Source organism: Silurus meridionalis, chromosome 6 (genome assembly GCF_014805685.1).
Source record: "Silurus meridionalis isolate SWU-2019-XX chromosome 6, ASM1480568v1, whole genome shotgun sequence".
NCBI classification, from domain to species: domain Eukaryota; kingdom Metazoa; phylum Chordata; class Actinopteri; order Siluriformes; family Siluridae; genus Silurus; species Silurus meridionalis.
This window is the reverse complement of record NC_060889.1, coordinates 2,480,662-2,552,750: the sequence shown is the minus strand read 5'-3', so window position 1 is coordinate 2,552,750 and position 72,089 is coordinate 2,480,662. Positions and strand designations below refer to the sequence as shown.

General features: G+C 39.9%; 2 protein-coding genes across 6 annotated transcripts in view; both read left to right on the top strand.

Moving 5' to 3' along the window:
- Positions 1-9,920, top strand: part of slc25a36a (solute carrier family 25 member 36a) — a 20,256-nt gene extending 10,336 nt beyond the window's left edge. The window contains exons 5-7 of the mRNA XM_046851614.1: positions 5,925-5,991; positions 7,122-7,411; positions 7,498-9,920. Of these exons, the coding sequence (XP_046707570.1) occupies positions 5,925-5,991; positions 7,122-7,411; positions 7,498-7,691 (551 nt within the window). The 3' untranslated portion in view covers positions 7,692-9,920. The remainder of the gene's footprint in view (positions 1-5,924; positions 5,992-7,121; positions 7,412-7,497) is intronic.
- A 27,453-nt stretch (positions 9,921-37,373) lies between these two features.
- On the top strand, positions 37,374-71,022 carry spsb4a (splA/ryanodine receptor domain and SOCS box containing 4a). Of its 5 annotated transcripts, none has more exons than XM_046852778.1 (3): positions 37,374-37,499; positions 47,472-48,289; positions 70,040-71,022. In XM_046852778.1, exons 2-3 carry the CDS (start codon positions 47,584-47,586, stop codon positions 70,165-70,167), a joined length of 834 nt encoding a protein of 277 aa, XP_046708734.1. In that variant the 5' UTR covers positions 37,374-37,499; positions 47,472-47,583; the 3' UTR covers positions 70,168-71,022. The 5 variants fall into 5 exon arrangements, with proteins under 5 accessions (XP_046708734.1, XP_046708730.1, XP_046708731.1 ...); XM_046852774.1 differs by lacking the exon at positions 37,374-37,499 and adding an exon at positions 37,916-38,391; XM_046852775.1 differs by lacking the exon at positions 37,374-37,499 and adding an exon at positions 37,916-38,402.
- Positions 71,023-72,089: the final 1,067 nt, after the last annotated feature.

The window sequence follows — 72,089 nt, the reverse complement described above, 5'->3', positions numbered from 1 at the left end:
ACATACCAGTGTGCTATTAAACAGTCTGGCTTCACACGCTGTCTGTGCTGTGTGTAATAGCGGCCGCTAGCAGGGTGCTACGCTAACATGTAGGTTGCCATGCGCGGTGGGCAGCGGTCCTCGCGGGCGATGCGGGCGGAATCAGGACGCCTCAGGTAGTCACTTCTCATCTCATTGGTATGATCATGATTCTCCTAATGATGATGAATATGATGATGCTAGTTATATAGTCTTTGCTGTAGCCACTCTAGCTAGCTTGTAGCTATGTTTTCTTGTTGTTCTTTGTAACCTCTTTGTGATTGTAAAGGTAAACGGAGGGGCAGATAAAAGTTTTTAGACACCTTCTTAAATCTAGTCAGTAAATGCTAACCTTGTCATTATACAATTTTTTTTAAACACATTATTTAAGTATTGCATGTACATTTATGGCATTTGGCAGATGCCCTTATCCAGACATACATACAGTTATCTCATTTATACAACTGAGCAATTGAGGGGTAAGGGTCTTGCTCTTAGGCTTGCTCCCTGTATTGGAAGCTTGGGGGTACTGGGATTTGAACTTGAGACCTTCTGAACTGAAGTCCAGTATCTTAAACACTATGAGAGTAGATTCAGTAGTAGCCTTTATGTATCTTTATTTAGTTTGATTTAAACATGAATTCCGATTGGGGTTCCAAAAGGGATTTTCCAGAAACATTTCCATGGGAACTTCATTTGGGGAATTTGGGAAATATTCCAAGTTGGAAACTTACCAGGAATTTATGGAAATTCACTGGTATTTATAGGAATTAAATAGGGGTCAACAGATTCATCGGTTTTGCCCACCAATCTGCAACGATAGTTGATTGCTGGAACTATCCGCAATTGGAAAAAATTCCATACCAATAGTTTTTCCGGGTTGCGTCTGCAACGGGGTGACTGAGAAGGTCTGCCGTCATACAGTCGGCTCTAGAAGAAAATCGCTGATGCCTCGTGCTGTTTGTTAGTTCAAAGTGCATTCTCTAAAGTTAGCAGTTAAAATTCATTTAAAAATATATTGGTAAATATTGAAATAACAAAAAATCAAACAAAAAAAAATACTTCAAATGCATTTATTAGCTTCAGTTAATCTTAGAAATAAAGTTTTACTTCAAAGCATTACCATTTCTCATCAGTCCAAAGAGTCATTTTTAAATGTTTTCACAATGGCCATTTATTACAATGTTTGTAATTAAGTTCAGTAATATATTACAGTGTAAAGTTTTTGTTTTAGTTTTTTTATCCAGTGTCCATTTTAAAAATTAGCGTATGATTAATCGGTTATCGACAAGTACGATCCAACCTCGGTAAAATCCAATCGGTCGACCTCTACTGGAGACTCCTTACCAAAACAAGTATAAAAAAGAGTCACATTTTGGCCAGATCCGATCTTGATCGTAGCTTTTCCCGTGATCTACACAACATAAACAAACGATACGGCTTTCGGCGTAACGATATTTCACTTTACGCAAAGTTTATCTCAGCGTCGCGGTTAGAAACTTTCCAGATTAAATCTCTCGCCATGTCAACACATTTGGACTCCGATCAGATAACCAGGCCCATGTTTCCAAAGGAAATGTAGGTCACGCCGGGCTTTCTTTCTTTGCGCGAATACAAACCACGTTACCTTATACCTCATATCACGTACCATATCCGCGTAGCATATAATACGTAATTACTATAGAAACCATATTGCACTTGAAAGAGCGTATTAATGTAAATAAAAGCGCTGAGTTTATTCGGAATTGTATTGTTTTTCGATGGACTGAAAATGCTCTCGTATTTGGAGTATGAGCCAAATAATGCTAGCTATCGAGTTACACATGCTGCCCGATGGCTAAATTTAACCGCTGGAGCACCCTCGGGCAATCCGTGGCTTAGAACAGTAAAGAACAAAAAAAAAACGACTAAAGAGACGGGTTACGATTTAAATATAGGCTGTTGCTCAGTTCTGTCCAGACTATTGATAGTCACAATAGGAATTTTAGACATACGAGATGTTTTCAAAAGTGCGATTGTTCGTTTTTTAAATACTCAGTTATTAATAAGATTGGATAGGATTAATTAATAGGACCCTATAAACAAACCTTGGCAAGGAAAAACTCCCTGAGATGGTATGTGGAAGAAAGCTTGCAAGGAACAATACCCCAAAGGCATCCCATCGTCGACTGGGTGGCACCGAATGCCCATTCATTATACTATTGTCAACGTTGAGGTAATCATAAAACTACAATTGAACTATATTCAGCTCTTTTCGAGAACTACTAGTGTAAGATAGTAGTTCTTACACCGCGCCCCCCCTTTAACGTTCAGCATTTTTTTGTGCTTCAAATTAGAACGGAAATCAGACTCGACATCATGAATCGCCAACGCAAGAAACAAATCCCGGCTCAGACAAATCCGGGACAAAGGTCTGGAAAACTTCATGAGCACCATTAAAAGACTCGCCGTCAATGCCGGTGCCTCGGACACCAAGTTACTTGACATACGCTTCACATCTACATTTACATTTTCGGCATGTGGCGGAGGGACTTTATCTTAATCCAATTTATACAACTGAGCAGCTACAGGGTTAAGGGCCATGCTTAGGGGCCCATGAGTAGCAGCTTGATGTGGTTGGGTTTTGAACTCACGACCTTCATCCATTGCCTTAACCACTAATCTATCACCTCCCCTTCATATATATATATATATATATATATATATATATATATATATATATATATATATATATATATATACTTAAAGATGTTGAAGAAAAAACAATTGAGAACTATTTTGAGCTCGGATCAATCTCGGAGTAAAATCGAACCGGGTTATTTGCTTGTTCTGTTATTGTTCCAATAATTAAAATGAAAATCCTCGAAACTTTTAATCGTTCGTTCTCGAGATGTCACCCTAAACCCGATGATCTCGGGAATGCCTTCGCCCCCTAGTGTTTGCCACAAAACAATGGTGACCAAACTAACCAACATGATACTTCCACCTCCATGCTTCCCTTTGGCGAAGATCATATTCTCTAGTACGTCTGCTACAAATAAAATTAATTTTTTGTTAGATTTGTAAAAAATAAAATAAAACCCCTGATCAAGTTTATATCTGTAATTTAGTCCTTATACATATATAATGTTTAAAACTATTTCTTTCTTTTATTTATTGAATTTTATTTTACCAAACGTGGATGACAAGGTTAGCATTTGCACAATCTGTACTTGCCCTGCTTTACCTCCTTTTTTTTTTTTTTTTTTTTTGGGGTTATTTTATTGTTGTTTTTTTGGAGCCTTTGTCCCCTGTTTACTCTTTCATTCATTTATTTTCACAACCCACTTAAGGTTAATTTATTAAAATGAAGATGACGGTAATTTTGTTTTGAACCAGAGGCACCTATTTGACGTGCCATTCCAGACAAAAGAAAAAAGAGAAAACAAAGAAAAGAAGCACTGGTTTAATGATGTCCTTTTTAAAACTCAAGAGACAGCCAATCTGCCTCTTCTTTCTTTCATTTCTCCTTTCTTTCTCTCAATGTACATAAGCCGAAAGTTTTTGGAATTTCGTGTCGGGGCCGGACGGTCTAGACGGTCATGAGAGGGTGGGGGCTTATGGTGTATGCGGGTGGGGTTTGATTGATATGCTCCGCCCCTCTGCTGCTGCTGCTGCTGCTGCTGCTTGTGACTATGGTACAGAAAAGCCTGTGTCTATTTTAGGCCTGTACTCTGTGAGCCAGCCTGCTCCATCCTCCCCCCCCATATCTGCAGGCTCCGTCCTGCAGCTGTGAGGAGGAGCTTTGCCCCTCCCCGTGTGAGTACTCGACCAGAGACACACAATATCTCTCTCTTTTTCTCTCTCTATCTCTCTCTCTCTTTATCCTCCTCCTTTACCCACTTGCTCTAGGTCTCTAAATCCTATCTAGAGCCCCCTCTACTCTCCTCCTCCTCCACCCCCCCTCCCCACTACTCTAGGTCACTGATGAATCTTTCTGTAATATTTGAAGTACTGCAATAGAGCAGTGGCCTATCTGTCATTGTTTTTATCCTTTTTTTCTTATTTATTCTAGAATTATTCTAGACAGTATTTAATTTCAGTCCACGTCAAGCCGAACCTATTCCCTAATTGACAATACAATGAAGATATTTATTACTTATTACTAATCTCAAGTTATGTCTTTTTACACCTATATATACACACTATGTTTCCAAAAGTATTCTGTCACCTGGTCGGAAGTACGGCATGTGCTTTTTGAGCATCGCATTCCACATTTAGTCCCAGTTGTCCCTTCTAATTCCCTCCACTGTTCTGGGAATTCCCTCCACTCTTCAGCGTTCACATTCTTTCCAAAGGTGTTCAGTAGGGATGGAGCTCTATAGCAGGCCACTCAAGATCTTCCTCTCCAAAGCATGTAAACCAGATCTTCAAGGAGCTCACTTTGTGCACAGGGGCATTGCCATGCCGGAGCAGGTTTGGGTTCCTAAGTTCAAATTTTTATCTAAAGACTTCCTGTTCAATTGAGCACCTCCAGTTTTGTGGTAACAGTTTGGAAAAGAACCACATATAGCAGGAAAGGTCAGGTGACCCAATACTTTTGGAAATATAGTGTGTATATATATATATATATATAAGTCGGCGAAGTCTGTTCCAACGAGTTGAAGTACGAAATGGTTGCCATGTTGGTTCCTTTTCCCAAGTCTCCAACCTACCTCGCTCCAAAACGACCCCAAACCGTTAAGCCTCCATCCCGTTCTCTATCTTACAGAAGTTTTTCTTTTAGAGCCAAAAAATGCCACAATTTGACTTTTTGTTCATCGTTCAATTTATTTTTGTTTGTCGCCCAGAAGCAAAAGGAACATGCACGTGTCTCAAAATGCATAAACGACTAGGCATTCCCAAACTATTCACACACGCTCACACGTGCCCTGTCAAGTTCAGTTAATTCGTCATCCTGCTTTCTAAACCAGGTCAATCTTGAAAATTTTATTTTTAATTTTTTTGGTTACTTTTGCTAGAAATGTCCACACTGTGGCCTACTACTCAAAGATGTATTTGTGGCGAATGTGTTTCCCGATTTAAAAAAAACATGAATTAATAAAAAAATTAAAAACAAACAACAAAAAAGTATATATATATATATCACACTGAAGGCATCAAAACTATGAATTAACACATGTGGAATTATATATGGAATTATATACATAACAAAAAAGTGTGAAACAACTGAAAAATGTCATATTGTAGGTTCTTCAAAGTAGCCACCTTTTGCTTTGATTACTGCTTTGCACACTCTTGGCATTCTCTTGGTGAGCTTCAAGAGGTAGTCACCTGAAATGGTCTTCCAACAGTCTTGAAGGAGTTCCCCCGAGAGATGCTTGGCACTTGTTGGCCCTTTTGCCTTCACTCTGCGGTCCAGCTCACCCCTAAACCATCTCGATTGGGTTCAGGTCCGGTGACTGTGGAGGCCAGGTCATCTGGCGCAGCACCCCATCACTCTCCTTCTTGGTCAAATAGCCCTTGATGCCTTCAGTGTGACTCTACAATTTTCATAGTCATGAAAATAAAGAAAACTCTTTGAGAAGGTGTGTCCAAACTTTTGGTCTGTACTGTATATATAATTATATACTGGATATATAATATAATTTTTTTTTCCCTTTTGAAATAAATCTTTTACTGATATCTGCACTTAATGGCCCCCTATTTTAAAACCCTAATAAGAATAAACCCTAGAACTTTAAGTCATAAAACATCTGAAAGAAGTCCACAGTGTTGCTTAGAATTTTTTTTGCTTTTTATTTATAATTTTTTTTATTATTTATTTATTTTATTTTTAAGGACAGTAGGCCTGCTTCACTAGCCTTGCCTATGTTGTGCAACAATGTCATTTCCACGGCTGACCCGATTATCTTCTTCCCCCCCAGGGTTCACAGCGATCACGGCTACCAATCCTATCTGGCTCATAAAGACTCGCCTACAATTGGATGCCCGGTGAGCAGTTATTGAATGATAAATACGTCCTGTTTCATTGTCCCATTACCCATAAAGCCCTACTCCATTCCAGGGTTAGTATAGGGCAGTGAAAAAACTGGGGTCGTATTTCACTTTGATCAGTGCGTTGCAGTCGAGATGCACTGAAAAGCAATGCAACAAGGTAGTACATTCAAATCAGGTACTAAGGCAGTGATTGATTTAAAAAAAAAATAGGATAAATAAATAAATAGGGAAAAATAATCCCCGGTGGTTACGTTCCAAAATCGCCCGCGATATACGCAAAATCGCGATAAACGGACCCCAAAATGTTTTTTTTTTTTTCGTTTAAAACGTAAATCGTCCCACATACTTTGAACACACAGAAAACCTTTGCAAGAATATAGCGAGATAAATTTTGTCAATTCGTAGAAATACAGTACACTGTATCACATTTATAATGAGTACATGTACCGTACAGTAATAACATGCGACTTCGTTTTAGAATTATATTTTTATTAATAAATTTCATTATTTCAACATAAAACTTCATAAAAACAATTTCCTAATAGTTTTTGGTCATATTTAGTTGCACAATTGCTTACACACAGCACAAGTTTTCAACGTAAATTTGCGTAATAGTTGTCATTTGCGTGAACACTCGCCAAAATGGAGGTTTTCTGACATTATTTTGTGTGTAGAATTCAAGAAATGTCTTTTTATTTAAACCAAGCGGGCAAACTGTTGATGTGTACAAATATTAATAAACATATAAAAATACGATGTTCAGAACAAAAAAAGCTAGCAATTAAAGTGAGCAATAAATTTTTGCCTTTCTTCCCCCCTAAACGTTTCGAAATTGATTTTGAAACCGAGGTCCGTACCCCACCATGAATTTTGTGTACCGTTACACCCTTAGTATTGGAGTGGTAATGAGAAACCGAGTGACAAAAGTTCTGGAAGGAGGAATGGGTATTGCAAGAAGTTTCAAAGGCTATGTTAGTAACCAAATAAAATCTGAGCCTAATCTCCATTAGCCGTTAGTTTAAAAACGAATTAAAACTGAGGTAACGCAGGAAACGTATGGTAGCATAAAAAAGTCTGTAGCGGATACCGAAAAATTTCAAATAAAAATTTGTTCCCCCATCCAGGAACCGTGGAGAGAGGCGCATGAGCGCATTTGAGTGCGTGAGGCGCGTGTACAAAGCCGACGGGCTCCGCGGCTTCTACCGCGGCATGTCGGCCTCTTACGCGGGCATCTCCGAGACGGTCATTCATTTTGTCATCTACGAGAGCATCAAGCGTAAACTCCTCGAGTCCAAAGCGAGCGCCAACATGGACGACGAAGACGAATCGGTGAAGGACGCCTCCGACTTTGTCGGCATGATGCTGGCCGCCGCAACCTCCAAAACTTGCGCCACGTCCATCGCGTACCCACACGGTACGGCTCATGCATGTTTGCCCGTCTACAACAGCATACCGCAAACATTTCTGGCTCATCCTTCTCCCTTTTTTGCTTTTTTCCAGAGGTGATCCGTACCCGGTTGCGGGAGGAGGGCAGCAAGTACCGCTCGTTCTTCCAGACGCTGAGCGTGGTGGTCAGAGAGGAAGGATACAGAGCAATGTATCGAGGCCTCACAACCCACCTGGTCCGCCAGATCCCCAATACAGCCATCATGATGTGCACCTACGAGCTGGTAGTCTACCTGCTCAATGGCTAAAAAAAATCAAATAAAACCCGCGAAGGACAAGAAGAGGAATAGGTCGAGTGAAAAACAAGAGCGGCAGAAAAATAGCGACGGGTGAAGCAGAGAGAAATTTGTCCCTTTCACGAGACCAAATTTGGCAGCGCGATCATCTGAGATGAAGGGCAAAAGAGAGAGATAGGAAGTACAGCTTGATGGGTTACGCCACAAGAGGGTGCTGCTGGCACACGGCTGGAATGATGAAGTTCGCTTCAAACCAACCCGGATGAGAGAAGAAGGAAGGAAATCAAAGTTGGCCTGTTTCTCTTCTGAACCTGAAATGTGAAAGTCCTTAAAGGACTGTCAAATGGGGGGGGGGATGCTTGAAAACAAACAAACAAAAACTATTGGTATTTGTCATGAGTTATTTTTTTTTTACTTTGTGTGTACGTGTCTCTTTTCTCCTTTTTGAGAGGGCCATTGCCCCTTTGAAATTCTGTCTGAATGCTTCTATATGAAGCGTTGATTTATCGTAATTCCTGGCAACCTGCGACGAAACCAATTTCAAGTTCGCACCAGTGGGGGGAAAAAAGTGCCGTTTGCTCGTTTTTCAAACATTTCCCTCTAGAGGTCAGCGTTTTGACTCTGGCGCTTTGGTTTCCCCAAGTACGCACAACAAAGTTCGTGATCTTCTGATGCTTTTTTTTTTTTTTTTTGCCTACTTCAAACTGAAGTGTTGTCCATTCTGGATTTTTTTTTTTAGACATCCTTTTTTGCCCGAGTTGTTTCTGACAACTGGCTCGTCTGTTCAGACCCAAGCAATTGGCAATTAATTGAGACCTGGATTTTTGTGTGGTGGGGGAAAAAAAATCTAACAAAGCACCGTTATTTGAATATAAATATAAAAAAAACTATTGTTGTATCCAGGAGCACAAATTAGCAAGGGGGATTACATCATGTCCCGCTTTGTAGCTCCTGTCCTAGGTACCAGAAATTCAACCCCTAAACCCCCCCTCCCAAGCAGAGGCTTGGCTTTTCCAACCGTATCCAAATATATATTCATATATGCACTTTGTAGCGTTTTTCCAGGCTACACGTTCTTTATGTTTTCTGTGTTTACGACAGTTTACTATAGAACTTATACTAATAGAGTATTTACTGTATAAGCAAGACAGTGTTTTGCACCACAGTTCCTTTTCGAAGGCTGTTGTACAGATCAGTCTAGTAAACTTCTAGTGAAGGACATCCCTGTGTTTTGTGTATATAGTGTATAAAAAAAAGATATGTATGTATAATAGATATTCAGTGTTCCTATGATTTTATGCAGTCGGTTTTAAGAGGAACGAATGATTCATTGTTCCGGGTTCGTTTCAGCCTTCAGCGTGTTAAGAACCAGGGACGTTCCGTTCAATATAAAAAAAATACATATACCAAAATGACCAAAATGTGGATTAATATCAAATTCAGTTCAATTCAGCGAGCACTGAGACACTTCCTTTCCCTCGTACTCGCTTCGATGCATCCTTATTTATTTAATTTCTTTTCTTTTTTTTTCCCCACTTTTTAAAAAAATCCGTTATTTCGTCATTGAATCGACACTGCGATTCTTTAGATCCGTTTGCGAACCTTACGAACGTTCCGACTACAAAATTGAATTTAAAAAAACAAAATGAGAAAAAAAAAAAATTCAGTATTGATAAATCTAACGAGCTCAAGACGCCTCTCGCATTAGGCTTTGCTGCTGACCGAGCTGTGGTGTATTGTATTAAAGGATTATTTTTAAATCCTGGATGACAAAATTGAAATCGAATGAAATCGGCGTCGGGTCACAAAATTTACAATTGTCATCTTAAAAAAAAAAAAAAAATCACGATTGATGTAATTAATAACGTGGTACCAAAATAAAAAAAATGACTATTGATCATTAAATATTCAGAGATTTGTAAATTTTTAACAGAAATACAAATGTGTTATTATTCTAATTGATTTATGGGAACCTTTCGAATCGACTTGACATCAGATGCCCCCCAAATCCGCCCCGCCAACGTACACCACGTTTCCATGTTAAGGTTTGCTTCGTAATTCGATTGTTCAAAATCGTAATTTAAATGTTCACACAGGGTCAACACTAACTGTTCACATATCAGCATTTGATGTAATTTTTTTTGTGTGTGTGTAAAAAAGAAAAAAAAAAAAAAAGTGACGTTTGCTAGTTATGTAATATCATTTTTGTACAAAAAAGTGAATAAAAAGCACATAATTGAATCCTGGGTGAGTCTTGTGGCTTGTGTCTACTGAAGAACTTTCATATGTTTATTTTTTACATATTTGCTTTAGTAAAAACAATTTTTATATATAATTATTAGTAGATGCTACTATAATTTAATTATTTAGAAAGTGACCAATAATTTGTGACCTTTGTTAAAACGTAGATCGTATCGCAGCACTACGGAGACCGAGGCGCGTCCTGAAAGTCGCATAGTATACAGATTAACATGGCAGAGGTAGAGCTGTAACTTCCTGCAGACAAAACAGGAAAAGATCATCTTTCTTAAGAAATCGGAAGGCACTTGCGTAAATTGATGTTTTTCTGTCTGTCTGAAGCAAAGAAATAAAAGCGGAATATCTGCACCACATTCAATTGCATAACATCATATTTATTCCATTGCGTCGAAGCAAATCGAAATCGTGTCAGACTGCATCGTCATAGGGGTGAATCTCATCTGCTTCATATGTATCTTTAATGTATTGTTGGCTATGCATCGAGATGCGAATCGCTTCGGCCTCAGTTATGGAGATCCCTAATGTGTATGGATGGACGCTTCCCACCTTAAGAACGAGTTACGTTCCGAACGACCGTTCGTAGCATGAATTTGTTCGTAAGTTGTTACTCTGTTCGGTATTGACTGCGCATATCTCCTTATGATGTAAGAGCTATAAATACTATCCAATAAACAATTAAATGTACTAAAACCAATCGAAATATAGAATGCAATATTTAGTATGAAGTAATAAAAAAATATAAATTAATAATACAAAAAATTCCAATGCGCATCATGTAGACTCGTTACGGTCGACGACTAGCTAGCGGCAGCTTTCCTCCTTTTGGAATTTTTCCAACTTCGAACAGCTTTAAGGACGGGTTTGTTCCTATCCACGAAAGTTTGGAAAGTTTACCGTATACCTCTGGCAAGACAAGATGGCATAGCCCCCCCTCCCATGGCAGGATGTGCTTACACTGAAGTCTGCATAATGGAAGTGTTCAGATGCTATTGTTTTCGAGATTTAATATACTCCCGGATACAGATATTCTTCGAAACGTATGCGCTTACACGGTCATAATGTGTAAAGAAACACTAATAGGTGGAAAAAGGGTGTTGCATGAAAAGTTGCGGGGGGATTCTCAGCTAAATTGCATTAGGAAGCTCTTTGCCAGGTCAAAGAGCTTCATTAACTTCTTAAGGAGACTTGGAATAACGCTAACTGTAGGTTGCAAGCACTGGAAAATAGTTGAAGGATAGCCTGAAAGCAGCAGCAGCAACACTTACATAGAAAACGCCAAACAGTAACATGCACCATAATCATTTCTATCCCTTACAACCACTAAAAACACCTCACAACAAAATAGCTGTACCATAAGGAAAGCACAGAAATGTGCATTTTCAAGAATTTGGACAATTCAGTCAGGGAGACCTTTATACAGCATCAAGGTCCAACCACCACCCTGGTTTTCAGCCAGATGTTATGCTGAATGATTCTACGTCCACATCAATTAAGGAATAAACATTTCTTTTCTGAAAATAACTCTTTTGAGATTCCAGCTTGAAGTTTAAGCTCTCCTTAAAAAAATCTATACTGAATTATCTTTGCATTAGCCAGCAATTGCCTGTGATGTAATATATCAGTGGGGCATGTTGCTGACGGTGATGTATGAAGAAGGCTTTAGTGGCAGTGGAGTAATGGAAACTGCAGCCATCCGCCTGGCCGAACTGCCGATACAGAAAGTGTTCAGCTCTAATTTACGGCTATGAGCCTCTTCCAGTTTGGAAACTCCACCCACTCTGCAGAGGTTTGTACTTTTCTGCAGGGTGGACAAACCAGGCAGGGTTTTTTTAAAATGCTAGTTGATTTGCTACATGGCTTTGTTTCAACGTAACACACTTCAGGGTGGTGTAATGTACCTCCAAACAGAAATTAGCATTCAATTAGTTTACAGTTGCTAATTAATTTGGTCAGGGATAGTGTTAAGTGGCAGTACTTTTGGGTAACTGGACAGAAAACTCAAACCCCAGCATTGTCCAGCTGCCACTATTGGGCCCTTAAGCAAAGTCCATAACCCTATCAAGACCTGGGGTGCTGTATCTTGGATGATCCTGAGCTCCGTCCACCAGCTTCCTAACATGTGGAGACATGAAAACTTTTAATTAAGCCATGGCTTAACGATTAAGGCTCTGGGTTACTGATCAGATTGTCTTGGGTTCAAGCTTCAGCACTACCAACCTGATATTGTTGAGCCCTTGAGCAAGACTGTTACACTTGGGTAACTGATTAAAAGTTCATGGAATCCAGACCCAGAACTACCACGCAGGCCCCCTAACCCTGTGCCGTTTAATGGCTTACCCCATCTTCTTAACAAAATGGGTTATGTGAAAACATATTTAAGAAGTGGTGAGTTCATTAAGCTCTAAGTTACTGATAAGATGGTTGATGGTACAAGTCTAGCCTTACCAAGCTGCCACTGTAGGGCCCTTGAGCAAGGCTAATATACCCTCTTTGCTGGGGTTTTAGCCCCAGCACTACCAAGCTGCCACTGTTGGGCCCTTAATCAAGGCTCAATATCTGCTGGGGGTGCTGTATCCTGTCTGACCTGCACTCTGACCATAGCTTAGGATATGTGAAGAAAAGAATTTCACTGTAATTCCACAATGCTGAGAAACGGATTGAAACTGGATTAAATCCATTCTCTAATGTTAATCTATTATACTGTTTGTTTATGGACAACCATTGTAAAAAACCTACTAGACACCATTAGAACTTGCAGCATTGGAGTCACACCATTAGCAATTCCATGATGGTTTCTATTGTTTGTTTGTTTTTTCTTTGCTTTTGCAGTGTCAGTGTTTGGGAAAGTATTTTCACATGGGAAAGTATTTGCAGGTTTCTTATAACACTATATAAATGGGATAAGTCCCTGCACCACTACATACATTTACGATCTGTCCAAATCTGATGTGTACGTTCTATTATCATTCTATTAAATCATGATTCGTTTAATGGAACAGAGCGAGCGACTTGAAAGCAACTGCTAACATCTATTAATCAGCAAAAGTAATAGAGCTATTAAACCAGACAGAAGAGGGAATTGGTTGTTTGCAAAATGTGCGAAAGCCATTACAGGAGTCGAATTATGCGGCCCCGTTATCAGCGTAGTGGGATTTGACTGATGGACATCAGGCGGCTACGGAAGACATAATAAAAATACTAATGAAAGAAGGGTTTTGACCCGCTGTGACAGTAACTGGCAAGAGATGCAGCTGTACAAACACGATGACAAATCGATGAAAGATGCGTATCCTGTGTGAAAGAACAGGGTCTATTATTTATTTATTTATTTTTACAAAGAAAAGTTTATGATACTGTCCCGAAGGTCATGTGTATCCCTGAACTTTGAAACCCATTTTTTCATTCGGCAAAATTGCGCGACGAAACCCATGGATATGACGAAATTGCAAACGGATGAAATTACGTATAAAGTGAAATCAGTGTAGCGGTTGAGTGCGGGGTCGGATTATTCTTTAAAGCAGCGGTCCCCGACCTTTTTTGGGCCACGGACCGGATTAATGTCAGACAATATATTCAAGGACCAGCCTTTAAGGTGTGGCGGATAAATACAACAAAATAAAATGATACAGCCGGCATAAAGACTGATATTGTTTTTTGTTCATTTTGCTAGCTTTGCGGGTTTCAATTTAGCCGTAATGTATTATTTGTTAGCGGCCGGAGCAGCCCCTTTAAGAAAGTAGTGGATGGAGGTAAGACATGTGACCGAGGCATCTTGACATGCATCAAGAATGAGTCATAGACAGATGTGGCGGAGAGAATCCAGTAATTTTCCAAAATTAAACCGCCCTGAATCAGATAATAAATAAAACGGAAATAATTAAAGTGATGTATTCATTCTGTGTGGCCCGGTACCAATTGACCCCAGACCCGGTGCCAGTCCGCGGCCTGGAGGTTGGGGACCACTGCTTTAAAATGTTGCCATGTTTTATGTATTGAAGAGTGCAATGTATTATCATTGGCATTGTTCTAATCTGTTCCGTATAAACGTATGTGGCAGTGGGCACGTAATCAAGAGGGCGGAGCATAAACAGCTACGTTTGCCTGCTTCACAAAAATATTTGAACATTTCTGTCATATCGCCTTTCGAAAAATTACAAGTCAAAGCATCATAACTCTCAATCTGTATAACTATTTACTGAAAATACACTATTTATATACAAACATTCGTAGACACCCCTAAGATTTTTGATTTTTTTTAACATCCCATTCACACATTTAGTCCCCATTTTCTGTTATAATTATCTCGACTCTTCTGGGAAGATGTTTCACCAGATTTTAAAGAGTAACCAGAATTTTAAACGCGTAACGTTACAGTTAAACAACACAAACAAAACACACACAGTTACTTCCTAATCATTGTTACTTCCTTCCCAACTTTATTTTTCTTTTCAAGAGTGGTCATAAACTAATGATAAAATAAGATACGACCATGGTAATAAGTTTATATTTCTATAAGTTAAATTCTTTTTTTTATTTTTTTATATTCATTTTATAGAATTTACCTACAATTTATTTTTGAATAACACCGTATCCAGATGAAGCCTTGCAGCAGATGAGTTGTTGAGATTTACATTTCTCCATTTATTACTACGGATTACTTATTCATCACCCGGTGCAGAGCTGCAAATCTTTCACCATGATGAAGGCAGTCGTGAGATTTAAGTCCTTAATAAAACAATTTTGTGTTGCATCAGCATGCCATTAACCGCAGTCTACCTTTAAACCTTCATTCTTTTATTCCCTCACTACTAGCAAAGCCATAATACATGTGGGCTGCATCTTGCATCTACATAACTCTGCATTTTTATGATGCATGTACTTCCTAACACTCCATATAACAATATTGTGGTTGCAGCCTATTTTTTATTTTGAATTGGCAGTTCTATATAGTCACCTATCCATCCACAAGGGACCCCATACTTCCAAAGTATTAAATATGAAATGGTATTTCTCCAGTACATATATAGGAATAAATATTGTATCCTGAAAATACCAGAGACAAACTTCTCTCTTCTTCTATTGTCGCTTTACTGCTTTGGTCATACTGATAGCTTAAAAATAGGTATTTTGGGTATTTGTAAGAACTCCCTCAGCCACCCCTAAAAAACCAACCCCAACTCCAAAATTGGTTATACGAGGCAAAGAGGTTGTCACTGGACTGTCACACAACTGTAAGAATCTTTTGTTTGCCTGCAATTACATAATACATATGGCCCTGATCCCAAAATTGGCCCCCAACCCTTGGGCTCAAGACTACATGATTTCTAAACCCTGTCTCAAGACGTTCTTTCGGACAGAATTGCACCCCTTGGTCCAGTGCAGTACATTATACTCAGCAAACCACAAGCTACATAATTCATTAGCATTAATCTAGATTTCCTAAGAATACCACAGCCTCAGCAGTAGTTACCTTGAGCTTGTCAGAATTAAGAAACTTTCCAAGATTGATCAGCAATTGGCTAAAACCTAAATACGAGGTGGTTTCAAGAAGTTTTGAGACTAATAACTGGTGCTAACTGGTGCTATTCTGAACATGTCTGCGATATTATCTTGGACAGCAAGTTAGAACAAAGAGCAAATGTGAAATCCTGCATGAAACTGGGAAAAAATCTGGAACAGCGACTTTTGACATGATATACGTTTGACATACGGCGATGCTGCTATGAGTTGTTTGAGGTGTTTTGAGTGGCACACATGCTATTAGAGTGGAAGGACATCACTGCAAGATGAGACGAGAGATCACAAAGGCCTCCAATGAGCTCAACTTCCGAAAATGTCGAAACCATTCAGCAACTTGTTTGGTTACTGATTTTGAGACCAAAACATATGCTGGTCTGTTTTGAACACCATGATGGCCAGTTACACTGATTACAAGTGTAGGCATAATTTCAGATGGGGGTTGATTGATCAAAAATGACACAGACAAACCCACCCAAAGGCAGTCAAATTGAGAGATACTGACTTACCATGATTGCGAAATCTTGACCTAGACATGGTGATATATGAACACTTTGTCAAGGCAAACTTTACTGCCATCTGTGGGTCTCCCCAATTAGATTAGATAGTCTGTTGGGTCAGAACACATTTATACCTACCACAAAATGCAACAAACAGGTCATAGGGTATGGCTTTTGTGCACCTGAAGTGGTGCATTGGTTTCTATTGCTGCTCAGAAAAGGGGTCTAAAAACTGTGGCATATTTATCGTTGTATAGAATTGTTGTCAGGGGTTGTTCATTGTTTGGTCCTGTCTAATAACATCCAGGTTGGGGACTGCAAATCAGAGGTCCATGAAGCATTCCTGAATTTAAGCACCCACAGTAAATGTGCTCTGAATACCCTCATGTGGTGCTCTGTGAATGTAAATCGGGTAGATTGTCTGGCTCCTATAGTACTTGCCTTCCTGCAGGAACTGCTGGAATCCCAAGAGACCCTTATTTATTAGGCAATGTAGGATGCTGAACTCTAATCGGTTCCTTTACAGACTACCTTTTACTGGCAATCATGTCACCAAAAAACCATTTGAGTGACCTTACAGCATTCCACAAGAGTGAATCTTGCTAAGCATTTTTTGTTATGCAATCATTAGATCAACTCTTTGGTATCTTCGGAAAGACGAAGACAAGAAGGAGGGGGGTACCCTGCCTGAACTACTGTGACATTCCACTCACCTTCTCATGGAAGTCTCTACAAGGTCTCCCAGAGGCAGGAGTGTGCTGGACATCATCTTGTACATCTTTCCAATGCTAAGGAAGGGTAAAATATAATGTACATGCAGTTCCATGAACACCACACGACTTGGATTTGTAACCAGAGCTGATCTCTGTGGGAACTGTGGCATGAATGTTCCAGGAAAACAGCGGTTTCATGCCATCTTGGAAAGAAACTAACCATCTGATACTCTCCACAAAAGCAATTTTATACAATTACTGATACATAGAGAACTAATTTTTACCAGGTCTGTGATGGATAACTCCAAGGCTCAAGATAGTATAATTTTATGGGCAATGGCGACAAGGTTTCCTACTACTGCTTTGAATGGAAGTGTTAATGTGGAATTGATGGAAGTGTTAATGTGGAATTGATATTTATAATTATAGATGGTAGTTATGAGGATTATGAGTTATGAGGATCCCAGCACTTTTAGAATGTTATTACCCATTTTACTTTCAATGAAATATTTTTAAATCATTATGGCTGTTAGGAGTGGTGTAAAACCAGAAACAATACACTCTTCCTGCTCTCTAAAACATCTAAGAATGATCCTGATGGAAAGTCATAATGATTCTCATTTTGTTTGCTGTAACTTTTTGAAAGCACCTACAATTTGTGAAACAGTATACCTGTTTTCTCTAGCTTTTTTTATCCTTGCCCCTCCTTTTATCAATTTCCATACTCACCATTCACACAATTACCCTGGTTTATTTGCCTGCCTTGTCTGCCATGCCTGAGGGTCATAAAAATACAAATAGCACCACCGCTCAGAGTAATTTATCCTGGAAGGTGAATCTCATGAGCTCGTTCTATTCGCCCCACCGTCAAATGACCCTGATGCTCCATTCATTTGTTTGAAATAAACACTTCTATACTTCAGTTTAGCCTTTGTGAATGTCAGTAGAAGTAAGACAGAGTACATGTGTGTGAATGAGAGGAAGGGCAGTGGAATGGTGCAGTTGCAGGGAGAAAAGGTGGTGAAGGTGGAGGCGTTCAGGTACCTGGGGTCAACAGTGCAAAGTAATGGAGAGTGTGTTAGAGAAGTGAAGAAAAGAGTAAAGGCAGGGTGGAGTGGTTGGAGAAGAGTGATAGCAGGAGTGATTTGTGATAGAAGAGTATCTGTGAGAGTGAAAGGGAATGTTTATAGGACTGCAGTGAGACATGCAATGTTGTATGGTTTAGAGACAGTGGCATTGAGTAAAAGACAGGAGGTGGAGCTGGAGGTCTGGAGCTGGAGCTGGACGACGATGGACAGGATAAAAACAAGTTTATTGTGTTGGACAGTGGCATGAATTGAGCAATAACTATATCAATTTTGAGTTTTTCCAAATGACATCAAATGAGTGGAGCCATGGTATAAGTATTGGTAGCACAGCAGCAAGAGATTAAGATAGTGGATAAGATGTTGGACTTCCCTGCACCCAGCCTTAAGGAAGACCCTTAAGCCTTAAGACTAATGATCATATTGCCAAGCCCTAGGACTTGCTACAAACACTGGGGTTATAAGATTATCTGCTTTTGACCATGGTCAGAACTACTGCCATCCTAATTTCCATTTCCATTTGACAAAAGTGTGAAATTCTTATGTCTTATCTTTGCAGGAAGATTAAAAACCAAATGTCATTTAGCTCATATATATTTGTTTTCTTAAAACTGAGATTTTAATGTATGTCATACAGTATACACAAACTCTGTGAAATGGGAACCAGGTGGTTCCACACCACCCCTGGGGCATTATCCTGGGTTTGAAGATCGACAGTCACATATGGCACCTGGTGCCCTCTTTCCTACATATTAGGACATCTGCCTCCTCTAATGCTTATGAATAGTCGATAGCTTGTTATAGGAAACCACTATGTATCATGTATGTATGTTTGAGCTTTTATCATTTTTGTCTGCTTTTGCTAGGGAAATTTATAGCTTTTAACTCTCACATAATGTCAAATCTCATGAATAAATGGCATCGACCACAAAAAATTTAACTCTCTGTGGAGCATGTAGTTGTTTTGTATGACAATTGTGAGCTCAGCTGGCCTCCATGCTAGTCCCTAGGGATGGGTCAGGTGCCACACTTAGCCTACTTTAATTGGGATCATTCAGTGAGATGCTGTGTGGGAGTGATGGATGTCCTTCTGTGGGGGGAAAACAGAGCATACTCCATGCTGACCACGGTCGATTTTTTTTATACCTGCATGATCAGCCATTTGAATTAACCAGGATTGAATTTTTTTTTCGGTCTGTATTTGAAAAATGTGTCTTTGATAAATGTGTCATTGTTAATGGAGAAGTATAGAGAAGGTCAGAAGGAGTTGCATTGTGTGTTTGTGGATTTAGAGAAAGCATACGACAGGGTGGAGAGAGGAGTTGTGGTATTGTATGAGGAAGTCTGGTGTGTCAGAGAAGTATGTGAGGGTGGTGCAGGACATGTATGAGGACAGTGTGACAGCAGTGAAGTGTGCAGGAGGAATGACAGAATGGTTCAAGGTGGAGGTTGGACTGCATCAAGGATCGGCTCTGAGCCCTTTTCTTTTTGCAGTGGTGATGGACAGGTTGACAGACGAGGTCAGACAGGACTTTTCCTGGACTATGATGTTTGCGGATGATATTGTGATTTGTGGTGAGAGTAGGGAGCAGGTTGAGAAGAGCCTGGAGAGCTGGAGGTACACGCTGGAGAGAAGGGGAATTAAAGTAAGAAGAAGAAGTAAGACAGAGTACATGTGTGTGAATGAGAGGGAGGGCAGTGGAATGGTGCAGTTGCACAGTGAAGAGGTGGAGGAGGTGGAGTAGTTCAGGTACCTGTGGTCAACAGTGCAAAGTAATGAAGAGTGTGTTAGAGAAGTGAAGAAAAGGGTGCAGGCAGGGTGGAGTGGGTGGAGAAGAGTATCTGCAAGAGTGAAAGGGAAAGTTTATAGGACTGTGGTGAGACCTGCGATGTTGTATGGTTTAGAGACAGTGGCATTGAGTAAAAGACAGAAGGTGGAGCTGGAGGTAGCAGAGCTGAAGATGAGGTTTTCGTTGGGATTGATGAGAATGGACAGAATTAGACACTAGATTATTAGAGGAACAGTGCATTTAGGACATTTTGGGGACAAAGTGAGAAGGCGAGATTGAGATGGTTTGGACATGTTCAGAGGAGGGACATGGGGTATATCAGTAGGAGAATGCTGAGGATAGAGCCACCAGGAAGGAGGAAAAGAGGAAGGCCAAGGAGGAGGTGGTGGATGTGGTGAGGGAAGACATGAAGGTAGTTGGTTTGAAAGAAGCAGATGTAGACGACAGGTGGGTATGGATGATTCACTGTGGTGACCCCTAATGGGAGAAGCCAAAAGAAGAAGAAGAAGATCCAAATCAAACCAATCTTGGGTTCGGTACCATTTTGCGATTCCTGGCTGCATGCTAGTTTTCACAGCTAAATCCTCTTTAAAAAACACAACAAACTAACAATAATCCTCAGAAGCACTGATTGTGCTACCTGCAGACTTTTCTTTTTATAACCAAAGCAGTTGCTTTGCCTCATGTCTCCGTTTTGCATATGTATCCAGGCTGTTGATATTTCACCTTACGACACAACAGAATGTCCTATATATATTCACCGGATAGATGAACACACCTTGGATAGCCCCAAGCCCAGGTGCAAATGGAAGAGCGTAGGCGTTGAAGTTTTATGGACAAATCAACCCCATAACAAAACTGCTACAGGAATGGCATGTAAGCCAACAGGCCCTTGCCGCCCAATGCACCTCATGGCGAAGGAGGAATAAAAAAATAAATACATGCACAAGGAAACAGGGACTAACTAGTTTCTTGGAAATTTGACTGGGTTTTTTCCCCATTCAAATTGTAATATAGCGTTGTATATTTAGTACAAGCTGATATAAAGGCAGCAACACGTCCTGTTCAGGAGAAGAGACCTGAGACCTGATACATGACAGGCTTGCTACGAGTTCCCATGACGACACACTCGTCTCTTTTACAGCCCTACAGCGTGTTTTGCCTCATTGCTTGAGAGTTTTATAGGGGTGATATCACACTTCAAATAGGAAGTAACTGTGTTTCAATCCTTAATGATGCAATGAGGACTTGCACGCACCTCCCTGGTGAACTCTCTGGTGCAGTACACTTGTGATATTGCTTTTTGTCCTTTATTAGCACTACATATGTCCTATGTGTGAGTAAGTGTACTTGACAAGTCAGATAAATGGGTTCCCATGACACCACTATCTTCACTCATCACAGATGTGTGTGTGTGTGTTGCAGACAGCGGAGAGAGCAAAGTCTGAGACACGGAGAGGGACACGTCTGGAAAATTGGTTTCAACATTCACAGAAATAGCGCACGGCTCCACCCTTTTTTTTATTCATTCATTCTGTCCTAGGAACAAATAATAACTGGGGCAAAGCCTCAAAGAGCACCTGAGTGTATAAGTGTTCCGGATTTACATTCAGGAGCTGTCCGGATGACAAAAGTCTTCGTCGCCGTGTAAAAGCCGGTGAGAAGTGTACAACTTTGGCCTGATTACTTCACTTGTGAAGTCTGAGGCGATAGAATTCGACTCCATGATCTCGATATTTCTCAATTTTTTTTTAGGTTGCTAAAACAGAAAAGTATTTTCAAGAAAAAAAAAAAACAATAATTAATCAATAATCACCTCTTTCCCAATCACCAATTACTAATCTCCATTGTTTTCCGGTAAAGAACTAATCAACATTCAAAAACAAAATTACAAATCACCATTCCTGCCAATGGAATGCCACTAATAGCCATTGTTTCCCAAAACACAATCATATTTCCCCAAAGAACGAATCACTAATCACGGACTTTCACGGAATGAAGCGAGCACACTTCCGATTCCGTGATTTGCCTCTATGCAGGACAGGGTTTATGTGCATTCTGTGCCAACAAACGTTGTTTACTTTGCCTACATTCGTTATTCCTTTACGTTCAGGGACATGCCGAGAGTCCATTAAGTGACGCACAAGACGGCAGTATAAGAGCTTTTATCTCAGTGCTGTGTGGATCCCAAGTCCGATAAACTGACGTCGAAATGTCTAGCCTGGCACTTTATCCATTTCGTCCACACCAACTCCCAGCCTGGACAGCGCTTTTTTTTCCATGAGTGTGTTAAAAACTATTTTTTAACACCCCTTTTAGAGTAAATGAGGTTATTATTTTGACCTTTTTTCTAGTAATAGTTCCATTGTGTTGTAACACCACAGCTAACACATTTCAATATAACAATAAAAGCAGTACAAATGCCCAAGACCTTCTATATAAACAGGAACAATCGATTACTTGGCAAATTTTTCTGTACAAAGCCATTTGTTTAGCGTTTATGGGGAAGAGTCTCAAACTCTTTGTCTCAACTTTTTGTAATAGTCTGGACACAAAAAAAAAAAAAAGGTCTTCATCTATTTATTTTGCTATGATGTCACTACATTAAGTATAAAAGGATAAAAGTATATAAATTTATAAATAAGCAAAAAGGAGAAAAATGAATAAAAAATAGATATGGGTATCCACTCTATAGCTTCATTTTGAAACGATTTTGTCTTTAATCGGATTAAAATAAGGCTATTAAATATACTATATGTGTAATATTGATGAATAAGTGAGAGGTTTGTTTATTTTTAGACAGAATTTTGTGTAAAAAAAAATGGAAATGGGACAAAGTAAGGAACAGCAGCAATACACTGAAGAAACCATGTCAGAGACAGGTAGATGTGGTACAGTGCAGTTGAGAACAATTATTGTCTGTTCAAGGTTTTTTATTTATAAAAAAAGAGAGATGAGTTGTCCAGGCACTTGTTCAGTGACATTTTTATGTGATCCCAATTTTCCCATGGGCCCCCGTGGTTCTTGGTTCTTCCTGTGACACCCCATTAAAAAACATTCCTAGAATCGCCCCAAGTATATCCTCAAGTATATTCCAGATTTTAGTTTTTTGTGTCTTGTGTCCAGAATATAATGAGAATGAAGTTCTTGTTTATCGAAATGTTCTCTGTAAAAGGAAAAGCTGGGCCAAGGTCACTTGTTACTTTAGAACACTGATTAGTTGCATTTCAACCCTGTCAGAGCCAAAACATTCGTTTTTTGTTACACCCTGTTCAAGTGACTCATATTAAGAAAAATGCAAGCGAGTTCGGATCAGTGGTACGCAATAAAAGTTTGGTTAAAGTGCATCAGGAATTTTGGAAATAGTGACGAAAGCTTGTGAAGAAACAATGCTAGAATAAGCACAAGTGTACCAATGGCACAAGGCTTTTAAGGAAGGACTAGAAGACGAACAATGATCATGATACCCCTCTTCTTTGGGGGGGGGGGCAAATAGCAACTACGCAAGCTCTGAATGCAATTCCAATTGTGTACACTCACAAGGGGTACATTTTCAAGGAGACAATAATTAATTCAATTGCCTTGCATTTACAAGTGCAAAATTAACCAGGTGTTTATGTACTACTCCTGCAGATCCTACAGGCAGGTACTTACTTACTACACACATAGTAAATATTTGAACTATAAGGTCATTGTATGGAAGCTGAGATGTCTGAAATGTAAATCCAGAGCTCCTGCTGGTTTTCAACCCCAATTCACATGCTGAGAGTTTTAGAGTCTGTCAGTATAGATACTTTGGGTTCAGAGAGGCACCTTTCCAAGTTTTTCAAGTTGGCTTTACATGTATTGGATGTTGTCGCAAAGCAGTGTTACAGAGATACAGATGTAGATGGAACAACAGGAAAGAAACCCCCCAAAACATCAGGAGGGACAAAGCATTAGTGGTACCTTGGGAACTTGGAAGTAAAAAGAAAGCCATCCTCTTCTGGTTCAGGCTTGATTGTGGAATTAGACCCTATTAAAGAGTTTATTGATATAACAGAGCCTTGTGAGATTTTAAAGAGATTTTAGCGATTGTTCTAAACTCATTATGGCTCTCCAGCTTACATTACAGCTGCTGGTTATATAAGGTAATAGAGCAGGTTCGGTTGACGTACCACCAATGTGTAAACGAGTTGTGAGTCTACGCTCCCAACAAATAAGCACTGATCATCATTTTGACCAAAGTTCAATTAAGGATCGCTTCCAACAACAAATTACCGTTCACCATAGTTCAAAACAACCATCAAATATTTGTAATGTACAATCCTTAAGCTTTTTTAAACAAAGAAAATAACTGGTCACTATTCTTCCCCTATGACCAATTAATATTCACCATTTTAAAACGATTAACAAAAGTTACTAATGACCAATCGCTGATTAACATTTTCCCCCAACAGCTATTTACTTATCATCATTGTTACCTTCTGACCAATCACCGATCAGCATTATTCCCTTAAGACCAATCACTGATCATTCTTAAACACCAATCACTGATCACGATTGCTCCCAAAAACCAATTACTGATCCCCATTTCCATCGACAGCCAATCACTGATCACGATTTTCTCAAATGACCAATTACTAAACTCCTTTGTTCCCAAAGACCAATCATTGATCATTGTTTCATCATTTTTACCAAATCACTGATCGCCATTATATCCTACTGACCAATCGGTGGTAACCGTAAATTCAAAACATCCAAAGATTTAACACAATTCTACTTAAAGCCCAACCAGTCATCTTTTTAAAACAATGTCCACTTAAGGATTACCATTGAATCCCACTGACCAAACACTGATCACTATATAAAACAATGAACAAATATTCTCAATGACCAATCATTGATTAATAATTTTTCCCAGTAGCCATTGACTAATCAACATTGTTACTTTCTGACCAAGCATTGTTCTCCTGATCATCATTCCTAAAACACCAATTACTGATCACCATTGTTGGCAAGACCCCGATTATTCCTTATAGATTGATCACTGATCACCATTGCTCACAACAACCAATCACTGATCAACTTCTTCTCAAATGACCAATAACTAAACCCTTTTATTTCTAAAACCAGTCATTGATCGTCATTGTTTCCAATGATCAATCACAAATATCATTTGTATATCCCCAATACATGCATTTTCACATTTCTTAAATTAACCCTGCATGTCGAATTCAATTCCCAGAATTCACCACTACTTCATTTTGTTAGGGATCTAGGTAGAAATTATATTGTTTTCCAAATTCTTTGTAACCAAAGATTTCTTTTTTCTGTACGTAGTTTGGAAAAGTACATTCCTTCAAAAAGGCATAGTCTAAAAAAACCACCACATCATTGGAGGAATTCTAGTGACTTTGTAAGCAAAGGTTCTTCAAAAGAGCAAGTCTTGTTGGGAAGGACGCCCAATATAAAACTTTTTGGACAATGTGCTAGGTATTTTCTTTAGAATAGCAGATGACTACGCATGCAGTCATTTATGAGACACCAATGATGTTGCTTTTTTTTGTGCAGGAGTAAGAGGGAGAAAGAGAGGGACAGGGAGGAGAACTATTTGTTTGAGCCGAAGCTCCGCTTACATCCTCTTCTCGTATGACTCTGACTAATTCAAGCTGCACCTATTGATTTCGGCATGGGTCACCTTTATCAATGCGTGCTACTGTTGCGCAGAGAGGCCTGGAGAGAATCGACGCTGGAGTCGAAAATAGTTCAAGATATGCAGCATTTGAGTGACGGCTGAAACACTGAGGAAAACGAATAGAGAGGAAACAAAAAAAAAACCAGATAGCTAGTCTGGCTCTGTGACTTTGAAAACTGCATTCATAACCGAGTGAGCGGCAAATGCTAAGCTTGTGCCTTCGTGTTTATTCAGCATTCAGACCTCAGAATTATCAATGAACTCTGAAAGTGATGCAGGTTGGGTTGGTGTCGAACTGAAAAAAAAAAAAAGCTTTCCTGAGTTATTCATGATTTGGGCTTTGACTGTTTTTCTTTTGTTTTCTTGCGTAGCATCATTCTTAGCTAAGTGTGGCATCTCTATCGGGTAACGCAGTAAACACAACATTATACCATCAAATTTGGGATTCAAGCAGTGTATATACAAGAAAAATGGGACATCCTTCCATCCATCCATCAAAACAGTTGCAGGATAAGGGCCTTGCTTAAGGGCCCAGCTTGGTGGTGCTTGGATTTGAACATTTGACCTTCAGATCTAGAGTCCAATGACTTAACCTCTTAACCTCTGAGCTGCCACCTCCGCATTCATTCTTATATTTTACTGAGTCATAGGGGAGCCTGGAGTCTATCCCAGGGAACTCAGGACACAGGTCAGTGAACACCCTAGACAAGGTTTCAACCTGTCACAACACACTTTGGAACTTCTACAACACTGGACTGGGGGAGGGAAACCAAAGTACCCTGAGGAAATCCCAAAAGTATTTGTAAAACATGCAGAGTAGAGGTGGCATTCAAACCCCAAACCCCCAACCCCAGAGGTCAGCAACGTTTCTAGGCATAAGCGAACTAGGCTGTCACCTAGGGTGGTGACTGAGGGGGGCACCAGTGAGCATAATTTGAATGATTTACCTGTTTTACTGTTAAAGTTGAATATACAGTATATGTTACATACTTGAATTTGTTGAATTTTTTAACGATTATTAAATGTGTGTAACCCTTTTTATGGAAGGTTGCAATGATTTCTAGGGTGTGGGGTGGAGCATTGTGGAGGGAGGACGGAGCCACAGTGGCGGTGACAATAGGAATCTCGCCTGGGGTGCCAAAAATGCTATAAACGGCCCTGCTATAGGGGCAAGTCAAACATGCCTTTCTCAGCTTCCCATTTCCTTTATAGTGTTTAAATAATATATAAAGATGGTACACAAAATGGAATCCGTGAGTGTGTAAATTGATGGATTCTCAGTGCAGATCATTATTCAATACTGCTGCACAGTGGTAAATTAATGCACTTATTCTGATATGTGGTCATTTACGAATCACTAATCACATTGTTGATAATTAACAATCACTGATCACTTTATTTTGATTTTCAATGACCAATTAATAATCACCACTGTTCCCCAATACCCAATCACTAATGTTTCTAATGACCAATCACTATTTTCTTCATCGAGTAATCATTAATGCCCATTGTTTTCCAATGACAAATCATTGTTCACTGTCCTTTCTACTGCCAAATTACTAATCACCATTGTTCCAAATGAATAAATGAACACCATACTCCAAAGACCATTCATCAATCATGGTTTCCTCCAATGACCAATTACTAATCACTACCAGTGCCAGAAACCAATCACTTCTCAACATTATTTCCGGTGACCAATTACTTTTTACCATTTTCCCCCAACAACCAATTATTATTCACTATTGTTAACCAATGACTAACCCCTTCTCAGCATTGATCCCAATGACCAATGGTAGCAAAAGCCAATCGATTAAAAAAAGGTTTAACTTTGACCAATTACTAATCACTATTGTTTCTTAGTGACCAATCATGGTTTAAAAATGTTCAATGTTTAATTCAATAAAATGTTTATTAATTTAGTGCTTTTCACAATGGACGTGTCTCGAAGCAGCTTTACAGAATATAAGAACAAAAATTCATATCTAAATGATGTGTATTTATCCCTGATTATGAAGCCCGTGGGCGACTGTGGCAACTTGCTTAAAGGGATGAGGAAGAACCCTTGAGAAAAACCCTTGATTTAAAAAGGGAACCCATCCTCAGTTGGGTGAGGCCAAGAGTGCGATTATAAATCATTACCACATTGCAAACGCCAGAGAGTGAGAAATATTAAAAGCAAATACAATTAATGACATTTCTACAGTCTTCTTCAGTCAGTGGGAGTTGTGGAACCAGGAGCTCCTTAGCAACGTAAATTAGCTCAACATCTGGGATCATTATAAATTCAACACCAACATCCTCCATGCCAAAGCCTTGAAATGCTCAATGATGGAGAACCAGCATATGTAGAATTTTATTTTGAGTGGGTTGTTTAACCTCAAATGTCTGAAGTGGGATCCAACTCCAGCTGGTACATCTCAAGATGGTTTGGGGGTTTTTGCAGGGAGGTTGTTTTTAATGACTTATTAGTGATCACCTTTGTTTGTCTGCCATACACACACTTCTTTACTCTTAATTTTCTTTCTTCTTGGAGATATTTGCACATAGTAAAATGAGCTTCTTCAGGATGACTTCCTAAATCCTTACCACCACTGCTTTATTTTGTCTAGGTTCTTGATGCTCTATTTTCTGTAGTCTGTTTGTTCTTGAAAGATTTCTAAAATATAGTATAAATAATAAAACAGAATAATTATGTCCTGCTTTTCTAACCTAGTTGCAGTTCCTGGTGTACCCTTCACAATTGAACAACTGAGCAGCTCTGGGGTTACGGGCCTTCCTAAGCGGCCACCCTGCTGGTGTGGCCGGGATTTAAACTTATGACCTCCGGAGCCAATGCCTTAACCACTAAGCTACAATCTCCCCAACTTGTATGGTGGACAACCTTGTACGGTTAAACTTTATGCAAAGAGTCTCCAGTGTCACCGTTTTTGTAACATTTTCAGGGACCATGTCCTGAAAAAACCTACTGGAAGGTAGGTTGCGAGTGTGAAGAAAATGGGAGTGAAAGAAAATGGTCTTCAGGACAGCAGGCTTTTGTAATTACTCCATCATGAAAAATTGCTGCGGTATAAGAAGAATAAAACACTTTAGGACGTGTGGCTATTAGAAAAATAATCAACCCACAGCTGGGGCTGTATCTCACCAAGCCTTCGCTGATTACTTTTCCTCTAATGGCACACCCTGTCTTGTTTTATTTATGACGATATTCCCTAATTTCGTATTCTATTCATCTTCCCCTAGGGAAAGGGAATTCTCGAATGGGTGTAGATCAAGGCCGGGACATGCTACATTAATAAAACCCTCCCGTACCTTTCAGACACCAAAAGCACCATCAACTAAATCACACCTTCAAGTATCTTATGATGCTGGTTGCCCTTTGTCATTTCGATCATGCAACATCAAGATGAAAGAGTGGCTTGAAGGGTCCACAAAGGCCCCTATTGTTCTTTATCCACACATTCAATGCTATATATTTTGGTACAACAAAGCGGTCAGTGTTTTCTGATTTCTTGCAGTCTTGCAGTCCATTACCTTTGGGCCATATGTGACTGCCTTCGGGATTACCAGATTTTTGGAGTCTCCAAGGTCAGCATTTTAAAACAATATATTTAACGTCTTCAGGATGGAGAACTTCCTGCTTTCCAGTTTCTCCATAAAAGTGAAAAACCATCTCTACCGACTTCAATAGAAGCTAGTGAGAAAACCCATAGTGGAATATCATGGGAACAATATATCACTTGTGAATCAACCTGATAAGTGCATATATACAGTAGGTGCACAAACTATATTGTCTAATGTAAGGAAAAATAACATCTGATCAAATTAAACCATGTTCTCCAAAAGGGAGAAATACCATGTGGAAAGAAAGAATTAATGTGTAGTCATAACATGAAAAATGTAATTGTTTTTTTTTCGAGGGGAGGCACGTAAATATCACATAGTTAAATTATTTTGATGGATAAAAATCACAAATCGTAAAATGAAACTAATTGTAGGTGAAATAAAAATTGGGAAAATATTTCAATCGTGTGTATATAGTACATGTGCCACAATTGTAAAAAGTGTAAATGTCATGAAATCGATCGATTCTTGACGTACGTGTGAAAAACAAATCACGAGTACAAACAATACATTTTTGCAAATATTATTCATGGAATTAATTGTGGAAAATAAAAAAGAAACATATATACTTCCAGTCATGATTCTTCCCCAAACCATTATCACAAATTTGGGGGGGACACAATTGTAAAGGTTGTTTTTTTCCTTACAAGTAAGCTAGAAGACCGAAGCCTGTTCCAGCATGACAAAGCCAGCTCCATAAAGATATGGTTTATATGGCTTGGAGTGGAAAATCTCCTGCTATAGACCTCTGACTTCAATCCTATTAAAAACCTTTGAGATGAATTGGAATTCTGAGTGAAACCCAGGCCTCCTCACCTCCCCTACATCAGTACTTTACTTTCCTAACACCATTACGGCTGAACGAAATCTCACAAATCTCCACAATCACACTCCAAAATCTGGTAGAACATCTTTCCAGAAGAGTGAAGGTTATTATAATAGCAAATGGACACTAAATAGGGAATGGGATGTTCAAATGTATTGAGTGCACTGAGCAGTTGAGGGTTTAGGGCCTTGTTGAAGGGCCCGGCGGTGGCAAATTGGTGTGTTTGGGATTTCAATTTGTGACCTTCCAGTTCAATGGCGTAACCACTGAGCTACGAGGACATATAAAGAGTTGTAAAATACAAAAAGTATGATATATTATTATATAATATAAAAATAAATAGTATAATAATATAATACATTTATATGCATGGAAGGCCTGGATACCCTCATTAGCAATAAATTAGAAACATCCAATTCTATAGGATCTTCATTGGCCTATTGTATTTTCCCTATTTGCTTGTCCCTTAACAACACTCTTTCTCTTTCTATCTCTTTCATTCCTCCAAATGCTCTGTCTCTCTCAGCATACCTCAATCTCACCATCAATTCCCCAGTTGTCATGGAAACATAGGAATTTTTTTTCTCCCCGCATTGGGGGTCGCAGGGTCATGGCGTATTAGCTCTTCCTCCTCTTCCTGTGTATTTATACATGAAGAACTTAAAAAGGGGTTCTTTCCATCATGCCCCGGTGGTGAATGCATCATGGTTGTTGAAATTATTTCGCTGTTTTTATTATTATATCTAAGCCTTGATACATGACTATCTATTTAGTGTTCTGGTTGATGTCTTGATTTTGGCGGAAATGCAGCGCCAAAGAAAGCAAACAGTGTCCAGGTTATCTTGCTTGTTTGGAGGAAGTTGTGACCTGGCTGACCTTTGGCCTTCAAGAGAAGTTTGTGTGTTTATTTGGATGTCCCTGAAGGATGGATGGAGAAAACATTAGCCGAGGGTAAAGACAAGAACAGTCAGGAAGTGAAGCTACCGTTCTCATACCCTGATTATTTCCCATGATGTCCCAAAGTCCTACTTTTCAACAATTGCTATGTCAAATCCTTTACGAAAAAATAGTGGAAATGGAACCTGCCAGAATGGCACCATTCTGAAAAACAAAGTTTTGTTTGTTACTCTTACTAGTGAAACTGGTAACTCCTTCCATTTATGTGGAAAGTCCACCAAATTGTATACCATATAAAAATGAGCACATTAGCAGTTGATTTCTTCTGACCAATCAGAACTAAGATTTTCTGCAATTGTTTTTCATTGGTTGTATATCATAAATTTTTTAAAAATAAAAATGCATTTCCAAGCCATTGGGCTTAAGTTTCCTTTAGCCACATGGCAGAAATACATATTTTGTTATTTGGGATTTGATCAAAGTTGTCCTTTTATCCAAGCGATATATGTTTAGGTAGCAATGAAGTGTCAGTTCCATGTGAATTAAGATGAATAAAGCTAAGTAACCCGACTGTGACATTCCGCTCTGCTCTGTTGACTTACCCTCTCACGATGGTTCGACTGGTGTTTATTTGGATTTGGATTTAAATGCCATTTTAGGGATCGTTTTTCATCCTGGTTTTATCCACCAATGGGTAAATATTCATCTGTCCCAACAGGAATGGGGGTAGGGGTTGGGTGAATAGGTGAGTAAGGCGACACTCATGGCAAACGGAGGTTAAACTGAATTCAAAATGACTGATTGGTTGGTCTGGGTACAGACAAAGAATAGTAGGCAGCTGTGTCTAGAATGATGTCAGTCAAGGCTGGTAAATAATGCAGAGTAGGCTGTCTTTTTTTTTTTTCTATTTAAGCTACTAAGGTAAAAAAAAAATTGCAGCTTGTTATGCTAAGTGGTAAAACTATAAGATTTCATCCTGAAGACTTTCCTGTTTGGAAAAAATCTGTAAGAGCTGACACTGGAGTCTCCTTCCATCAATGTTAAACAGAACAGAAGAATTCAACAGGTGAATGATGTTACGATAGAAATTATCGCATATTAGAACAAATACATTGACATAGTTTGGTGATCAGTGGTGGATGTTTCTTTTAAACTTTCGCTTGAGTACAAAGTACAAAAGTATTTGCTTTTAAAAGAATCCAAAGTACTATGCTTTATGACGACGATGATGTTCCTATTATCATTATTGTCACATGACTCTTTCTCAGTTTAATGTGACTCTCAGCGCACCAATTTATGAATAGAATGATAAAGTTCAACACTGATTGATATCATAAAATGATCATGTGCCCAAAACCTTAAAAAAAAAAAATATCACCCAAAAGTGGCGAGTTCAAGTCTGGAGTTTCTTCCATCATTTATTCCTCTCAAAATGTCTGCTTGATGTTTCACTGATGCTGAAATGTATGTTGGTGATAAATAGATACCACCAAGCGCCAATCAAAACGAGTTTAAAACAGAGTGTGCACTCTACAATGATTGGCGGCTTGCTGTGTTGACTAGTTACGTTTTTTATCCGCTAAATAAAAAGGAACGACCGATTTTGCAAAATGTAGTTGATTGATACGTGAAAAAAGCTAGTACAGTAACCAATTTACTTCATTACTGTCTACCACTGCTGGTGATTTATCTTCAACTCATCCCATTACACACAAACAACTGCTCCAGCACTCCTAGAACAGCCTGGACTAATTGGAAAGTGCATCTGAGCCTCCTGCCTGCCAACCAGGTAACTGGAAACTGTGGGTTTGAATATTTTAGACAGAAAGAAAACAGGAGGTGAGGGGCAGTAGGAGGAAGAAAAGCACACATCCAATACCCTTCGAATGTATCATGGTGCAAATCCATGGAGGTGCTATGAAAAGGATGGTAATAATACATACAGTGTATTTGCCAGCTGCTATCAAACCAGCAGAGCTTGGTTTGGAGGGTGCTAGAGATTGTCCAGCACAAGCCAAAAAGAATTGAATCAAATCGCAATTATAGCTAAAGCTAAAAAGCGTAATCGTATGTGGCCTAAAGGTGTAACTGCAGTGTATTTGTGTCGGGTGTAACTGCAGTGTATTTAACTACCGTATAGCAGTCGTTTTTGGTTGTAGCGATAGTGGTCACTTGTTGTGGGTCAGCTTCCTGTGTGGTTGGGGTCAGACACAAACCAACCACCGATGTAAAGGCTCCGAAGGTGGCGTGTATGAGACGAGGGGGGAACTGAAGGCCATTCAGTCTGATAAAGCCCTGACCTTTGACCTTGTCCAAAGACCTCAAACCAGCTTCACGAGTTTTGGATTTCAACAGTAGGGATTTGGGTGAAGACGGAACGACAAGTGTTAAGGGAGGTACCGGTTATGTGTCCAATTCAGACATTGGAAATAATCATGGAGATAAAGTTTTTGCAGATAGTTTGGTGGGAGTTTAAGTCCACAGGGTAGAGTTTGCAGGGTTTTGGAAAAGTATAGAAAAGTATGGAATTTGATTTGAGTGATGTCCAGGTCTACATCTACACAAATTTGGATACATTTAAAAACAACGTTTTTGTCTAAAAACATTCCCATGTCCGCACTTTCGTTTTCGAACGTATTCCAAAAAATGTTCACCCACACTGAAATGTTTAAAAACGTTTACGCCCCTGTACCGCATGCAAAAAACTTCATTTTGCCTGGGGTTTATTTTCTTTCCTGCTCTTTGAAGCAACACAGTAATGACAAAAAAAATGTTCATTGTATTTGAAAGTCTCAGTTTTCACAGTCCATAATGCGTAGTGAAAATGGAGTTTTCAAACTTATCCACTTTGGAGCGCATTTTCAAAAAGCTACATTTGAATCGACTGGAAAAAATGTCTCGATGTGGGAAAAATGCGCTATTAGAGTGGACATGGCCCGAATATGTTTTAGTTAATGGACTTTAGTTCTGTTTGGTAGTTTATTGTTAAATTACACATGAACTTACTTTCTTAAGGGAAGTCTGCATATTTAAGTCTGGAAAAGTGTGAAGAAAATGAAAATGTGTCGGACCCCTACACATTTTTGTTTAATATGAAGGTCCCTGGACCTCAATTAGGTCCTTTTTCCTTGCATGTTATTGGCTCAAACGAGCTCTGGAGGTTTACCATAATATGTTACATTGAATTTATGCTTTGGGCTGTGAAAAGTTATAAGATGAAATTTGAGGTTAACGTTCAACACATAACCATGATACTTTTAATAAAAAAATAAATGGAAGCACACTTTCTAAAATCCATGAAGGACATTTTTATGAACAAAGTGAGCTGTATGCCTGACAGAAGTATGCGTGGTCAGCTTATCCTTCAAACCCCAGACAGGCTTTGACAGCTCAAAAATACTGAATTAAAATCTTACTAAGTTTTTGATTTCATGACCTCGTGACTTCCTAAAGCTTCGCATCTTCAGCCTGCAATTTCAATTTCCCCCGATTTATTCTGGGATTCAAGGCGAGCACTTGTGTTTACCTCCCACACACCTTCAATGAAGTAAAACCTGCGCAACCCATGAGAAAAAAATGGTCTAAAAGCCTGAACGAAGCCTGGTGGTGCATCTCAGCTCTTGAGCTCCATAGGTCATGAATCAGTATATGGTGTAGAAGAGTTTCATGGAAAGGACCATGGATCACTACATGGAGGGAACATAGTAGCATTGATGATTCCTGGATTTTAGCCCTGAATTGTGAGATTTTTTTAAGATGATGTAGAAATGGCCACTAAAATGGCCGACTACTTGATCGTTGCCCTGAGTAGTGAACCAGGGAGGTGATTGAGATGCACCATAAGTTTCTTCTTGAGTCACCTCTGATGAAACACAGTGCACACCATCAAGCTTACATGCTAATGCGTGATTCGATTTACCGCTTATTAGCATATAGAGCAAAAGTGCATTGACAGACTGGATGTAAAAGGGGTGTATATGGGATAAATCTGAGACCTTAGATTGACACTGAATAATTATAGTATGCAATTCTACTCAATAAAAAAAGTAAAAAAACAAAAATTATTTTTGGCTTCTTGTAAATGCAGATTGGTGATAAAGTAAATAAAAAGCAACATGTTAAGCGTTTTAATGAGTTATTGCACCATTGTGAAACATCAAATCATACTTGGAATACACCGATCAGGCATAACGTTATGACATCTTTTAGTGGGTGGACATTTTGTCCTCGAATTTGATGTGTTAGAAGCAGGAAAAATGGGCAAGTGTAAGGATTTGTGCAGCGGGCAGTATCTATCAAAGTGGTCTCAGAAAGGAACAATGGTAAACCGTCGACAGGGTCATGGGTGGCGGAGGCACATTGGTGCATGTGGGGAGCAAAGGTTGGCCCGTGTGGTCCAATCCAACAGAATGCTAAAGAGGATAATGCTGTTAATGCTTGATGGGTCCTGATTGATTTGGCAGCAAAAGGGGGACCAACGTAATATTAGGCAGGTGGCCATAATGTTATACCTGATTGGTGTACAATGGCATAGACATGGAATCTACTACATTTACAGCGTTTGTCAGACGCCCTTATCCAGAGCAACTTACAATTCATACAACCAAGCAGCAGAGGGTTAAGGATCTTGCTTAAGAGCCCAGCGGCGGATTTGACCGACCCTTATGATTTCACGATGATGATCTCACGCCCTTATGATCCAACATCTTAACCACTGAGCTACCCCCTTCCCCAATGCACTGGAATTGTACATTTCTAACAAGAAAACACTAATCCAAAAGATGTTAAGTTGGTATTTGGTCCAGTTGGACATCGCCATCTAAAACATTGCTAACAGGAAATCAGGTAAAACAATAATGCAACAATAACATGACAAAAACTAGATATCCCGAATGCTAATACTAAAAAGCGAGGGATCACAACGTCTTGCTTGTTGCTGAGCATTTCTGCCCAAAGCCCCGTGTTGTGATTGGCTGCTAGTCATTTCCAAAGTGATGTCATGTGTTTGCCTGTGGTCAAGTTGCGTTCGCAAGGACAAAATCTGTAACGTCTTTTAGTGTTTTCTCAAGTACTTTCGGCAAGCTGTGTTTGGCGAGTCCTCTGCGTGTGTATGTTTTATAAAATGTTGCGTGTAACGTCTGCAGCGTATTAGTGTGTGTTTGCATGTTCAAAGGTGTCTCCAGGCTTCTGCTTTCGGCTCTCCTTTATGCGAGTGTTTGTTTCTTGTTTGCCTAGTGATTGTTTAGTCTCTTGCCTCTCGACCCCCTTCCCCGTTTCCAGGCAGGTGCATTTATATTTGTGTCTATAGAGATGACGGTGTACAAAGCAACTTGTTTCAAGTGTGTGTGTGTGTGTGTGTGTGTGTGTGTGTGTGTGTGTGTGTGTGTGTGTGTGTTTGTGTATGCACAGCTTTCCAACCGTTGGCTTTCTCTTCTGTGTGTGATGCAGCATGCCCTTGCTATTTCCACCCTCCCCGCCCCTCTCCCCCTCCCCTCATCTCCTCAGCTCACAGTATGGATTATTCCATCCCTACACACAGACATACACACACAAAGAGGAGTGTCCCTTTGTGTCAGATAATCCACTCACCATTAATCAAAACCGAAAAATTAACTTTTGGAAACCAATTACGTTTTGTGTTCGATACGATTTCGACAATTTCATCTTAAATTTTGAATATGTACACCTTTGAGAGTTTGGAACCGATTTTAATTCGATCCACACAAATATTTAATGTAGCCATGTGGTCATTTGTGTCCTGTCGCCCCTTTGACAAAATGTGAACCTGACAGGACCTACATTATGTGCATGTGCGTTACTCATGGTGTGAAAAAATACGTAAATGCACAAACGCAACACAATCCAGATGCTGAGGAAAAACAGATTTGTCCCCATTCCGCTCACTTTTTGACCTGCATGTCCATCTTTACCCGTGCGAACGCCATCTGTGCTGGCGATTTGACGTTGGCCAGATGAGCATCCCCCTCTCGTTTTTTTTCCCCTTTCTTTACCTCTGTGCTTCTTTTACTCCCCCACCTCAAGCCCAAGCCCTCCATCACTCCCAGCTCCAGCCCTTCATTCTGGACAATTGCCTGACTTTATTTGTGACACGTGCTTTGCCAGAAGGTCTAGCCCTACCCCCCTCCCCATATGGATTACCCCAAACGCCCCTTATCTTTTAGACTGTGTAAATTGCAGAGGACTCCTTTTGTCCCTCGGATTAACCCCCTTCTCTTCCCTCTCCCTCACTTTTTCCCCAATTCCCCCCCACCACATGCTGCTCCTAAAGCGTTAAAACGCCCTCAAGCAGAAAACGAGGAGGGCAATTTACAACTCAAGAAAGAAGTTCAGAAACAGAAATCACTTTTGTTTCCTTTTAACTCCAATATCAGTTCATTTCTTCCTTTGAAAATATTTTTTTAGGTCAAATTAAGTATTTATGAGATTTCTGTCGATTTAAAAGAGTAAGCCAGGAAATGGTTTTATTTTGCCAGACGTGCCACTTTTTTATGACGTGAGAAACCTTCCTGCACTTCCTCACACCGTGACAATCAGCGACTTGTCTGACGAAGCCAGCTTTTCCGAGGGTTGTTTCCAGCTCAAGGATGTAACAGCCATCTAAATCTCTGTGGCTGGCAATGTGTGTGCATGTGTTTTAACAGCCTTTCATTTATACCAGGTGGTCTGAAAAAAAAGGGTGACCGAGTTTGCAAGTGAAGTCCAGGACAACTTCTCGTGGAAAGATGTGGAAAAGGTTCCACCTGGTTTTACTCTCTGGTGTACATTGTAGGACAGGAAGTGGACAGGAAGCACATGATGTTCTGTATGTCTGACTGTGCAAATGCTCAGGAGAGGGGAGTGTGTGTTTCAAGGATGTAACATATGGGGTGATGAAGGTATACGTGATTCCAGGACAATTCCTACCTTTGGAGGTATGTATACAGAAAGAAATGCTGTAGCACAGAATGTAGCATTTGGGCTTGTTCAAAAACAAGGTGCCAAAGTTACGTTGATTCCGTTGATAGTGCAAAACATACATGATTAACAAAAAAAATAAATGAGCAAACCATTATACCCACTTGTTTAGTGTGGGTGCTTGGACTTTCCACCTGGACTTGACTGACAAAAGTATATTTGAATAAAAAATTATTCGACTTTCATATGCATAGTCAAGTCGTGAGTACCGATTTCGAGAAGCATGTGTGTGCTCTTGTCCTGCTTGCTGTGTACCTTTTGCGGCATTCTGATTGGCCAAGAAAGGCAGAATGTGAGAGCTGGAGGTGGGGCAAGGGGCGTACCCTATCCCTCCCTCTCTTTCTCTCTCTATGTCTTTCTCTTCTTCTGTCCCTTCACTCTCTGTGTGTATTTGACAAGAACAGAGGATTGCTTTTCACCATGAGGCAGCTCTTGGGCTGCTGCTCCTTCCTACAACGTCTCCCTTCCTTCCTCGTTCTCCCTTTCTCTTTCCCTTCATTCGTGGCCTGATCGAACAGTTGGACTTTTTTTTTTTGTTACGACCCCTCAAACGGGACAGATTAGCCCCAAGGAGGGGGGTTGGAAAAAGAACAGAAGGAGGTAGAAAAAGGGGGGGGGGTTGACATCTCAGGGGAGAAGCTTCTTTTTCTCTTGCCTCAGCAGGGCAGGGAGAAAGAAAGACAAGAAGACGGAGAGGCAGCGTGAGCCCTTTTCAATGCAGAATAGCTTTTTTTTTGTTCTCTTTCCTTGGCTTTGGCTTTTCTTTGCCCTGCTTTGTTGCTTCGCTCTCCTGTTGTCCCAAGTGCGGGGACAAAAGTGAACTACTCGGCAGACGGGACTTCCACAAGAGTAAGCGTCTTGTACGTACGTATGTATATGTGCATGTTCAAATACAGGAAACTGGAGAAATGTGAACATTTGGTTTCGATGTGTTTGTGTGTTTGGAAAGGGGGGGTTCAGAAGATACAAGTGTTTCCTCTTAACAAAGTTGCTAGGTCCTAAAGTCTTCTCAGTGCTGACTTTTATTTTTCTAATAGAAAGTAGATTACTGGGTAATAGAAATAATATTGTCTCTCTCACCATTACTTGGAAGCCAGGGAATTTTAAAAGCTCATAGTAAAGTACAGAAGAGCCGGACATCAAGAAAGAGCTGCTGATAGTGCCAGGTGTGTGTGTGTGTGTGTGGGGGGTCGTTTTCTCACTGCTTTGGCTTGATAAGATAAAGTGATTAGAGAAAGAGTGCAAGACCAAGGGATTTCTGGTCAGCCCGCTCTACATCACCTGCCATCTGTTATGGCTTTGGACTGTCTTGTACATGTCTTAGTGTGTGTGTCCTAGTGTGTACGTGTGTGTGGTGGGTTTTATTTTTTTCAAGGGAGAAAAAAGACCACCTCTGGAACAAGGTTTGAATGCTGCTTATTGTGTCCTGGGCTTGTGTGTCTGTCTGTCTGTCTGTGTGAGGGTACATTCTGTCGGCTTGGTGTGTGTGTTTGTGGCTGCCAGTTGCCAGCACAGGAATGTGTTTATATTAGCTAAGAGCTGAAGTAGTGAAGCTTTCGCCAGATGGAAGTTTAGTGTGTGTGTGTGTGTGTGTGTGTGTTTGTGTGTGTGTGTGTGTGTGTGTGTACACAAGCTTGGCTGGGACGAGCAGACTTTTGCATATGTGCATGTTATATGAGTGTGTATGTGTATGTGCATGACCCCAGCAGTCTGGATGGAAAACACATCTATATACAGTATGTGTAAGCACTGGAATGAAACAGGAGAGCTGTCCCTCATATGCACTTGGCCTCGACCGTGTTTAAGAACGATCCAGAATGTGTGTCAAACTATTTCGGTGTCATTTAGGCTGAATTATAGGATAGAAAAGTGCTCTTTCAGGGTGTGTGTGTGTGTCTGGCCTTTAATCGCCGTCTCTTACACACTCCCTTCTGACACACTGTACTGTCTGTCTACCATGAGACCCTGCTTCTACAAGGCTGAATGTTTCCTGGAGTCTTGAAAATACTGAAATGTGATTGGTCAAAAGGTGTTGTTTAGAATGCAAATCACAATTCATTGTGTAAAAAATGTATGTATTGAACTCCTCAATTCCCAGAATCAATTCCCAGAATACAAAATAATATAGACAAACAGTTTAAGCATAAGCATTGAGCAAGAGCTAGCATCGACATCTGTGACTAGCATAGGATACCATCGCTGACCTCCCCATGTGTCTCAGAAAACACAAAGCGATTTGTCATACACTAAGTGGCCACTTGATCTCATTCACCTACCGTACAGGTGCAATACAAGTATTACAAACTGTAGTCCGTCTGGTGTTCTGTACATTTGTTTGCTGATGGGAAAGGGACCGCTATAGGGCCACCGTAGGACTACCATAGGACTACCATGGGACCACCATAGGACTTCTATAGGACCACCATATGATTACCATAGGACTACAAAAGGACTACCTTCTGGCCACCATTGGACTATCATGGGACCACAGTAGGACCAGATATCATGTGGGTATGAGATGGACCATTCTTAGTAGGTGGCATTGCTTGGATTCTGTAAAAAAAAAAAAAAAAATCACTTTAAAACCCATCAAAAGGGTCTTCGACTACATTTACAGTTCCACACAGAACCTTCGCACGTACTACACAGTGTGCTTGCTTGCTCAAAAAACAATCAGCCAAACTCTGTGCTTGGTCACATGTCAGAGGACGTTTACTTGTGAACTGTTCATGCTGGGTAATCCAATTTCCCACCTATAGATTCGTGTTTGTCCTGGCTGAACTTTGTTTTACCCCCAAGCCAACAAATCCTCTGAAGGCAGTCTGCAGATTCCTGCGTCTGTGTGTCATGTCACTAGTCGTAGACTTTAAAGACGGCATCTTGCTATAAATCATGGCCTTTTTTTAACGAGAAATTGAAAAAGTAACCGTGCCCCGGCTGGGCCTCTCCTGTCGCTTCCAGAACATTCTAGATGAGGAAAAAAACACCACCACATGGCAGAACAGATGCCTGCTATTGGGAGGGTGCATGTTGGTCACACAGTGCCTGTATATATATATATATATATATATATATATATATATATATATATATATATATATATATATATATATATATATATATGTGTGTGTGTGTGTGTGTGTGTGTGTGTGTGTGTGTGTGCATATGTGCTGTATATAAGACTATAATCACACTCTTGATATCACCCAATTGAGGATGGGTTCCCCTTTTGAGTCAGGTTCCTCTCAAGGTTTCCTCCTCATAACATCTAAGGGAGATTTTCCTTGCCACAGTCTCCATGGCTGCTCATTAGGAATAAATACACATCATTCACCTTAACCCTTAAATTCTGTAAAGCTGCTTGAGACAATGTCTGTTGTAAAAAAAAAAGCTATAGAAATAAACTTGACTTGACTTAAAACTTGACTTGCATTAAATTAGGGGGTTATAGACAGAGATTACGGGCAGGACCGTAGAAACGGTAGTACGGCTGTCCATCAGACTGTGTTACAAACCATCCTAAAGACAGAGAGAGACTCCAGATCTTCAAATAAAATAAGGTCAGTAAGTAAAGAGTAAACACCAGATGGTGAGTTTATGTTCGTCACTCTTTAAACGCTAACAACACCCTGAGGTGAGAGCATCCACTGACCTCCTCCCCCTCCCCTAAACACACACACTACAGGTGTAAGACAACAGCCTGCCTGCAATCTTTTCTAACCAACAACTAACACAATGTTGACCATCATAGTATCTGCATTTTATCCTACGAGCTTCGTATCTGAATGGCTAACACATTTTAAAAACGTAATCACATAACACAAGTAATGGATTCCGGATTCGGTTGCATCCCTACCGCATACGCGACACACATTCGGCTTTCGTTTCTACGCTCTCTATTGTACCGGCACACAAAGGACGTGAATTCGTTGGCAGATCCTTGCTAAACATGTCAATCATGCCTCGTTTCATCCATCTTGATTTATGCTGGGTTTGACCTTGTTGGTTTGCTCTTTGGATTATCCTGGGGCCTGTTTGCGCTGGGATTTGACCGTGCTTCAAGCACTGCCTTGCTACAGACGGCAAGCCGGAAAATATCTCAACGTAGGTTTGCTTTTGGTATCAAGAGCCGATTTGCATCTAATTGCGAGGAAAACAAAAAAGATAGATGTTTTTTCGGTGTCAGGAAAATAGTTTCGACAGCACGCGGGCGCTGTATATAAGCAAGCTTCCGAGAGGATAAAGAGACTGCAATACAATCATAAAACTAAAACAATAACAACAAAAACGACTTCCATGGTCGCTATGAAGTCATTAAAAGTGTATTTCGAAAGACCTTCATTACATTTTACGCTGAATAATCAATAGCCAGTAGTCATTAGGCGTAGCCTTTTGCCCCCATTAAAATACATTTGATTTAAAGAATATAAAGAAAGCCTTTCGCTTGCAATTTGTATTGTCCAGTTCTTTGAAAATTTTAATTAATACACCTTTGCGATTTTCAGTCCCAAGATACTGAATAGTATGTCTCCTCACGCTTCTCATTAGGATGGATTAACGGAGGAGAGAATTCAGGGCTGCGTCCTAAACCATATTATGCGTTTAAGTAATAGGCCTTAATAGCAATGACAACAATGGCGTATTGACAAACTAATTAGCATGGCGGTATGTGGTTTGAGGATTTAATTAAATGCTAGACGTTAAGAGATCAAAAAAAAAAAAGAAAAAGAAACACATTTTTACATTTGACTAGAGCAGATACTGAGCATCAGGTGAAAGAAGAAAAGCCTCTTAGCTAATCCGCTGTGATCTCAGTATGTAGTGCTGCGTTGGTTCTCGTCTCATAGCAGGCCGCCTGGTAGGTTATGAATTCATGAGGTGTATTCATACAAACTAGCGTATTAACTATCTAACATAAAGCGCAAATGACAAAAACTTGCCTCTGATATTTTTTTACCTTTAGCTATTGTATAATTTTGCACTCCAGGTGGTCAAACACAACATGCTCAAGCCAAACATTGTTAGCACGCTAGTCAAAAACACAGATGAATGAGTATGTTGTACACTGACTCAGCTCTTCCCAAACACATCCCAAAAGTTATTATAAATTGCAAGATGTCCAGCTGGCCAACTACAAAACATTTACTTAGCAAATAGGTTTAGCTTGCTAGCTGATTTAATTTAATTTCCAAGTTATCGACATGGGTCAGTTTCGAGATAATTTGTTTATTTGCAAGACTTATTATTTGCCTACTGATTTCACTATCTGCCTTGACATTATGTATCCAAGTTTCTAGGATCTATTGCTAAAGGTTTCCAAGTAGGACTAAAAAATGCATATGTTTTACACATTGCTAACATTGCACATTGCTAACTAAGTAATGGTCTTTAAAAACTCTGAAATATGCCATACAATAAAATGTTTGTATTGTATTTAACAAATTTGAGCCATAATAGACAGGATTTCATGTGTAAATTGCTATTGTCTTCCTTGTTCTTATGATAGTGTTTTTGGAAGCAATGTGAAAGCCACAATGTGGAGGTATGCAAGGCTCTGCAAGGTTGCATGTCCTAATCAATGTCAAGTTGCTTCCATAGGCTATGCATGAAGAGACCGGATTAATTGTCCCAAATCAAAAGCAACCTTTGGTACTGCTGAATGTAGGGCAGTAGCACTCATGCCTTTTAGAAAAATGGTTTTTGTTATCACTCCAAAAGATCCAGCCATGATGAGGTCTTTCCTACCATCCACATAGCCCTGTCCCTCGCAGCCCTGTCCCCTGCAGTAAGTCAGTTATGCAGGAAAACTGCTCATCAATTATTTATTTAGCAGAGAGCTTGACACAATCATCGTTCTCGATAGCTTTGTCACTGGATATTAGATTCTCTCACTAGCAAAACCCCCAGACTGCCAAAATTTGTGAGGTCTCTTCTTATGCTAATCAGGTATTCTTGTATCCCCAAGGATGTATCCTCAGTCCCTTGCAGTTCACGCTCCAAGGATGTGTTCTCTTTCAGATAACCTCTACACAGGTATCTGTATACATACCATACCCCTGAATTTCTTGCTAATTTCTTAGTATTATTAAATATGCACTCTCACCAATTACTCTGCCCAAAACCCCAGATCTTGAAACAAGTACGATATCCTCTGATGTAGATAAATCAGACCACCATGAATGCATCTCTCCCACTATTATAGGTGGGTTCATATGTAATGGACCACCAAACAATGTGTGCAAATTAAATTCCAAAACAGGTCATTTGCTAATTAGCATTACTTTTTTTTTGTTATTGATTCTATGCTTATTTATCCCATAGCTGAAATTTTGTTCCTACAGCTGTTTGCCTTTCTATAAGTAATACAGCCTTAATGACTCCCCACAAAAGTAGGTTATGTTGATGAATCGTTGGAAAAAAGACTCTCGACGCGAATCTGTTACCACATGGAGACTATGCGGAGATCAAATATACTGTTTGATTACCAGTAATGGTGCTGTGTTAAGACACTGATGGGATTGAATAGAGTGAGAAATAGCCCATTCCAGCCTTGTGCAGGTCCACAATCTTATCCCTGGCATCCTTTGACAGCTTTTTTAGTCTTGTCCATGGTGGTGAAGAAGTTTGAATGGGTGATTTGAAGGGTGTTTCTGTGACGGGTGTCTTTTATACATGTCACGAGTAGACATTAGGAGTTCTTTCGTAAAGGGACAGGACTAGTTTGGGTCTGTGGAAATCAGAATCCTTGCTGGTTGGTAGGGGATCAAATACTTATTTTACTCGATCAAATACAAATGAATTTATAAACTTTCTTTACAGTTTTTTTAAAAGTTTATGTATATTTTATCTAAATTGTGACTACACTTTACAATTGCTAGGTCATTTTTGTTATCTCTTACACTGTATGTGAACACCCGACCTTTCCAGCGATATGTGGTTCATGCCCAAACTGTTACCACAAAGTTGGAGGTACATTATCGTTATCAGATATCTATGGCTGTGGTAGCATGAAATTTTCCTTTCATTTGAACTTGGAGACACAAATATGATCCAGCATGACTGGTCTTGTGCACAAAGCCAGCACTATGAAGATATGCTTTACATTGTTTGGACTGGAAGACCATCTGCTATTGAGTTTTTTTTTGAGAACTCAACCCTATTGGAACCAATTGGAACGCTGACTGCCCCCAGGCTACCTCAACCTACATCAGTTCCTGACTTTACTAACAAGCTTGAATCTCCACAATGACACTCCAAAATCTAGTGGAACATCTTCCCAGAAGAGTGGAGGTTGTTATAAGAGTGAATGGGGGCTAAATATAGAATTGGAAGTAAAAAAAAAAACTTATGGTCAGGTGTTCAAAAACTTTTGTTCACATAGTGTGTTGATCGCAAATGTATACCAACATTCCTTCACCTCACCAAAAAACTGAATCCTCAGTATTTCAACAAACATCTTTACCTTTTTATGTTAAAGCACAATGATAGGAGACCCCTTCCAAAAATATCAACTGAAACAGACTAGATCATGTTAGATAAGTTCTAAAACGTGATTAATTCATGTAATGGCACTGATCTAATTTAGAAAGTAAACAAAGGATTTGAAAAGAAGCGATGGCACTAACGAGGCCTTACAAGTGACTCCTTTATTTAGCTAACTTTGTGTGTGTTTTGGTCTTATGCAGTTGAGTCTAAGGAGCATATTCATGGTACATTAGGTCTTAGCTATTACGGTCATAACATCAGCATGTTCTGCCTCATTAGCCCCAATGTGCAAGGTTATAACTGATGTCATTTCTGTTTTACAGCCTCTGGGTTACTTCAATGTGTAGTGTTGTCATTAGTTTGTATAATGTTGCTTAGTCACTTGGCTAGAATGTCTCTTCTCAAACTTGGTTGCAGTCCTGATGCATAACGATCGGCTATATCTTAATAGCAAAATTCTGAAGATGCTGAATGCTTAATGCTTCCTGCATACTTCTAAGTCCATTTGTGCATTTTGGCACCAGTAGAAAACATTGATCTTGGGAAAACAAATTGTTTCATCAGTGTGTTTCTTTGTTTTTTTCCCCTCTATTTACATTTCTTCTGTTATGACAATATTACAAGCACCGTTTTATATTTATTGCTCGTCATTTTACCTCAGAAAACATCTAGCTACTTTGCAATCATGTGAGAATTACCTTACAAGTGCATCAAATTGAATAAAGGAAAATGGCTAGTTTTTCTTTGCTAATGTAATTAAGTTCATTTTTTTAAGTATCCGGACTTCACTTTCATATAATACTTTTGACTTCTGAGGTCTACATTGAGACCTAATCCATCACATCGGCATTGTGACACCTGGCTACAGTATTAGCCACCGGCTGGTTGGTTTGTCAGAGTTATTACCATGCTAGTGGACATTCGAGAGGTTAGTTAGCTTAAGCTAGTCTTGTCTTGTTGTTCTCAATTTAAGGCCTAGTTTTTCATTAGTACAATCAGACACAAATCTTGTACTTGTTTATTGCCATTTATCTGAAAAGGGACACACTTTTACCAGAGGGTTTACTTCGATGATCAGCTGTACTTTTACCAATTTACAACACTATCGACTTAGCTTTTCCTAAACTGTTCATCTATTTCAAGGAACCTAGAGCAGCCTGTTGTGTATTTGTTTACCTGAACCTCCCTTCTCAAACCTGTGTCTCTCATGACCTCATTTGTTTTCACTTTATTACTGGTAATGTTTACGCAGGATTCCTGACTAAACATCAGGTCACTCTTGTTCCAGTCATCATGTATATGCTTTTCCTTCCTCTTTCAGTGACCTCAGTGAGACGAGAGAGTTTGCTTGACATGTTTCTATGTCTTGGTGGGGGATAATGTTTTCTTGCAAGGACATAAAATAAGTATGTGCAAGCAAATATTGTGCGTAGATTTGAATCATTGCGAAATGTCATGTTCAGCTACTTTGATATCTGAGTGGGGACCAAATTACCACACAATGACAAGAAATATCTGATTGTATTTCACAAAACAAAAACTAGAACTAGATATTTTTACTATGATTTTACTTTATTTACTGAGGACCTTCAATGGATCGTCCTCACAAGGATAGTAAGACAAAATAGAGGATAGTGTGTTGTCTTGCCAGCTGGATCCTGTGGAAAAAGGTTCTTGTTGCTTTGAACGGGAAGCATCTACTCATTCCTGAAATAAAAAAAAATTGTGCGTCACTCACTGTAGGAGGACCTGCATGCTAGTTCTTTCATACTGCTCTGTAGTCTTAGCACATCTTCATCACTAGCTCCATCTTCTCTGTTCCCTCTTATTTGATTTCAGACCGACCATTAAAGGACAACCACAGAAGCATTTCACATTTGGACTATAGAGTTAAATCCAGTCATGGTACCTGATCCCCCACTGGATTTAATTAAATTGGCCACATTAGCATTTGCTGAAGTATGCCTTTAACATGAAAACAGCTCTGTGACTTTTTCTCTTATGCAAACCGAGACCTTTCTTTAGCTATTTAGTGCATGCACCTCTGAAACCATCAAAGCTAAGGGGTGGGTTGGGGGTGGAAATAAGTTATTACCCCATTGTTCGCTTCCTGCTTTGTTTTTGCATGCTACAGCTCTTCTGAAAAGAGCCTCATTAAATATGAATTGGCTACTTTTCTAGAATGTTCTATCACAATGGTCTGCCACTGCTCCATTCAGCAGTTAAGAGGCAACAACACTTTTTTAGTATTTTAGTGTTCACATGCTTACAGTGGTCTTGAATATACCATATATTGCACTGTTGAATGCTCGAATTGAAATCTTAAATTTTTGCATAACAGCATTCCCAATTATTTATTATTTTTCTAACTATTCCCAAGTAATATACAGACATTTTATTGTAACTTACATACATTCTAAACTGGTGTTTATGTTTCCTCTTAGGGCTTGTGGAAAGCTAGCATTTGCTGGCCAGATTCAGTATACACCAACCGGACACCCCACGCTTTGATGAGGTAACAGTCAACAAATTTGCCCAAAATCCCACAGAGGAAAAATGGGCCAGAAGATTTCAGGAAGCATCAAATCTGTGGATGTGAGAGGCGAGCCCTCCTACCGCCCCTTACGGCGAGAACTCAGAGGTCCAGATTTCTTCAAGCCAGCCAGGCTTGACCTGCTTCTGGATATGCCATCAGCATCTTTTGAGCATCAGTTGCAGCATGCTTGGAACCCAGATGATCGCTCTCTCAATATTTTCATCAAGGAAGATGACAAGTTGACTTTTCACCGCCACCCTGTGGCCCAAAGTACAGACTGCATTCGAGGAAGAGTGGGCTATACAAGGGGCCTTCATGTTTGGCGCATTCACTGGCCTGCTCGGCAGCGGGGTACCCATGCCGTAGTGGGTGTGGCCACATCAGAGGCACCACTACATTCGGTGGGATACACCTCTTTGGTAGGTAGTGACAGTGAGTCCTGGGGCTGGGACCTGGGGCGCAACAAGCTTTACCACAACAGCAAAAACCGACCAGCTTCATCAGCACCCACCTACCCCAGCTTCCTAGAGCCTGAGGAAGCATTTGTGCTACCTGACACCCTGGTGGTGGTACTGGATATGGACGAGGGGACTCTTAGTTTCATGGTTGATGGACAGTACCTTGGAGTGGCCTTTCGAGGACTCAAGGGAAAGAAGCTCTATCCCATCGTTAGTGCAGTATGGGGACACTGTGAGATCACCATGCGCTACATCAATGGCTTGGATCGTAAGTTGAACTTTTTTCTACATAAAGACCATTGGTTTATATCCACCCTATATAAACCCAAGGCAATACCTAAAGTATTTATAAGAACAAAATAATTAGAAATGTGGCCCAAAATAAGTTTTGGGAAGGAAAATGTTGAGATTCCTACATAGATTTAGTTATATGTAGTTCCCCAGCATGTTCCAACCTCCCAAAAACATGCCAGTAGGTGATTTGGCAACCCTAGCTGTAAATCTGCGTAGTGTGTATGGTGCCCTGCAAAGAACTATATACCCTTTTAGCATGTGTTTCAACTTCTCTCCAAGTGTTTCCAGATTGAACCGTGGCCATCACCTGAATGAAAATCTATGGTAATTAGTGAATTGGCATATACCAGTGTTTGTCCACTTATTTCTTTTAGAACAGCTAGACATATTCTTGCTATCTGTTGTCTTGTTGTCTGGGCTCTCTCTGTGTGCAGAACACTGGTTTGTTGCCTTGGGGTGGCTGATGGAAGCTGTTTGATAAGCCAACATCAAGATCCTCTCATCCACAAAACAGACAGCTTTGTAAACTGTGTCTCATCTCCCTCATAATAGTTTTAGTGAACATGTTTAGCAGACACTTCATTTAATGCTTTATTTTCTCTGGAAAAGACTGGATTAAGAACTCAGTCTGACAGGTGTCTGAAGCAGAAATCCAAATCACAGTTGTGAGGACCATGAAAGGGGGACACTAATTATTATAACCAACCCCATATGTAATGCCAATTGTAATGCATCTCAGTTCTTTTTGTTGAATCTCTTTACGTTTACATATATATCGCTGGAATCTTTTTCAACTCTTAGCAAACCATGCTGCTTTGTTTCAGTCTGAAGCCTAGATAGTGAAGTATCTGCAGTTTAAATTACAGATGGTCCCCGAGTTACGATGGTTTGATTTTTCGTTCTTACGACAAAATTGTAAATAAATATAAAAAAAATTCCCGCAGAAGGCACAGGCAGCAGCATATGATGTACGATACGTTGGGCTGGGATGAGCGTATCTCTCGCCCTGTGAGATGCCCCACTTTTGCTAGTTGTCTCAGTGTGTATTTGTCTCAGTGTGTATTTTTTTCTGTTTCAAACGGTTTCAAATAGCAATTTTTTGTGATATAAACAAGTCTTCCAAGCAACCAAGTATGTCTCCTGCTTGTATTGAAAAAAAGAAGAGGAAAGCTATCAATTTAGAGCAGAAAATGAAAATTATAAATCAGGATGTCACTGTCAGAGTCATAGCACCATTTTCAACTTATGATATTTTTGACTTACGATGGGGTCGTCGTAACGTGTCCATCGTAAGTAGTGTTTTCTCCTGTGCATTTTATATTACAGATGCCCCAACACCTTATTTCAGCTCATATACAATCTACACGTACATTCCAGTATTTTTTCTTGAAGTGGATTAGAGAAGTTTGTTTCCTTAAGGCTCTGTGGCCTTTGGTTGATATTTCCAGGACGCCCACTCCTAGCGATATCATCTGTGCAAATAAATTTCTTACATCTTTAACCTCCTTCCCTGGACACCCATGGCAGTCTAAACATTTCTATAAATGGCATCTGCATTTCTTCTAAGATAATAGGCCAACATTTGAACATGTCACCTGGCTCTGCGTTGGCTTTTCCCGAACCCAAAAATAGACCTTTATAATGAGCAGAATGCTATCGTGACGCTTTTTTAAACTTTTTTTTTTGGTCCTGTTAATCTCACTTGCCCTTCCCGGAGTCGTCTTTTGTGTAATTCCTCTGTAGTGACGCAGCTGAGAACGACCAGCTCACCAATTCAGGTTGAAAGTAGTTATGGTTGATTTAACACAAAGGGGATCCAAATGCAAATTGGTGGTGATGGCCATGGGGGGGGGCTGGGGGGCTGGCATGCGATGTTAAAAATCTCAAACCTCATCAAAGCTTTGTTTAAGAGTTCGGGTTTTATGTGAAGGGAAAGAACGATCTGTTCAGCCTTTAGAAACAAGAATGCAGAAACTTCTTGCTTGTCCTATTTTTGGTTTATTTGATGAAAGCACTGGTTTCTGAAACACAGAGGGGAAAAACAAAGATAGCATGTAGTAGAGTCTGTGAATTGGTACTGGTTTTAACTACACTAACTATATAAATAAGGATTAGAAGAATGTAATACGTACCTGCCAATAACAACCAATTCTTATTGACAGGAGTGACTACAGATTTAAGCGAACAACACTAGTTTTGTTATAAGTGACAGGAACATCTATCACTGTTTAGAGTAACCCCTCAATAGGCAGGTCATGATCCAGATGTCATTCACAAGAGCGCTAATGTTACCAAATTACCAAAGGAATATCATTGGCAGTTTAAAAACCACCAAAAAGAAGCTAAACCGATTTCTTTAAGTCGCCGAATGGGAAGCAAGGACAGCCTTGCGCATTTCTTCCTCCATTGTCAACTCCGTAACATTTGGTTTTAATGTGGCTTACATAAAACTGTTGCTCTGTACCATAGACATCCCATCTGCACTTATACACGTACAATAATGAACGATATTCCAGTGTGATAATTTGCTCCCAATTGAGTGTAAAAAAAAAAAGCACAAGCCTGTCATCAACTATTCTACATTTGCAGCATTTGGCGGATGTCCTTATCCTTAACTTATATTTTTAATCCCATTTATACATCGCTATAGGGTTAGGTTCCCTGGTGGTCTAGTGGTTAGGATGCGGCGCTCTCACCGCTGCGGCCCGGGTTCGATCCCCGGTCAGGGAACCAACCCCAGCCACTCTTAGTGCCGGTCCCAAGCCCGGATAAATGGGGAGGGTTGCATTAAAGCATAAAAACATGTGCCAAATCAAACATGCGGATGGTCCGCTGTGGCGACCCCTAACGGGAGAAGCCGAAAGAAAGTTTATACATAGCTATAGGGTTACAAAGGGCAATTTGGCATGGCTGGGATTTGAAATCATGACCTTCAGAGCCATCCCTTAACCACAAACTACCACCTCCCAAATTTCTATTCTTCAAAATACCTACGTGGATTTATGCATTGTGTTGTTGCCGTGCGATCAGCCGGAGAGGGCAATACTTAATAGAATTGGAAATACGCGTTTCCTCATGCATTCGGAAAACAATGGGTGTGAACCCGAAAAATGAAAAAAATTGAATCAAACGAATCAGGGTTGGATTTTTTTTTTACTCGCTTCCAGAGAACCGCATTAAGCACACACATGCGAGAGACAACGCATTAGAGGCAGGGTATTTTTGCATGACGTGCATTACTAGAAAGATATCACACACACACACACACACACACACACACACACACACAGTGAAGTAATATAATGTAAGAGGAAGTGATTATGTGTAGGAATAATTTTGCTGGAATGCTAAAATGCAGATTAGTGTGTGTGTGTGTGTGTGTGTGTGTGTGTGTGTGTGTGTGTGTATGTGTGTGTCCAGCAAGCCTAAAAAACCCTGATTATATGCAGCTGAAGCAGCACAGACGGAGTGTGGGAGAGATGATTTGTGTGTAACAAGACAAACTATCTGTGTGTGTGTGTGTGTGTGTGTGTGTGTGTGAGTGAACACAGCAGTTCTGTAGTACTAGCAGTTCATTTATTACACCGACGCATAATGATTGCAAATGAAAAGCAGAAAATGTGGCGCACGCGCACTGGGATGCGTTATTTAGACGGCATGCCCGTTGGCACGGGATGATCCTCGTCTTTGGACTTGGGAGTGTCACGAATCCCTGACACTGAAGACTTCTTCCATTGTTTGTTCTACAAACTAGATCGAGCTCTCCAATCTCAGACCGTCCAACAGCAGACATTTAAGGAGACGCCTCAGGACCAATCAGAATGGAAAATGGTTGGATTCTGCTTCCTTACGCTTCCTCACTCACTACTTCCTTGTATGTTTTACGAGCATCGCCTCCGATGTATAAATTAAACCCCTAGATCTTTTTTTCCCCTCCGTAATCCCCACCCTCATGCGTTCTGGGGCATTGCAAGGATGTTGACGGCATGGTATTCAGGTTACATTTAGGAATGCTACCAGATATGAATGCTACTGTACATAGGTATAAATGGACAGGACAAAAGAATTGGACGAGTGACTTTTCCAGCAATATGTGGTTCTTTTACAAACTGTTACCACGATTGTATCGGACGTCTTTGGATTTGTGCCATGACATTCTCCTTTTATTTGAACTAGGAGAACCAAACCTGTTCTGTGCAGAAAGCCAGCTCTAAAAAGATATGCTTTATAAGGGTTGGAGTGGAGGATCTGCTGCTATACAGCTCTAACTTCAACCCTATTGGCCTATCTTCGCATATCCCAGCTTGCTACAAGGCTGGGTTTAGAGCGCAGTTTCAGCCATGATACGGCGCCCCTGGAGCCGTATCAGAGGGTTAAGGGCCTTGCTCAAGGGCACAAGAGTGGCAGCTTGGTAATACCGGGGCTTGAACCCCCAACCAGTAACCCAGCACCTTAACCACTGAGCTACCACTCCCCAAAACCAAATTGAATGCTGACTGCATCCCAGGCCTCCACACAAATCTCAAGATTCTAGAAAGGTGGAGATTATTATAGCAGCAAAATGGGACTAAATGTGAAATGAGATGTTAAAAAAGCACCTTTGAATCATACAAATCTATCGTATTGGAGAAGCAGGATTTTGTTTTACACTAGAGGGTTGTAATACACACCCATCATGCGCATGGGTACTATAGACGCTCTATACAGGATACCATGAAATAAAAGAAGAGTAATGTATCTATTCCTTGCAGCAACGTGATCTTTTCCTCATAATAATGGGACCCCCCCCCCATAATCTGGTTACCATTTCACATAATGGGTTTTTCTTTGTTTCATGAGTGGCAGCACAATGCCACACGATATTGACCCTGCATAACACACCTGTTACATAATTAGCCCGATTCCATTCCTTGAACGATGGCATTTGACCACAGAAATACACGTTCCTCCTGCCGGGAATAATGAGGGATGAGACGCAGAACAGAAAATAAATGATGAGACACCATGCGGGTTTGAGAGACAGAAAAAGACGATGCAAGACAAGGGCAGGTAGACGAGAGAGAGAGTGTCAGAGAGGTAATTGCTCTCATAAAGATAAGACGGAGAAACTGAGCAATTAGTGCTTTAATTTTATCGCTTGTGTGGCTGGTAGAATGTTTGACCTCTGGGTTTCGTGTTTGGTTTAAGGTCGACTATGTGATTTTCCAGCAAAAATGGTTACCACAAAGTTGGAGGCAATTGTATATGATGTATATTCCACATTTACTTCCAATTTACTGCTATAAGAACGTCCACGCTTTTGGGAAGATGTCCCGCCAGAATTTGGTGTGTGCTTGTGGAGATTTGTGATCATCTGTCCACAAGGGTGTTAGTAAAATCAGGTACTGGGGTGCAGCCGGCATTCCAATTCATTCCAATTGGGTTGAGGTCACTCTTTAGCAGGACAATCAAGATCTTCCACTTTTTCCAAACCATATCTTCAGGTAACTGGCTTAGGGGAACTATCATGCTGAAACAGGATTAGGTCTCCTAGTCCAAGTGAAGGGATGATTTCCTGACACCTTGTACAATTGAGTGCTTCCAAGTTTGTGAAGAATCACATATGGCAGGTACAAAATATATTTCCCCATATAATGTAGCTTCAAGCCAATGATATTAAGGATATCAGATCATAGCAGTCAGTCAACACAATCAAGTTAAAAGAATTTCTTCTCTTTAGGATCTCCAGGAACCTTAGGCTAAATGGGTGATTTGTGGAATCTACCAAATTTTTCCTATTCGTAAATTAATTTTGGTCTAAATTCTAGTGAAAAATCAGGTACGAATCAGAAAACAAGCTCGAAATTCTGTTCCGCTTTCTCTCCACACGTCGATTCACCCTTAGGGATGTGCGTTCTCTTCTTCCCCGACTGCAGCCTCTTTTATGCGCTCTCTGAATGGGACGCCTCATGTGTGTTTGCTCACCTGCATGATTAGCATCGTTGCTATTGAAGTCTATAAATGGAGGCGGCAATGGAAATTGAGTGAGTCAACCTGCAAGGAATGGAGACAAAACAAAAAAAGGCGGGAAAAGAACACGGCAGAAGAGAACATTAGGAAAGTCTGGCGTCCCTGAGGGGGAAAAAAGCTGCAAGGTAATCGAGGGCTTATTATTAGAGGATTATGTGGTCGGGATCGGGTTTCATCTAACGCCGCACAGCTGTAGCTCCACTTTGTTGTGTACAGCTGTTACTTCTGTCCTCGCTCCACCACACGCACAATACACAATACAATGCTATCGGGTCAGGTAAAATTGGAAAGAGAAGGAAGGAAATAAAAGAGACAGAAATGATAACGTGAAAAAGACTAGCTTCGCTAGCACTAAAGTGTCACGCTGTAATTCTTCATATTCGCATACGCTTCAGTTGGACGACTTTTGCGTGACAGGTTACATTGTAGAAATTGTAGAAAAAGCACGAAAAAAAACAAAAAAAACTGCTCAGCCCGGCAGTTGTTTTTGGGCATGGACGGTATATGCGTCAGTTTATGAGCCGTCATCTCAGTCGGCACGTCAGCTTTCTTTCTCTCTCGACGCGTTTTAGGGGGGGGAAACAAAGCCGAGGCAAGCGCTGATTGTTGAAAGCTTTCGGAACCAGTTCTGCTTGTGGGCTGGAACGCAGTTTCACAGCACGAACCTTTTCAAATCGTGTCAAAGCTGTGCTGTGTCTCGCTCTTTCTGCATTTATTACTTTCCCATCATTCTTTTTTAACCCTTTGTTAGCATCCCATTCCATTCAGAGTAAACAATATGTTATTTTTATTGCCGCAAGTCTATTTTTCGATCAGTCAGGGCAGGGTTGGGTTCCTGTACATAGAGTATCAGGGGGATGTTTTTACATTTATGGTACCTGCCCTTATCTAGAGAAACTAATGTATGTCATTCACACAACTGAACAGATACAGGGTTAAGGGCCTTGCTCAGTGGCCCAGCAGTGGCAGTTTGGTCTGGCTGGGGTTTGAACCTTTAGATCCAAAGTCAAATGCCTTAGCTAGATTTGCCCTTTTCCACAGTAACTTCCATGTATCTTGTTCATACAAATGAGCTTTAAGGGGTAAGGGCCTTGCTCAGGGGCCCAGGTGTGGAAAATTAATGTGGCCGGGATTTGAATTCACGACCTTCCGATCAAAAGTCCAATGCCTTAGGGACTAAGCTACCACTTCTATGTTCATAAACAACTTCTGCTGCCATGTTGTTTAACGGTTTGTACCTACGATATCAATCAAATTGAGTCAAAATGTCAAGAGACGTACATTCCATAGTGCAGAGACCTTTCCAGATCATGTCGAATCTTTCTCTCTCTTTCTCTCTCTCTGGTGTTTCTGCATTTATTACTTTCCTATCATTCTTTTTTTTTTTAAACCCTTTTCCGGAAAATACACTGCCATGCCATTCCGTTCAGTATAAACCAATGCTTTATTTTCAATTTATTTTATATTGCGAGTCTCAACCACGATGCCACGTAAGCATTTGATTGAAGTGAGCGAGTGAAAAGTCTAAGAACGACGTCTCATTTTGAGCTATGCTGGATGCTTTCGGTTAGCAAGTTGATTTATGTTAGAGTTCATAATATTTTTATCGCAAAAAAACAGCAATTTTTTAATTTTCCAGTGTTACAGACTTAACCATGTGATTCAAAGTTTCCAAGAACAAATTCCAAACCAACGTGGGATTTTAGTATTTTTTATACGCCTCGTCTCTACCTAAAAAAAAACTGACGCAGAGCAGTCTATCCAGATGTTTTACCTCCTCAATTGTACATTGAAAATGCTCAAGCATTGTGTAACTCGCTGACTAGTCAAGCCTTTCTGCTTTGTATTTGGCGCTTTCAGGCATGCTTCTGTTTTTCCTTTTCTTTGTAAACGGCTCACATCTGTATAGAAAGTATTTGGATGTGGTAGCATGAAAATGTCCTTTCATTTAATTTAGGAGACTTAAACCAGTCCCAGCATGAAAATCAACAAAGCCAGTTCAATCAAGATATAGGAAGATCTCATGCTATAGACCTCTGACCTCAACCCTATTAAACTGTTTGTATTGGAATGCTGAATGCACCCCCAGGACTCCTCACCTCACCTTCCCAGAAGAGTGGAGGTTTTTATTAACAGCAAAATGGGACTAAACGTGGAAGGGACTGTCCAAAAAAAAGCATAGTCAGATGTCCACAACCATTTACCCGTGTAGTACACATGTTTCTCCACAATAATTACCCCTAAAAAATCGGTTCTATGGAAACTGAGGAAAAAAACGAATCCAGACAGAATGTTTGATTAAGTGGGAGTAAATGAAAAGGATGGCGACAGCTGCTAACATCAGGGAAGACGCCGTGTCCGCTGAGCTGCCTGCCTGATATCGAGTTGTACAGAGCGTGCTTTGCTCCGTGAGTTCTTCTTAAAAGCTGACAACCAACAGAGGCGTACAGCCTGTAGCGATCTATAAACCCGTTATTGATTCAGTTTTTGGATCTAACCTGCAATTTGTTTTTTTTTTGTTTCTTGTTTTTTTAGTCCAACAGGAAGCCACTTGTTTTTCTCCGCCCATTAAAACTCTCCTGTAATGTACATTCGGGAATTCGATTGTCCGCATGGTGCTGTATTATCTTCATGTTGTGTTTTTTTAATGATTGATCGTGATTTGAGGAGGATTTGCACCACGAGATTAGAGTCATAGAGAATATGAACAAGTGGTCGGGATCCAAATATACTTCGAACGAGACAAATATCCGAGATTTCAAACTTTTTTGCAGAAGTTATTTCTTTTTTTTTTTTCCCACAGCTCTCCAGTTCATATGCTCCATCTCTGGGTCCAAATTTAACTTCACGCCTTCTAGTGTTTAGTGGGAGAGATAGCGTGGGAATTCTGAGAAAGAGACATCTGCTCTGTCTGCGTTGGCTTCCTCCGCTTCAACTATTCAGCATTTGTCCTTAAAAGCTTTGCACTGGTGATGGGGAGATGGAAATGAAACAGTGAATCAAAGACTAATAAATCAATGAAAGGCCTATTAGTCTTACTGTTTGCTATGGGGGCGCCAGTTGTTCTCGCTCTGTTTTTTCTTGCTGCTGTCTGATTGATTCTCTCTCCACTTGCCTCGCCTCGCCTCGCCTCCTGCTACATGATCCGCAAATCTAGGTGAACTGTCTCTTTCGAATCCCTTGAATACTGTATCTCTCCGCTCTCACCAATATTCCACTTTTTCTTTATTCCCAAATGGATTTGTCCAATATCTGGGCTCAGAAAAATTGCTTTTGGTTCACCAGACATGCTCCTTCCTGTAACCTAGTCTCAGTCTTGCTGTCTTGTCTGCTAAATTAAGATGGACTACCATGCTTGAAGGGATTTGGGCCCAATGTTTGGAAAGTGGCTCATTCGTTAACATTTGGGCTGAAACAAAGGAAACTCTGCTGGCATTTAGAATCATTATCTTCAAAATGTAACCAATTTGTACTTAATGAACCTTTAAAGGACTCAACAGGAGAACCTGCTTAAAAACTCCATACAGAAAACTACCCGAGCTCCAGATTGAATCAGGATCGAATACCTTGGAGCTGTGAGTTTTGGCCAATGCAGTCTATTGCACCACTGTTCCAGCCTTCCTACCAACCTACGACCCAGAAACCACAAAGCTAACCTGTAAAAAAGATGCCTGCTGAAATGCAGATGGAGTGGCTTATGGGGGCCAGTTTTGTTCAGTAAGCAGGACATCATTAGAAATACTTTTACAGAGTGAAACAAAGAAGCGGTACATCGAATTTCATCTTAGTTCAATTTACAGATTTGGAGAAAATGTGCTATTTAATCTGTGTGTACTACCTCAGAACCATGTTCATGAACCATGAGTCAATTCAAGCAGTCATTGGGTTACATCTGGGTAAAATAATCTCTGTTTGGAAGGAATTCATAAATTATTTACAAATTGAAACATAGTTTGGATTGAGGGTAAGACTAAATATTTGATACTTATAGTATTTTATTAGGCAAAACCTTCAGGCTATTAGGCCTATCATTTGAAATAGTAGTAGTACTACTTACTACTACTTCTACTACCACTATACTCTTAAAACTACTAGTAGTACTGCTATTGTTACTAATAAAGTCAGAAGTGGTAAAGATGTCAGTGGTTAAGATGTTGGATGTCTTTTTGAAAGGTCTTAAATGCATGCACCACCAAGGTGAGACTTCTAGGTTCTTGATCAAGGCCCTTAACCGCAACTGCTCAGGTGTAAGTGTGTCTGCCAAATGCCATAAATGTAAATGTACAACTGTTTCAGCTATCGCTACTTCTTCTACTTTTGCTACCAAAAGAACTTATATAATAATAATAATAATAATGGTGAATGGATTGAATGTTGTAAAAGCTGGAGTCCTAACATTTGAAGCCAAGCAACATAATCCCATATGGCCACCCAGCATCTCCAAAAAATGTAATTACTGCAATATGTTTTGACCTTTAAGAAGGTTGCCAGCTGCAGAAACAAAAGGCAAATTAGTGGATCACCTGCCTTGGGAAAACCAGGATGCCAAAAATAGCCAAGTGAATCATATTGCAAAAAAAAAATCCTTCTGTTCTTTGACTTTGAGTTTGAGCTGTTAAATGACACTTCTCACTCAGGGCAGGCACACAATACTTTAGATCTTTAGATTTGCACAATGGGCAAAGCTCAGTTTAGGCTCAATACTGATATGATTAGGGAGACCCTTTAAAAAGCACCAGAGACAGGAAAGTGAGTGTGTAGTGTTGAATAGCATAGTGAAGAAACACAGCATTTTTTGGCATTCTTTATCGAATGGTATGAGGAAGTGAAATCTTCAGCTCTAGCACAAGATCATAATTGAAATGCTAATCTGTCATCTAGGGCAGTGGTCCCCAACCCCCGGGCAATTGGTCAATTGGTACCGGGCCGCACAGAAAGAATACATAACTTACATTATTTCTGTTTTATTTATTTTGGAAAATTACCAGATTCTCTCCGCCACATCTGTCTATGACTCACTCTTGATGCATGTCATGATACCTTGGTCACATGTCTTACCTTCATCTGCTACCTTCTTAAAAGGGGCTGCTCCGGCCACTAACACACAATACATTAGCGCTAAATCAATACCCCCAAGCGAGTAAAATGAACAAAAAACAACACAATGGATTTACGTTTATTATTAAATTTAGAAAATACCAGTGTTTATGGTTGTATCTTTTTATTCTGTTGTATTTATCCACCACACCTTAAAGGACGGTCCGTGAAAATATTGTCCGACATTAATGGGGCAAAAAAGGTTGGGGACCGCTGATCTATAGTGCCTGTTTTTGAGATGCATATATGCATGCGTGTTCCTTTAGTATGCAACAAACCAGCTAAAAGATTTGAAAAAGTCACATCCACAGTCAAACATTGGGGGTGGAAGGTTAATAGTTTGTGGTTGTTTTGATACAGGGAAGGCTGGAGAATTTTTCAGGTGAAAGCAATACTGAACCAAAATGGCTACCATTCCATATTTCAACACCATGTAATTCCATCTGGACTGTGGCTCATCGGAACCAACTTCACCATACAACAAGACAATGACCTGAATCATACATCCAAGCTCTGTATTTAGAGAGCAAACAGTCTGCTGGAGTTTTATCTACAGACTATTGCATTCTCTGGGACAAACTGGATCGCAAGGTCAGAAAGAAATCTCCAACAAAGAATTGGTTTTAAAAGAGGCACGACAAAGTTTTTCAGCTGAATGTTTGGAAAAACAAATTGTCCATATGCGTTTGTCTCTCAAAAGCCATAAAATAATAGGCATTTCCAAACATTTAAACAGGCAAAGTAAAAATTCAGATTCTATCTAAATGCACCAATCAGAACAAACCAATTGTGACCAGTAGAAACTTTCTTGTTCCCAAGAATCGTTCTAGTTTAAAAATAAAGGGGGATTGCTGTACTGCTGTAGGTTGTTTTAAGTGTAAAAAATAAATAAAAAATCATGTGGAAGCATAATGCCTTTGGAGAGATGTTGGTGCCTTCTGGGAGAAGTGGAGGCAGAGAAAATAGGGGATGTGACAGTGCAAATTCTGCATAATTTTTGAAGAAAAAAACAAGTAGTAGGAAAGTAAGAAGATTCAGTGTCTCTGTTTCCTTTCCATATCATTATAAAACATATATGAATTAAGACAAACACTGGTCCTTCGGCTCACTAAAATGCACAATATTCTAACCTGGAAGTCAGTTTTCTTAGGAAGAAGGGTCAATGCTGGGGCCGTTTGAGCAAATAATATTTAATATGATACAAACTAAAGCAACATATTCAAAGATCGCAGGCAACCTAATAGAACATGAGGCAAGGCAGGACATCTATTGGATTGACTTGCAATCGCTGGCACTTTTAAAAAGCACCTGATGATCTATATTAGTGAAGAGAATGTTGGGTGAAGCCACTGATTGATGGTTGATCGGTTATTTTACATCCAGGTTGTAATTTAAAGTAAAAAGATGGCAAGTATAAATATTTGACATTCTGTTCATTTTTTAAATAAAAAAAAAGAATCAATGCAACATAGATGGACCATGAGGCTTGTCTGCAAGCCAGAAAATCACTAGCCTATCTCAAAACAAGGAAATATGCTAGTTGGACCGGAATAATGGTCGGGAATACACCCTGGCACGGCACACACATTCACACGCTTATTCGCACCTAGCGGCAATTTGGAATAGCTCATTCATTCAACAGAAGGTTTGGAAGGCGCGGAAAAGAACGGAGAGACATGTTGAGACCATGTGAAACCTGACACTCAACTGTACACCAGAGCTCTGGATGAAACCGTGGAAAGTTATGTAGTAGATTCCGGGTTTTTTTCTATTATTGATTGTATTTTACTATATCATCAACACAACCTTGGGGACAACTTTGGCCAGGGTTTGGATTTCAGGAAGACTGTTTAAATATTTATGTGAGTGGCAATAAATAGTGCAGAAGGCTTTATGCAAGGAAGCACATCTTACTACTTGGAAATTGAACCAGTGATGAGTATAGTGATACAGGTTTTTTCCAGCCATATTCAAAAACTTTTTTTTTAATTTGTATATCGTGTTTAACGATGGACATCGTCTCAAAGCAGCTTTACAGAGATACATTTTATACAGTGGTATAAAATAGGGTATTATTTCATCATTTCAGTGCTCAGCCCGTACGCCGCACACAGCAACAAGTCGGTTTGCAGGGCCGCCGTCCCAGAAGGAAGCACCTTCTGAAGCTGGCTCACAAGAAAGCTCGCAAACGGTTTGCTGAAGATGACCAGTCCAAGAGCATTTACATTTACATTTGCGCCATTTAGCAGACGCCTTTATCCAGAGCGACGTACAAAAGTGCTTTAAGTCTCTAGTAATGAATAAATCTACACTGGTACCCCAGATTACAAACTTAATAGAAATATAACCCTAGAATTCTACAAACTTGGAAAGTGCTAATTTAAGTGTTTCAGTAAGAGGTAGGTCTTCAGTCGTCGCTTGAAGATAGTCAGGGACTCCACTGTACGGACATCTAGGGGAAGTTCATTCCACCACCTCGGTGTCAGAACAGAGAAGATCCTTGAACTGTACTTACCTCTCATTCTGAGAGAAGGTGGTACCAGTCGAGCAGTGCTGGGGTATCTCAGACAGCGTGGTGCAGTGCGAGATGTGATGAGGTCACTGAGGTAAGATGGCGCTAGTCCATTTTTGGCCTTGTAGGCAAGCATCAGTGTTTTGAATCTGATACGTGCAGCTACTGGGAGCCAGTGAAGGAAGCGCAGCAGTGGGGTGGTGTGGGAGAACTTGAGCATGAATTACTGGAACCATGTCTTATGGTCTGATAAAACCAATATAAACTTGTTTGTCTCAGATGGTGTCCAGCATGTGTGGTGACGCCCAACAGAAAAGTGTGTCTTGCCTACAGTCAAGCTACTTAGGGTGTATTAACTTTTGTTGCCAGCTGTTTAGACAGTAATGGCTGCCTGTTGAGTTGTTTCCAGAGGACAGTAAATTTGTTATATATCCAAGTTTCATTTCTAAAGTTTTATGTAAGGGGTGTGTGGTTGTGTGTGTGTGTGTGTGTGTGTGTGTATATATATATATATATATATATATATATATATATATATATATATATATATATAGTATCTGTTATATTAGAAATCCATGTGAATGAGTGGTTGCTATAGAAACGATAGGATTAGAACAAGCCCATTAATAAAAAGTGGCCAATACTATTGTCAGGGTCTCTGTCCTGGTATAGAACACGAATCAACATCCAATCAAAAAAAAGAATCGACATCACCGTGCTGAAAAGGTTGATTTGTCCGCATGCCAAATCTCAGCATTTCGAGTAAAGTGAGTGCGTATGGGGGGGGTTTGCAGGGGGAGGTGAAGCTTTCCCACTCCCGCTTTTTCATTCTATTCACTCCTACTGTGTTGTGCTCTCCCCAAGCGATAGTGGAGGCTTAATTTAGACTCCTCCACCCCCCCCCCCCTCCCCCATTGGGCGAGGGATATACGAGAAAAGAGCGAGACAAAATGAGTCATCTAACTCAAATTAAATGACTCATGTCAACATCAAGTACTTGACATAGACAAGTGAGAAGATGAGATGAAAAGAATGAGAACGAGGGGGGAAAAACCGAGATGGGTGAAGAAAATAAAACGAAACGACGGAGAGTAGAAATAATGGGTGTGTAATCAACTTTGAATCCCAACCTTAGAAGATGTATTATCTCACTTCGGTGTTGTGTGTGTGGATAGATAAAAAAAAAAGAAAGAGAGAGAGAGAGAGAGAAATCACACAACTGTGCGTTTATAGCACCTGGATCCAAGAATTCTTTCTCAATCTACAGTGTGTGTGGAAAAAGTGGGGTTTTGTAGCCTTCCTGAAAAGAGGAAAAATACAAACACACACACACACACACACACACACACACACACACACACACACACACACACACACACACACACACCATTTCTGAGTTAGGGGTGTCAAATACACTATTATTGTAAAAAAAAAAAAAAAAAAAACAACATTTCATACCCTATACAGAGAAAAGTATTAGGATACCAGACCTTTTTCAAACTGGTACCATAAGAGGCACACAAATGTATAGGATGCCATTGGAGGTGGTGGTATGAAATTTTCCCTGCTCCTGAACCAGAAGATTTAAATTAGTTCCAACATATGACAATGTATCCTGTGCACAAAGCCAGCTCCATGAAGATATAGTTTACTTCGGTTGGAAAATGTTGAAAGATCTTGAGGGTCCGAGCTCTATAGCAGGCCACTCAAGATCTTCCACATTTCCCAACCATGAACATTGAAGAAAGTTGGTGGACCATAAGACCTTGCATGTAGTGGTGGAAGACCTTGCATGTAGTGCTTGTTAAACGTTGTGGAATTTAGTACTTTTTTTTACTTCCTGCTTTTATGGTGGCTATAATTTAGAAATGATACTGTTGAAAGTCTTCGATACTGAGGACTTTACCCTCATTAACAACAAACTGATCATTTAAGCATTTATTCCTTTTCAGTTTGGTGCATTTGGCATGGATTTGGTACTGCAGATGTGTGGCATTTTTTTTTTCCAATAATAATAATTATTTTCAAATCCCTCTTTTAAACTCGATGCCGTGTCAGCAGGATATCGGCAATTCGGAATATCCCTGGCGTCGTTCTTGAGTATAATGAGAGGAGATAATAAAAGACGTGTGAAAGAAGTGTGTATAGATCTGTGTGTGGTGTTCATGTAAAAGTGACATCTGTAATGATGTTGTATGTTTAATATAAAGAATTCTATTTATCACAAGTTTCTCGAAAGATCTATTTCACGGCTTCAATTTCACCCTTGTGGTCAGTCAATCATAAAATTATTTATGCAGTATATATATTTATACACATACTAAATATGATGGTGTTGGGAAAATTTTAAAATTCAATTATTAAAGCAATTTTATTTTTGGTCTTAGGTCAAATGACCTGCTTTTTTCTAACATTCCATTCCACATTTTCTGACATAGTAATCTCCACTATTCTGGAAAGGTGTTCCACTAGATTTTGAAGTGTGGTTAAGGAGCTCCACAAGGTTTTAGTAAAATTAGTTTCCCAATTCTTTCAAAAGGTATTCCAAAGGATTAAGGTCAGAACTCTATAGGAGGCCACTCAAGATCTTTCACTCCAACCCATGTAGCCATATATCATGGATAAATTTGGTTTAAGTTAATGCTACCACATCCAAAGACGTCCTATACAATTGGATGAAAAATTCAAAACTTCAGTCATGATTAGAGTGTAATTAACTAAAGGTAAATATTAGTTATTTGGGCTGGAATTATTGTTTTTAGCTCTTGGTTTGGGAAAAACAAAACAAATGGCACCTATGGATTACAAATTCCTATCTCGCAAAAATACGATAGCACAGGTGCTGCTCTGCAAACTAAGCAGAAACTGTATTCAAAGGACATAAAAATCCAGCAATGCATAATACATGACCGGATTTGGAGCCATGATTCAGCCTCATGTTGTTTTACAGTCTGTATGATTTAGCAGTAGAAACTACGCATTTATCGATTATCTTTCTTTTTCCTTACCACATGAAGGTTTAATGTTATGCCTTAAAGTACTATAGTTACACATTCAAGAGACTACTGCATAACTTATACTGGATAAAGAAGCAGCATATGCAACAACCCAGTTCCCCATTCGAGAGAAATGAGAGAGACAGAAAGTGATAAATGTAAGCAATCAGGGAGGATGGCGACACATTAATTACGTGCCACATAAAGTGATGCAAGAACGAGCTTTCAAGAACACGATTTTTGGCACACCCACGTATATATACTCAGAAATACACACCGGCCATGGAAAAAATGGCACTTTTATTTATTTAGACATAGAGCCTCCGCATTACACCAGTGAGTCATTTAAAGACCTATAAGAAACTACTTACTGCTTGGAATAACACACACACTGAGTCATAGGAGTTTGTAAATGAAAAATCATTTTGCAATTGAAGTTATTAGTATGGAGATGAATTACAGTTGGACCCTTGTTTAAAGTATTTGGACTCATATGGATTTTGGCTCAATAGTAGTGTGTGGCGTTTGGAACAATATGTTCAGCTTTTAATAAAAAGCATTGTTACAAAGCAAGATGTGGATTAAGCAAAACCCCAACAACCAATATGAAAAAACATCCCACGTGATGCACTCTTTATTAGTCTAGGTACTAATTAAGAGCCTGCACCTGCTGATTAATAGAGAGATGGTGGATAGTAATGGACCTTATTGAAGTGGGACATCATTAAATGCTTTATAGTTCATTAGTAGCAGTTTATATTAGTGATGAGAAGATTGGATCATTTAGTGATTCGGTACTTTGAAATCACGTTCAACAAAATGGACAAATCTTTTTTTTATAAAATGTAGATCCCCCAGTATGTCTACATACACCAACGTTGTCTGTAGTCCCAATGATTTATCTATGTATATATAACTGCATAGTGTACATGCCAGTCACGTGATGAAAGAACGAACCAGAGGACTTGTTCTTCCAAATCTCATTAAAGACTCGTTCAAAACTAAAGAATCGTTCATCGTTGTTTTCTAATCATTGTGAAACTTTATAGGGAGGCTGGTTGTATAGTTATATCTAATTGTCCAATTTGCGTTTTTATTTTCAAGAGCTAGAGATCTATTTCAGAACAGAAGATCTCTAGATGTGATTCGAACATTATCCAAAAACCTACATACAAACCCTCAACCATTCAAAACCTTATTTTCCACCCAAGCAGCAAATCTGGCCACACTGTTGTATACAGACACATTACTCTGGTCTGGCTAGGTGATGAATCTTTCCATTAGAGACTTCCGTTCCATTCTAGCCCTTGAGCCTCGCAATCCACCATAGTTCTCAGTGGATTTCCTGTCAGCATCACAAACCTATTTTACCCTGCCTTTTGAAACAGAACTGGAAGAGTATAGAAAATTCACAGGCTGACAACTCTACATGCAATCTGCTTGCTAGCGTAACATCTAATGCTGCATCTATGCTGCAAATATTCACTTGGATTTCATTGTGCAATTGTTGCCATATTGTCAGGTCCTTTAGTGCCTTTTTAAAAGCTATACCGTACCATGTAATTGCATTTTACTTCTAGACACGTTCCCATTTTTATTGTATACAGTCATACATTGCTACGGTGAATGACTCTGCAGTTAGAGTGTGAATCTGGCAGGCCGGGACTGTGAGGAAAAACCTGGTATGATGGCTGTCTGGGTATCTCCAAACACATATTTAGAAAAAACCCACATGCCATAATGCAGGAAAAATATAATGTCTGGGGTTGCCTGATGTATCAAAACCAACCACTGGCTGAGTATAAACACTGTCTTTAGTGCTGACTGAATATTTTCATACCTTTCATAAGTCTTTGGAAATCTTGAGTGGTAGTAATGGACAATTTTATTTCATTCCATTGGCAGTTGTGTAGCAATATAATATCAGCTAAATATAAAACTTTCTTTCGGCTTCTCCCGTTAGGGGTCGCCACAGCGGATCCTCCGCATGTTTGATTTGGCACGTTTTACGCTAGGTGTAAAACTGTTGAGCACCTCAACTTGAGTGCTTTTATGAGAGTTGGGCTACTTTAAACAACTTAGATTTGATTAGATTTCCAATATCCCACCTTTCCCCAATATGACATTACTATACCAAATACCAAGCATCACATCAATATATTTCATGTTAACTGACCAACTGGAACAGGAACGTTAAGGCATTGACCCTGGAGACTCCAATACAATTCCTGTGTAGGTTGTTACTATAGAAACAATGACGTATCAGAACGAGTGTATGGTTTCATTACTCTTACTCCAGTGGCACCTCTACTCACATGATATCTGATTCTGTTCTCAAGAGCAGTCATCATACACTCTCACGTTTTATTTGCATTCGGGTTTGACACTATTAGACTACATTGAATCTGATCTAAGGCAAGTATGAGATTTAGTGGCGTAACAGAAATGCTTAAAAAATAGACAAAAATAGCTGCTTCTGAGTACTTTCTCATGAAAGTCATTGAAAGGTTTTGGCGGTACTAGATTCCATTTTCTGAGGAACTCCCAAAAAATATTCCCACGCCCGTTGATATGATGAGCAGGAGCGATAAAAAACCGAGGTCAGTGTATTTTGAAGGACTTTAATAGCCACAGGGAAAGAGTGGAAGGCTAGACTTTAATTCAGAGTAGACGGACATGGTAAACACCATCTGTGTGAGACCTCTGTTCACTTTTTTTCCCCCTGTTTCTTAGCATGTAACCATGGTACATTGGTGCAGAATAAAAATCTCAAGCATCCTAAGCAGGGCTAAAAAGACAGGGACAGATCTTTGTCACAGTTCATGAGACGTTCCTGCCAACCTGTGATGGCTGATAGGTTTTTGTAAGATGGTCTAAAATCTAATATCTGCCAATAGTTTGATGATGAGATCTCATCAAAGGATTCATGGCACGTGGTGTCTTTTTCTTTACCATCAATGATACCACAGAATCCTATATAATCCCTCGTTTGTCAAGCAACAAATCATCTCCTGTAGATGCTAAAAAATGACCCTGTTCTCCCAATTATACCCGCCCCTGGTTGGCGAAACCGTTTTGTTTTTGCACCATAGTGCTATTTCGAAGTTCACAACAGAACAGCACATGCTGTAGACGTGGGTGAGCGTCTGTCTTATGGTCTCATTCTAGCAGGTTTCATGTGGCTTCTTCTATGTTTTCTTTCAAGTCTAATCTTCCCATCTGGTGTACCGTTATTATGTCAAAGCTGCAGGTCAGAGACTGGACAGACTGTGTGTGTTTGTGTGTGATCACTGGGACGACTTTATGAATCATTATGTTCTGTATAATCATAGAAGCCTTTTGCGTGTTTACATGCTGGGATTTGTGAACAGAGTCTGTTCTGAAACTTTCCACCTGCTGTTCTTTGGCGGTACTGAAGCCTGATTAGCGGTAGTGTGTATTTCTACTAAGCTGCTTTGAGACAATGTCTGTTGTGAAAAGCGCTATACAAATAAACTTGACTTGACTTGACTTGACTATTTCATTGGGTGTATTTTCTGTACGGTTTTAAAAGAAAATCCTTGTTGTATAGATTATGTTGAATCTTTGGGTGCTCTGGCAGTGTTTAAACTTAAGCTCATTTGCACTATGGGAACACTGCAAAGATCTAAATCCATTATAGATTTAAAAAGTGGTCTTATAATCATCACCACCATCATCATCTGGAACCCCATGGATACAAATTTGATCACTTGTGTATTTTTGGTCTATAAGTGCACTTTCCTTGTTTGGTACAAATCCTGGTGTCTTATCAATCTTAATAAACCAACCTTGAACCCAGCAGGTGGTTCACCCCTGGTGGTGTAGAGGACTGTCTCATTAGTCACCAGTGCTTGCATGAACGTACCGCATCTGTACACCAACGTCCATATTAATGATTGCATCCAGCCTTAAAGGGGGATGTTCATTAGTGCTGGTGGTAATGGGAAAATCAGTTAATAGGTTAAAGTAAAAATCCATGCGGAGAAGCTGGGATATTAATCTTGTGATCCTCCATGGCTAAAGAGACACACATAAAAGCCATGTTTTTTTTTTTTTTACCTTCTTTGAAACATCTTAAATGGGATTGGAGAACACGGGCAATTGCTGACACAATCACATTATGAGTGAACGGATTTCCTTTGTGAAGCAGCTTCAAAATACATTAGTTCCACAATTGTTCTAGCTGATTCAGTCCTTTCCTGGCTAACATTAGGAAGAAAATCCCAAAACACATTAAGTGTTACGCAAGATGTAAAAACGCCAATTACTCACGATCCTCCTGTATATTTCATGGTAACATCAGCTAGCCGAAGCAGTCGGTAGCATGACTAAGCGTGTAAAGTACACGGTGACCGGTTCAAGCTGGATAGGTAAAGTAACAGCAGTCTCATTTGAAAGAACTTGGCTCTGTAGGCAAGGGGTATCTATCTATTATTTAGAAACTTCTGTCAGTTGAAGTGGACACTTTGTGTGTCCGGTGAGGTGTGTGAAGTGATGTGGAGGGGAAAAAAATGCAATCCCGCTTACACACACAAAAAAATACACACTTTGAATTATTTTGTGTTGGTTTACATTGTGAAATGCTTGACAGACCATCTACTGCAATGGATTCAGCCAACAAATACTTCATTCATGTAGGCAGAGGGTATACCACTTTATAGCTTCATCATCCCTCAGGTTAGGGAATTACACAATGTCGATTTCCTCTTAGCTCCCAAAAAACAGATTGCTGTTCCCGAGATCGCATCCAGGGTGTATTTTCCTGGTTTCTCTGGATTTCACCCGAATAACTTGTTGACTTAAGGCATGAATATTTCAATAGGAATGTTTAGTCGTTATACAACAAACCCTAACTGCAAGTTATTTTTATCCCAGTGAGTTGTTTTGTCTGGTCATCATGAGGAAAACTGCTTAGTTTACACAACGTGAATCTTGTTTTGAATTATTTACACAACTTAAAATAGCCAGCATGCCCACACAGACATAACATCTAAAATGGGATGGCCAAACAGAGCTAAGTGTGTGGGATGTATGCGAAACTGTACCGCACAAATTTATAAGTTTCTATTGTCTCTTTCTTGTTCTTTAGCTGAGCCCCTGCCTCTGATGGACCTGTGCCGGAGAGCAGCTCGTCTAGCTCTGGGCCGTGACCGATTGCAGCAGATCGAGACCTTGCCTTTACCCCAATCTTTAAAAAATTACCTCCAATACCAATGATGTGGACAGCTCGACTCGACACACACAAAGACTCACAACGACGCGACGCCTCGAGGTGCAGCGGCAGCAACAGCAGGGCCGAATGTTTACACTGCAATTTGTGGCTACTACCAGAGATATCCTATTTCTTCCACAATTTGTTTTTGTTTTGTCTTTCTGGATTTTTGGATAGTGAGAATCGAGCGTCAGGATGCCACAGCACCCCCCACTGTTAGTCTCGCTCTGAATGTATTAAAAAAAAAACCCGGAGATGCTCAAACCAGGCTCAGAAGTGATGCTTAAACATTCCAGCAGGAAACCAAGCACCTTAGAGGCCAGACACTGGAGATGGAGATGGAGATGGAGATGGAGAGGGAGCTGGTTTCAAACAGGTCTTACCTGTGCACAAGGGGGCGACCTCTAAGTACATCAACACCCGATTAAGTGCACTAATACAGCACAAACGCTTCAAGCTAACTTTTTTCTTTGCCCTAATCTAATAATTTTTGAGTGTGTACCTTAATTTTAAGGTTAGTGTGAAGTTTTTCCCAGTCCCCAAGGTTGATTTATGATGATTACGACATATGTTTTATTTCATTTATCTGGATGGAATTCTTTTTTAAATGGCTTTGACCTTGTGCATACTAGCACACGGACATCCCAAATGGCTTTTTATTTGAAACCAGGATGCTGCTTTTTTCTATTATTATTATTATAATTATAATTATAATTATTATTATTATTATTATTGTTGTTGTTGATGATGCGGTTTGTCTGCCCGATCAAACCATAGATCTGCAGTAAACCGTAGAATGTATGGACCCTGTTCTACATTAGTATATTTAAAAATGTGAATAAAATCCAAGTGAATGAGAACAGTCTATCATGTCATATTATTATTGATCAGTTGCTGTGTGTCCATATAACATTTTATCACCTACGTGCCCAATATATATATAAAGTTTCTTTCGGCTTCTCCCATTAGGGGTCGCCGCAGTGGATCCTCCGCATGTTTGATTTGGCACGTTTTTACGCTGGATGCCCTTCCTAACGCAACCCTCCCCAATTTATTGCTTGGGATCGGCACTGAAAGTGGCTGGGGTTGGTTCCCTGACCGGGGATCGAACCCGGGCCGCAGCGGTGAGAGTGCCGCATCCTAACCACTAGACCACCAGGGAACCTGTGCCCTATATATATATAGCATTAAAGTTTCCCTTCACTTCTAGGAGCTAGAAGACCCAAACCTGTTCCAGCATGACAATGCCTCTGCACACAAAGCCAGCTCCATAAAGATATGCCTTACATAAGTTGGAGTGGAAGATCACCTGCTCTAGAGCCCTGACATGTGGCTAAATAAGCACAAATCTCAACAAACACCCTCTAACATCTAGCAGAACAACCTCCCAGAAGAGCAGAGGTTATTATAACAGCAAATATGGAATGGGATGTTCAAAAAGCTAATCGTATAGACGTACTTTTGTCCATTTAGGAATTCTCGCAAATACAAATGAGTATGGCTTTAAGTCCATGTTTGTTTATAGCCTATTTGTGGCATTTCCACTAATCTGGAAGTCAAACTCTTACAATTGCCCACGCAAACACGTCACCCATTGGAGTTTTTATCAGGGTGAGAAACGAAGTAATCGTGCTCTAAGTACATGTCCGACTTTTTTTTTTCATCGCCAACCAAAGACCTAACCTTATCTGTACATTCAGGGAACCTGTTAACTAGTAGAAGGGCAGAAGTTAAGCAGGGAATAAGATACAACATGGGCATGTTTTTGCAGAAATTGAATCACTGATTTAATTTTCCACCCCAATACCGTGTGCTTAACAGGTCCCTGTGTGAATGAGCTATAAGTAGGATAATGTTTTAGATGCGTCAAACGAATTCACTTGCCGCAGCGTAGGAAATGAGCAGTAAACAAACACGGCTTCTTGCT

What these genes read in the sequence shown, in the direction of transcription:
- spsb4a (XM_046852778.1), top strand. Translation starts at nt 47,584, where the DNA reads ATGGGCCAGAAGATTTCAGGAAGCATCAAATCTGTGGATGTGAGAGGC. An exon ending in CTACATCAATGGCTTGGATC is followed by an intron (nt 48,290 to 70,039) that starts GTAAGTTGAACT and finishes CTTGTTCTTTAG; the next exon opens with CTGAGCCCCTGCCTCTGATG.